Source organism: Talpa europaea (genome assembly GCF_964194135.1).
Source record: "Talpa europaea genome assembly, chromosome: 13".
NCBI classification, from domain to species: domain Eukaryota; kingdom Metazoa; phylum Chordata; class Mammalia; order Eulipotyphla; family Talpidae; genus Talpa; species Talpa europaea.
The window spans coordinates 80,582,305-80,654,393 of NC_140080.1; positions in this window are offsets into that span (position 1 = coordinate 80,582,305).

The following is a 72,089-nucleotide window of genomic DNA, read 5'->3' on the forward strand; positions in this document are numbered from 1 at the left end:
AATCACCTCTATGTCCCCTGGAACGTTACAGAGATATCATTGTTTCTCCCTATCCCAACATTATAGTTTAAGATCTGATGAAAGTTCAAAATGTTTGAACTACACGCATTATTTAGCCCAGATATAGTCTCTTTTAAGTTCTCAAAAGCTCCTACCCGACTGTCTTCAAATCCCACTTATGAGCTGTGTAACCTGGGAAATTTACTTAACCTCTCTGCTTCTTCTCACATGTAACAGGCAGATATTACAAGTTTTTAATGGGAAAGACACCTTACATGTTATATGGTGTCTAACTAGAACCAACCACCACCGCAACAGGGACAGTTGCATTGATAGCTTAGGCAGTTCTAGGTTCCGTCCTATCTTCTCCTTCTGATGCAATGATATTTGTTATTAATGGAATTATTCTCATTGCACCAGTTGTATAATGCAAATCAGGCCAGGAGCTGTAGGCTCTGCCTTACAGCAGCCACCCCACCAGAGGCTGCTGACAGGCCATTACTCTGTTGTGAGGATTAAGTGTTGTGAGGATTAAGTGAGTGAATGCATGTAAAGTGGTTAGAATACGCCTGTCACAGAGTAAGCACTCAAAAATGTCTACCACTAATCACCTTGAGTCACCCCCTTCATTTTGATAGGTGAAGCTGGTAGTGAGGGTGGTAATAGCTCAGCTCTTTGTAGTACACTCTATCCTGTTGCTTCCTAAGCCTCAAGAAAACTTCTTTTGATGCAGAAGTTATGTGGAGTTAAGCAGCAAGAGAAGAGTCCCCTTGGGACTCAGCATGTTGACATCTGGAGACCCAGCAGGACCCAGAGGAGCCTCCCCTCTAGGGAACACGGTATACCTGGACTTTGCACATAGGTGGTCTCACCCCCTTCTGACACACTCATGCTACCCTCTCTGAACAATGAGGAGACTGAGCCTCAAAAGCCCAAAGCAGCTTGATAGTGATGGTGCGTTTGGGCTAGAATTCAGAGCCCCTGCCCACAACTCGACTGTCTTCGCCACGTCGGTTTGCTGGCTGCTGGCTGCCCCATTTTCCCTCCAAAACTAGGATCCAGTTCACCTTCTTAAGCCCAGTTGCTTTATTATTCTGCTGCAGTCCTGGGAAACTTCAGCCCAGTGGGCACTGGGATTCTAGAGCATTCACATCAGAACAATATGAGAACATCTACAGTTTTCAGTGTCTCCTGCAACTTCTCATACATGTTATATGGTGTCTAACTAGAACCAACCACCATCACAATAGGGACAGTTGCACTGATAGCTTATGCAGTTCTAGGTTCTATCCTATCTTCTCCTTCTAATGCAGTATTTGTTATTAATGGAATTGTTTTACATCGCACCAGTTGTATAATCCAAATCAGGCCAGGAGCTGTAGGCTCTGCCTTACAGCAGCTACCCCACCAGAGGCAGCTGACAGGCCATTACTCTGTGTTCTGCAAACTCTGCAATGATAAGGAAACTCCACCAATTTGATGCTTTATCTGGTCGCAGGTTGAGGAAAGATATTATTTCAATCAAGATAATGATTCTATTTCTCGGACGGAAATGAGATTTTTTTTCATTGCCTCACGGGGGTGCCACCGAAATCCCTCTCGGGGCTTGAACGGGTCATGCACATGTTAGAGGATTTTCTTGCAACCTGAGAGAAGGTGTAGACATGAGGGAAGGTGAGAGGAGAGAACTGGTTTGCAAAAAAAAACATATGCCAGGCCTATGAGATTACAAAATAAGTTCTTTTTGGACTTTAAAAGCATTGGACAAAACCTGTGGACCCAAAAATCAGTAGCTAAGCATTCAGTGTGAATCTCATAACCTGGATTCCAAACGGGGGAAATGGCCTATAAAAGCCATAATGGTAATGAAGCTGCAAAGACTAGCTCAGCTATGACAAGACCTTGGAAGTCTACTACACCTGCCTGTCAAGAAGGGTAGATTTTCTATGTAACTCTGTTGACAGATGACCCAGTTGCTCTTTCAACTCCTCCAACAGGGAGCTCCCAACAAAGGTACCTACTCCATCACTGACCAGCATCTAGGTGGAGAGAGTATCTCCAAATGACAACAAAGGCTTCATCAAAGGAACCTATAGTGAAAAAGCACAGGGCGCTGGCACTGGGGTAGATATAAACACACTTTGGAAACAGTACGTATTTCAGGAAGTCTTCAAACAATATGCAAATAATATCCATGCACTGAGACGGCAATCATTTCAACTAAACTGTGAATTGAGTGAAATTTTAAATTATTTAAACTATTTGGGAATTCCAAGGGTTGTAATATAGCCTTTCAAACTCTTTATATGTAATTTACTTTAATAGGAAATAATAATTTGCAATTCTTATATCAATTGTTTATACAGCAACTCTAAGGAGTCTGGAAATGTTTGCAAAGTTTTTATGCATTTTCAATATTCCACTGAGCGCTGACAGGGTGAATTGCTCTTTCTTTACAAAGACAAGGCAACTGCAGTTCAACCCCTTCTGGAATAACCCTGACTGCTGATTCCTGAGGACCAAGACAGTGGTGCCTTCATTACTGCTCCACACTCACCAAAATTTTGACATCTAAACCACACCATTGTCGGTGTGCAAAGACTGTCATTGGGAAGTAACCCAAAACCCTGGTAATATTCGTTGTCACCTGGAGAGGAGCCAGGCTGCTGGGGGACAGAGGTGGTAAAGAACTTTCATAGTATACCTTGAGGGAATTTTGAGCCATGGGACTGCATTACTTCTTCAGAATAAAATTACGTTTTAAAAAACACATCGTTGTTTCAGTGAAAACAGACTTTGACACCACTGATTTCTGTTTTAATACCTGTATTTTTAAAATACAAACTTCTACATGAAAATCACTGCTGGGTCAAGTGAAAACTGCATTCAGCTGTCTTCGTCATCCTAGCAGTTGCAGGCAAGGTAGGAAATGAGGCTGATGCCTCCACCCCACATCTTTTATCTGTGGGATACCCACTCCCCAGCTGCTTTCACTCGGCATTTTCTCTGGACCCTTGTTCTTGTTTAAGATGATGTCTTGGCAGTTGTGCCAGCAAAACCATTGGCGAAGGGGGTGGTTGATGACTAATGAGGGCCCATCCCTGACCACCAACCAAACATCACCACAGCGCCACATCACCACAGTGATGCAGATCAAGTCAAGGAGAGACTTGCCCTCAAACATCCTTACTCCACTCTTCCCTCCTTATCAGCTCCCTTTCCTCCCCTCACAACTTTCTCCTAGAGCTTTTCCTTGATCCATCACATCTCACCTGACACATCATAGCATGTACGTGTGTTTCTGAACTCCTGTCTCAGGCTCTGCTTCTAGGGGTCACAAATTACAACGGCTCTAATAGGACACCTTCCAGAAGGTTGTTCCTGGCAGTAGAAGTACATATGAGCCTCCCTTTTTAAGGGCAGAACCAGAACCACCTTTCAATGACTACCAGGCTGATACTATATATCCCACGAAGGCCAGCACAGCAAAACCTAACCATCCAGAACAGAGAGTCCCCCAAATCAGACCCCGATGGGACCGCATAGCAAATACTGCCCTTCCCAGGATGAAGGGTCAGGAGGTGGGGCAGAGCCGGGAGGCTGGTCCCACTGTCAGATGCCCAGTTACATGCAGCAGAAAGCCTGCGCGTCAGCTCTGTTGATAACACTACATAAATACTGCTTGTTGTTCTTGAGATTCAGAACCAGTGAGCTTCCCCTGCTTGCTCAGAACAAATAATTAATTAATCTTTGTGAAATAAATAAATCCCTGCTGCCTTCCTCTGGGCATAGTACTTAGAGGTCCCCACGTGAGAAGCTGTTCCTGGGAAAGCCAGAGGGCCCCTCCCGGCAGCACTGCCCTGGCGACTTGCAGCCTGGAGCTCAGGGTGGCCCCCATCTGCAGTCCTCTGGAGAAGCCTCCCTTCTCCCCCCTCAGAGATATAGGGAGGACTGATACCCAATATGGATTTCCTATAATTTTTCCAGAGAACATACTGATCTCAAATACAACCTCAACTCAGTAAAAAAAAAAATCCATGCATCCATTTTTCACGTGATAAGTTACAGACAAACTGGCAAAAACTTAATTTTATTTTTATAGAGGAAGGATACATCTTTCTATCCCAATTCTTTGCATATGGATCGTTCACGAAGACATTTCAAACCCTTTACCACCTGTCCCTGCCCCCACACACCTGCGTTTCCTCCCCTCTCCATCAGATCCGTGTCAGCGACATACTTCCCATATATCTTTAGGGTGCTCATCCTGGTGCCTCTGCCCTGTTCCTCCCTGGAGTGGTCCCCATCCTCCATCGGCCCAGTTCACACCTCTCCTTCCCCAGGAAGTTTTCTCTAACCATGCTCCAGCATTTCAGCCTGAACCACAGAGTCAGGGCAGGACCAGGAGCCCTTTCATAAAGTTTAACGGTCTTGCATGCAGCGGTCTTCTCCTCCCACATGGGACTAGAGCTCCTCTAAAATAAAGTCTAGGCCTGCTGCTTCTTTTGTATTTCTCAGCCTCTCCAGATAGTACCAGGCACCTGGAGATTAGCACTGTTATCAGACTGAGCAATGGACCGGGAAGTATTCAAGTTTAGTTTAACACACTGTTAATGGCCTATATGAGAATTAACTGTTCTAAATAGGGTTCACCTAGCAGCAAACTTCAGTACTAACTGTGGCCCCAGGGTGACAAAAAGCACATCTTCCTTCTCCCTGAGGAATCCAAGTCTCCCCACATACCCATTATCAAGAGTCAAGGGGCCACTCATCATTGAACCGCAGGGGACACGCTCTACTTAGAGAGCAGAGCCAAGGTTCAACCCCTGCACCTTTGCCTCAAAGACTTATGTACTTCAGTCCATATCCCTACCCAGCCAATGAACAGCACCTTCCAGAAGGTCCAAAAACCCTTCCCCAAACAGGGAAACCTGCCTACTCCCCAGGAGCACTGTCAAACCACAGACCTAAAACAGCAAAATTTATACTCACAAGCAACGCCGCCTTTGTCTTAAATTTCAGGCCAGCACTTTCTCTGCAAACCTGCTCATTTCCTGCAAAGAGAAGAAAGGGACGGAGAAGCATATTAGCATCAGCTCTGGGTATCCTTCTGCAGTTTCCTGGCTGACCTCGGGGCGTCTGCACCTTCTCTGTCTTCTCACTCCCAGCAGCACTCTCCCTTCCCAGAACACCCTGTGCTAGCTGGGTGGGCGCCCCTGGCTCCTCCAGTGATCCCACCCCTCTGGGCCCCTGCACTCAGGCCCGCGCTACCTCCCTCCCCTCCCCGGCGCCGTGCCAGTCTCAGATTGACCACTGCCTCCAATTCCCTGAAGGCGCTCAGCTTCTTCCCACTCGGAGTGAGGCCTCCTCTTCTGTAGCATGGGGTTGCCTAGCAACCCCTCGCACCAGCTCGGAAGGCCCTCCTAAATTGGACCTCACAGCACAGGGCATCTCCTTGTACAGCTGCCTGAATCTTAACAATCTGGTTCTGAATAATAACACAATGGTAATTGCATGCAAGGGCCCCAAACTACATTTAAATAATGTTCAAGAGCTGACACAAACCAACAAAGGCCAGAAAATGCATGGCGGAGGTTGACTGTAAGGCCAGGAACGGACGTTTGGTGCGGGAGAGAGTTGACACCAAAGACTTGAGTTAATGACAATGCCAACCTGAACTGTGAATTCTCCTGCCTTTCTGCCTGAGAGTGTCACCACTTTAATGTGTTTTGAGTGAGTTTGGGATCTGTAGAGGCAATTAATGCCCGGAGGTAGTGATGTTTAAGACAGTGTGCCCTTTAGTTCTCTAGCAGCTTTGGAGATTTTGGAGTATGTGTTTGTGGGTGGCGGATTGGAGGGGGGGCGGGTGTGGGACAAGATGGCAGAACCATGGGCCAGTGATTTCCATGGGCATTTACAGCTGTGGCTAAATACATCTTACAAGGTGGCAGAAAGAAGTTACCAAGCCAGAGCTCAAAGTACTTGCTATCTCAGAGAGGGACAAATTCAACATGACTGATGTGTTTCAGGATAAGAAGTGAAGGCAAAGAGGCCTCGACACTGGCTAATGCACAGGCTGAAGCAGCTTAGTGCGGTATGGTGAGAGGCCGTATGTCCCAGAGTCCAGCCTTCAATCTATGTCCCTGGCAGAGGGCAATCAAGAGCTCCGCTCAAGGCAGGAGAGTCTTAATACGAGAGAAATGGCAAACTGACAATCCTCCTAGCAGTGTGATAAAGGGCCAGCAGATCAGCCCTGATCATTTGAAAGCCCCAAGCACGTTTTTTTTTTTTTTTTTAAAAAAAAAAAAAAAGCTCAAAAGCCTCCTGCAAAGGACTTAAACAGATATTTACGCAGCCATGATCATAGGAGCATCGGCCACCATCGGCAAGTGGTGGAAGCAACCTAAGCGTTCGTTCATGGATGGATAGAGAAGCAAATGTGGTTGATACACACAATGGAATATTATTCAACTTTAAAATAAGGAAGGAAATTCTGACATGCCACCATATGGGTGAATCTTGAAGACAGTGCGTTGCATGAAACAGACCAGTCACAAGAGACAAGCACTGTAGGATTCCACTTATCTAGGTGTCTAGACCAGGCCAATTCACAGAGACAGAAAGTATAATCATAACAGAAAGAAAATATAACAGACATTTTTTTGGGGGGGGTTATAGTTTAAAGGGTACAGTTTCTTTTGGGGGTGACCAAAACCTTCGGATGGTGGTGATGGCTGAGCATCAGTGAATGTACTTAGTGATTAACATGGCAAATTTTGTTATATTTATTTTAAATAATAATAATAGAACATACACAGCATTTCTCTCCAAGACTTTTGTCCATTTTCCTCTTGGAAATCCAAACAGCCTGTGTCATTCACAAGCTCAGCGAGGAAGTCCACCAGGACACAGAGAGAACTGGACAGTGGGCCAGGGAAGCCCATGGCTTGTTGGCACGGTGTGTGGGCAGCCTAGTCTTAGACAGGGGGGCCTGAGCGACAACAATGATTCTCTTAAAGTCCAAATGTTACAGGGCAAACCTGATATAAAATGGGTTGCCTGACTGTGGGTCCTCACCCACACACTTAAAGGGGACTTATTAATGCTAAACAGCAGACATACACAAAAGGTTGATAAAAGGTTTATTTACAAGGGAAGGAGAAAAGGGGAAATGAAAAACTCAGGGAGAAAAAGAGGGAGATACATTTGTAAATGCATCCTACCTGTTCCGCTGACCTGGAATCCCAATGACCCGCTGAGCTGGCAAAAACCCAAGCATGCTGTGTGGCCAAGAGAGCGACCCCCAGACACATGGCTGGTTAAATACTCAAACCGAGAACCTAGTTGCTTAACTCCGTCCTCAGGTCCTCTCAACCTACTCTTTGGGGATCATGGGATTTGTAGTTCCCAGTGTCTTGATGGAGTTGGGGGGTGGAGTCCACAAAGCCTGTATGGTGTTTGCTCAGGACATCCTTCCCTCCAACACAAACACCATCACCTCCAGAATGTGGCCTCTTTCCAGCCAACCAGTCCCACCCACCATGTCCCCTGCTTGCCTCCTCCCCAGGCACGTGGGCTCATTCTCACCTGTTGCTCACCAAGGTGTGATGCACCATGTGGAGCTCCCTGCCTACAAAGCCCTTGCCTAGGCCATGGCCTGACCTAATCCACCTCTTTCTGGTGGACCTCCATCACATGCCACCTCCTCCACCAAGTCACTGGTTACCTCCCACTCTGCTTTCTCGGAAGGTCACAGCCTGCATTCAAGCTCTTCATCAGGTTCTATATTATGTTCATATCTGAGAGTTTTGCCTTTCCCAATAAGTAATCCCTGGTGGGAGCCCTGGACAAAGATTATCAATAACACCATGGGCTGCTCCTCCAAGGCGCTGGGAAGGACATTCAATGGGCCTCACCAGCCTCCTCAGGGAATCTGACCACAGCTCCCCCACTGGCTGTGCAGCCCAAGAGCTAAATATTGCAGGCGGACATGCAGTTCCCTCCAGTCATTTAGAGGTGTAACCCAGTGTGTGCAATAAACAATTGAGCATTTACAGATTGTATTAATTTGGAAAGGTCATTAGCGCTAACAGCTTCTCCGAGTGAGAGTGAATAAATAGCATGGATAATTTTTTTCCTGATTTTATTCTTGGAATGTGCTGTAAGTCTCAAGAAAATAGTGTTACAAGTGAAAAAAAAAAAAGGAGGGAAAAAAATCCAGGCTTGGGAGACAGAAGCAGCCAGCAGGAGCTCAGGACAAGTCTATTCCCCCTCCTAGCCTTCATCTTCTCATCTGCAAAATGAGCGAGTGAGCACTGAGGTCTTGTACAGCTTTAAAAATATACAATTTTGAGTCCAGGTGAGAAAGTGAGGTCAGCAACTTTCCAAGATAAGGGTGAGTCCCACCTGCACCCATTTAGCAGGCGCTGGACACTTCACTTGAGGGTAGAGGATTTAAGGGCATGCCCCTCCAAGCCAGGAGAAAGTCCTTAATGATTTCAAATGCTGTCCCAGTCTCTGAGGTGGGGGACTCTCTAACCCGACAATCTGGCTGCCCTGCTCTCATTAGATCACTAAGGAACACTCCAGACTAATGGCTTGTTTTCTCGAATCGCCAGGAATGGCTGGAAATGGGCCAAAGGGCATCATTCAAGCTCTGTCTCCTAGTCCGTGGCTCTTCAACCAGCCACTGCTGCTGTCAAGAGCCAGACCTCTGTGAGGCAGATGCTTAGGGTTCACCTGGAGGCAAGAAGGAAGCAGTGGAGTGTGGGGTGGGGCTAGGCTTCCACCTAGTTCCAGGAGCAGAAACAGTTGGCTCCAGACAAGATTGTGCTGCCTCATACCACTCTCTTTCTCTCATCTCTCCCCCTCTTCTCTCTGCCCTCAGTGCAGAAAGACACAGAAGGTGGGAAGCCCTCATTTGTCTGCAAAAGTGGGTACACACATACCCAGGCCCCCACCTCTGGATCACTCCTGGTTGTCAGCAGCAATAAGAAGATTAAATGTGAATCAGAACTATATGACTAACAATATTAATACTAATATTAAATACTAACATTCGTATTAGTTAATATTAGCTGACATTTTTGAGATGTCTTATGATTAAAAAATGTATTTCCCCACATACTTGTCAGACAGGTAGGATAGACTCAGACCAGTCATGGAGTACGTGATTTTTCCCAGGGTCTTGGCTACCTGCTGGGGAGGCAGATATGAGTTTGCTTCAAACTGCAAACTCCTTCCAGGAGGGTTATAGTCAGGAAGGCAGAGGCAGAGAAGCTGAGTGATTTCCAAGCCACCCAGCCAGCAAGTGCTAGCAGCGCTGAAACTTACCCTGGGACTCAGGTTTCTCACGTCTGTCCTGTGTGGCCTATGAACTGAGTGTGAAACTTAGCCTGCTCATGTCATCCAGAGGGACTGGCCAGGGATGTCATGGGTTGGGGACATGGGAGGTTATGCCCAGAATGAAATAATGACTATGGATGTCAGACCACTTTTGACTCTGGACACCCCAGGGGGGCAGGTCCTAAGCTGGCACAGGTCAGGGCCCACTGCAGACAGGGCCTTGTCCTCCTGGCCTTTCTGCTCATCGATCAAGATGCTTCATCTCATCAGCAGCCTTTGCAGAGATGCTGCCTTGAGGGCTGATGCAAATTCATGAAATCATTTTTTTAACTCTGCACTAAACTTTGTTTTCTAGTACCTGCCACAGCACTCACAACCAGCACGTGACACATGTTGGTATTGTTCTTCTCAGGCACTCTATTGACTGTTTGAAAAATAAAATGTCCATGCTTTGAGGAACCCTACAGATCTCTTACTTTATAGTCCAGAAGAGATGAATGACTCCCCATGCAAAGACAAGACCAGCATTAGAACTCGGGTCCCTGCTCAGGGCCTGCACATACCCATCCCATGACCATGGACAGTAGGCTCCAATTGTGTCCTGCTATCTGAGTCTCCCTGAAGCCCATCTCAGCAGCCTCTCTTCATGCTTGCAGGAAATGAATCTGAAATGACTGGCTCTGGCCCAGGGCTAGCCTGCAGAGTCTGTGGGGCGGCTGCAGTCCACTTTTTCTCTACTATTAAAATCAACCACCAGGGGAACACAAAATGGCACGGCCACTTTGCAAGATAGTTTGGGGGTTCCTGACAAAGCTACTATAACATTACCATAGGATTTTGTGATCAAACTCTTATGTATTTACACAAAGGAGTTGACAACTTACTGCCACACAAAAACCTATACATGGATGTGCACAGCAGTTTTATTAAAATTATCAAAACACAGAAGAACCAAGATGTCCTCCTATTGGTGAATGGAAAAACAGACGGTGGTACCTCCAGTCAATGGAATATTACTCAGTGCTGAAAAAAGAAATGAGCTATCAAGCCATGACAAAACATGGAGGAAACAAAGTTATATTGCCAAGTGAAAGAGTTCAATCTGGGCCTCCCCAGTGGTGCAGCGGGTTGAGCACAATACTTTGAAGCTGGCCGCAGCCTCTGCAGTGCAGATTCGAGTCCCAGCCCGCAAGGGAGATTCCCACATGGCGCGGCAGACCTCTCCTGTCACGCCCTCTGCTCCCCTCAGCAGTGCTTTTGGTCCATCTGCCTGTCCTGCTCCCTGCTCTGTCTCCGGTGAATCCTCTCACCCTCCTGCACTTCTGGCCTGTACCCCAGCTATTGTATAAATAAAAAATAAATCTTTAAAAAAACAAAAAGAAAAAGTCCTGAAAAATGCTGCATGCTATCTGATTCTAACTATAGGACATTTTGGAAAAGACCAAATTATGGGGAGAGTAAAAAGATAAGTGACAGCCAAGGGCTGGGGACAGTAAAAGATGAAGGATGACAGGTGGGTCACAGGGGATTTTTAAGGCAGTGAAACTGGAATGGTGGATATGTAACATTATGCATTTGCCAAACCCATAAAACTGTGCAACACAAGGAATGAACCCAAATACAAAGTATGGACTTTAGTTAAATAATAACATACCAATGTTAGCTTATCAAAGTAATAGGCTCACCTCCTGGCCTGCAGAGGGGGATGTGAAGAGACTCAGCACACCCCCCCCCCCCGCCACACACCCCCGCCCCACCCCCCCCCACTCACAAGCCAGATTCACCCTGCCTTTTCCTGTTTTCTCCACCTCCATCTCCAGATATAGAAGCTGCTCCATGTCGTTTATTGACATAAATGTGATAATTTGTAGGCCTCTTACTTTCTGTTAAAGGAAAGAATCCAATTATAAGCTTCCCAAGCCCTCTAGCAAAGATTTGCTGAACAGACCAAAGAGCATAATATAAGCAGAAGTAACACATTGTGGGGGAGAACTTGTGTTTGGCCCCACAGGGCCACTTCCCACAGACCTGAAGGCATATCTCAGAGAGGCCTCCCCCAGACACACCTGGCACATGCTGGCCTGCTAGGCTCTGGGTCCCCACAAGGGGACCTGCTCCAGGCCTGAAAGAGAGGACCATAAGCTCTGAAATGGAGTGACAGTGTATGGAATCAACAACCAGCCTCCAGGAAGTGGGGAGGCCCAAGGACCTGATGTGGGGGTGCCCTGGGTTACCCCAGTAAGTGTTGGTAGAGAGTAAAGTGGGGTCCCGCCCATCTCACCTACCCGAGCAGGACATCAGGCCATTTGGTCTGAACTGACTCTGAGATGGAAGGGGGGTGGGGGTGTGTGTGTGTGTGTGTGTGTGTGTGTGTGTGTGTGTGTGTGTGTGTGTGTGTGTGTGTGATGGGTAAGCAGCCTCTGATGGGTGAGCAGCCTCTGCTAAGGCTGTGCTTTGGGGATGATGACCCCTTACAAGTCCCAATTTCTGTGACCTTGGTCTTGAATCTTACAATAGCCCCGAGGACAACTGAGCCTGGAGTTAAGCTGACAGCAAGGCCTGGCCCTGTGAGGCAGGAGGGAAGAGCAGCCCAGGTCTGGCTGCTCAGTCATGCATATTTTTTTTTCTGGCCTCAGGAAAGTGTTTCTGAGACTGGACAAATCTGAGTAAGGGTTGTCAGCAGGGAATGGCCTGGAGCAGCTGGGAGGGAGGGTAATGGCTGCCCAGGTCCACCCCTGGCTCCTCTTGGCCCCCTACCCAAACCACCAGGGCAGGCAGGGACAGGGGCAACCTGACTGGTAAAGCAGGGATGGTTAATTCTCAGTCAGAACATGGTCAGGCAAAGAACATTCAGTGTTATGTTGAATAACAGCTCAAATTTGGAAAAAGGAGCCAGTTTTATTCTCTAATACAAAAAAAAAAATAAATAAATAAAGCCTCCATGCTGCTGGGTGCCTGGAAAAGTTAAGTCAGATGCAGCAGAACGTCCCTCCTGCAGGGGTGCAGCGAGGTGGGAGTGTCGCGTGAGGTTAACAAGATGGTTCCTCATGTCTGGATGTTTGTTGAGGTGACTGCTGTGGCATTGGCCAGGCCCGCCTGCCCATTTTTGTTGCTGAGTGGGACTGGGATTTTGAGGCTGGCAGTGGTGTTGGGAGGGTAAGCCAAAGGTCAGTGGGAGCGAGACCTGTCCATGTTGAACCAGTATCGGGAAGATAACGGCGGCATTTGGAGAACCAGGCAGCAAAACGGGAGTGTAGGCCTACTCTGCCTTCAGTGCCTACAAGCTTCCTTTTGGGGCCTTTTTCTGCCTCTGTGAATTTGCCCCTTGCTCTGTTTCCTGGTACCCTGAGTTCTATTACTCATTTTCCTTCCTGCAGCTAACCCTATTTTCTGGAAAGTTCTATCTTTTCTTGGCATCCATTATGATGGAAATACTCAGTGCCAGTCTTCCTGTCAGAGAACAGGCATTTCTGATCCCTTCTTAGGTAGAAGAATCCTCTAGGATTCTTCAGGGATTCTGCCCAGATCCCCTGGGAAAGGGATCTGTTTTACTTTATTTGAACCCTGTTCACTCTGTATCACAATGAGACCAAATACACAAGTGGTGACAAGTAATGGCCAGGCCATGGGATGGAGTCATGGATACGTGGAGAGGTGACAGGTCACCCCATGGCAGGAGAGCAGCCCCCGAGAAAAGACCACCTCTGAAGTCATCTCCTCCAGCCACTTCCCCTTCATATCCTGAGACCGGAACACTTGCACCCAACATGGAGACCATAGATGGACTGACTGTTCAATCAGGACACTGGAGAGTGCCTAGGACACCTTAGATGGTTACCTGGGGATGCCACAAATAAAGTGGACCTCCCAGGTGAGCTAGAATGCCCCCCAACAGTGGGGCTTGGGAAAGCCGGGTCAGGCTCTTCTGTGGCACTTCCATGGAGTACTGGGAAAGAGGTGTCAGACTCAGCCACAGCTTCCCTCTCAGAGGTGAGCCTGAGAGGAGCCACTGCACCTAGCAAAGGCCTGGTGGAAGCTCTAAAGGGTAGGTGTGAAGTAGAAGGCCCCTTTTGTATGGCCCCATCTTCCCCCAAGGTTCTCCTCAGCTCCTTCCCCCTGCAAGGAAGAAGATACCCCAGATACCCCATTTCTCTTGGCATTCTGCATCTTGGTGAGTGAGATCCTCTCCCCACCACCCCAGCAGCTCTGGAGCACAGGTACCATCATGTGTTATTCATCTTCGGACCCTCCCCTGCCTCTCGCTTTTCTCTCCCACCCTCTCTGCCTTACTCACCAGAAGCTCCTGATTTAAAGTTGAACTGAACTGCAATTTCCCCTTTAGTGTTCGGGATGCAGGGCTCTAGGAAGTGTCCTGTAGTCTTTGGGAGTTCATTGGTTCTCCCATGTTTTGAGGTAAATAATGTTGAATCTCAATGTCCATTGAAGGGGTATATGTGGCAGAATTTGTGTAATTACCCAGGGTGATTACTGGGTGAGAGTGTCTGAGATAAAATCCAGAAAGAGCTTCATTGTCATGGCTGGGGTAAGCGTGGTTTGGCAGGTGAACATGAGTGAGAACCTGCACTTACCACTTAAAACCCCCACACTTGGAACAAAACAAGGCTGTCAAGACTATGTGCAGGAGGGTGGTACACACAGTGAGCTGAGAGGGTGGAGATTCAATCAAGAGGGACTTCCTGGAGGCAGCAGATAGTGAGCTGAGGCTTGAAGGGCAAGAGGATATGGAGAGAAGGGCAAATGCCAGTTTAGAAAGGGGAGACTCTTAGCAAAAATGCAGAGGTAGGAGTGGGCCCAGTGTAGGCAGAGCAATGAGCTACCAGGTCTGACTGGAGCAGGTGTGCAAAGAGGAACAGGAGCTGTGGCCATGAGGGTAGAGACCTCCAATGCCAGCCACCTCAGGCAGCTATGGAATCATCCTGTGTCCACTGCAATAATCCTGGGGGACAGTGGATAGTGGAGGCTGTGCTGCAGCTCTGGGCCAAGCCTAGGGGTTCTGGAAGAGAGCAGGGGGACCTGCCCAGGCTTCAGCCATCCCCAACTTTCTTCCTGCTTCCCCTTGGCCATCCCCAATTCTGACAGCTCTGGGAAACAGCCAACTATACCTGTGGCCCAAAATTATACTCACACCCTGCAAAACAGTCTCTGAATCAGAGGGGAGGGAGCGAGTTCTCAGAAGCTGAAGCCCACAGCAGGTAGGCTATGGGAGAAGTCCCCTCCGCTGAGTGACTGGCCAGCTCACTGACACATTTAACACCTAACTATGCTGTAATTCACCCACCAAGCTTCACGTGTAAAACCAAGGCCTTTTTTCTTACTTTGAATCTCCTGGACAGAATTGGTCCTATTGTTTTTTGTGCAAGAAGCACCTTCATAGGCCATCACCTACTATTTCCAATTCCAGGGTTTTGTTTGGCTTTAAGAGGAATGAGAAGTTAAATATATTTGCAAAGTAATCTAAGTTTCCCTTTTTTAAAAAAAAAATATTTCCCCAAACTTTCAGAGTAGTTTCATCCACATCTAATTCAAAAGATTTTTTTAGAAAACTGATTACTCTTTTTTGTGTCTTCCCAAACCTTCAACTCAGTTTTCATTGAAACATCCCCCCTTTTTTTCAAAGGCATTTAATTGGTCTGTATCATAATTAAATTGCATAATTGCAATAATAAGTTCCACTGGCATAAACATGTTTGGGAACAAAGCCAGAAGTCTCGAGGAAAGCATTCTGTTCTGCTGGTGGGAGCATCGGGGGACATTTTGGACAGTAGCCTCCTGCTCCTGATGTTCTTCCAGCTGTGGGTATCGGTCAGAGGGATGGAGAGAGCTGCTGAGTTTGACAAGACAGTTAACTGCCCTTTAGACAGTGTCTAGCACTCCTGGAGCAGGACCCAGGTGAAGGTTAATTCTCTAAGTACTAAGGACTTGGTGCCACTCTGCCCCTACCTTGTCCTCACCTGGTTGTGCTTCCTCCTACCTCCACCCCATGCTGAATGTGCCAAGCCCCCTCCATATGCTTTTCCCCTCTTCCCCTCTTACACCCATGGCTCCTGCCATCACAGCTGTCTAGAAATGACTTGGCAAGCTAACTCTATAGCTTTAGGGACAAGTAATAGCCAAGAGCATCAGCCTCGCAGAGGTGGTGGGAAATTTTGAGCACCTGCACCCCTATGTTTATAGCAGCACTATTTACGATAGCTAAGCTATGGAAACAAACCAAATGCCCAAAAATAGATGACTGGATCAAGAAGATGTGGTACATATACACCATGGAATATTACTCAGCATTCAAAAAAGATAAACACATGCAATTTGCTGCAACATGGATGGAGCTGGAAGGGATCATGCTCAGCGAAATAAGCCAGAAAGAAAAAGAAAAATACCGGATGGTCTCACTCATAGCAGGAATCTAGAAAACTTAAATAAGGGACCAGGAAAAAGAATAACTATAAGAAAGAAAATATCAAAATCAACAAACAACTATGAACCAGAGACACGCTATGAGGGGGGGAGGGCAAGGAAAGGAGGGATTGGGGTCAGAATAAGGGGGTTGCAATTGTATGGGGAATATAAAAATAAAATTTAAAAAATTAAGTAACCATTAAAAAAAAACCCAGAAGAGTTTCTGATGATGTCATTTCAAGCATCTGTGGTAGGACTGCTGGGGAGAGATTTAGAGAAGGGAGAATGTCTAGGCACTGTCCCTCAGTCACACCGTCTCCCTGAGGGTAAAACATCTGGTCATATCTGAAGAAGTCACAGCTGTGCAACTTCCCTTGAGAAGATGGGGCTGTCTTTCAATTTCTGTGTTCACAAATTTCTTATATGGCATGGGATGCCCGCCCTCTTTCAACCCCCCTTATCAAAGTGATTTTCTCTATATCCAGTCTTTGCTAGTTCTTGGGTCACAGAGAGCAAAACTTAACATTTATCTTAAATGCCATCAAGCCATCCAACCAATCAATCAATGTGAGTATTTGCAACAACCTGCAAGACAATAAGGAGAAGGAAAACACTCCAGAGGAGGACATTTGTAGTATAAATTTGCTATTCTGAGCCATCCACCATTTTGTCCCCCTTATTCTTGATAAGAAAACCCTAATTTCCTGCCAGATTACCACCTGCCTCTCACAGCCAATATGTTTCAGAGGTGGGTCAGGATTGGCTTAATCCAACCAGCTTAGCTTAGCTCCCTGGCTATGAAGATTAGACCAAATTCCATCATGCAAGATAGAAGGAGACATTTGCTGGGCATCTCTGGGGGAAAAACTCCATCACTGGAGATGTGGAGTGCACATGAAAGGCCTGGAGCTGCTGCAGCCATTTTGTTACCATGAAAGAGTTTGGAAGGCATCTCTGAGCTATAGAAAAATGGAGCTTGAGTCCTCACCAAATTATTCCTAAAGATCACTCTGCTTATGAACTTTTCATTTACCCAAGCTAATAAATTCCAATTACTGGTTTTTAATTGGTTTCCTTTAAAAAATCAAACATGTATACACATGATTTAAAAATAAAAAAGATAACCACTTTCAACTGTACTGGCTACTTTGCCACATTAATAAATAACATGCTGTATTAGTCAGCTAGGACTATCATTACATCATACCATCGACTAGTGACTTAACCAACAAATTTATTTCTCACACTTCTGGGAATTGGGACATGCAAGACCAAGGTGCCAGCTGACTTAGTTTCTGGTGAGGCCTGCTTCCTGGTTTGTAGAAAAAGTCCTTCTTGAGGAATCTTCAGATGGTAGAAAAAGAGTAAGCTGTTTAGGGTCTCTTTATAAGGACACTAATCCCATTGGGCTAGGACTCCACCCATATGATCTCATGTAGCCTCAATTCTTTATTCCTAATGTGGTATAGGGTAAATGAATTAATCAGGTTTTTTACACCACTAGCCCTCTGTGGCTATCACCTGTGGCCCTGATTGTACTAACACAGAAGGTGCTTCGGAGCGTGGGCGTAGGGCAAGTGTGCACACCCGAGCCTAGAGGTGGGGCTAAAAACAGTGGCAGCAGGGGAAGCAAGAGGGTGGGGGTGTGACTACAGGAGAGGCGAGACCACAAGAAGACTTGCGAGAGAGAACCCAGAAAAAGAGTATAAAGATTCATGGGGGGCTGGGTGCCTCAGCTGCCTGCCTGCCTCCCAGGCCCCAGGCCCAGCCTGTGCCAGCCTCCCTGCCTATGTGCCTGTGTTCCCTGAGTCCCTGAATGCTCTATCCATCTGCCTGAATTGTTAGTGAACCTGCCCTTGCATGTTGCCACAACATATGGCTACACTGGGGATGGGGCGGTTAGGGCTTCAACATCTGAATTCGCCAGTAGGGGCAGGGTCACAATTCAGCTCAAAACACATACCATATACTATGACTTTGAGATTTTCTGCTTTCTTGTATTATCTGCTAGTGCCTGTTTTGCAACCACCCAGGCCAGGGTAGCTTCATTGTCCGTTCTCACAGATGAAAAGATAATTTTGGAGACTTTGGTAGACTTTTACAGGCCTTTAATGCTGAATCAGGACAGACTAGCTTTCTCTCTCAGCATTTCCTGGCTGTCTCCTCTCTCTCAAACATAAAAAGACATGGCCCTTATATCTCCTTAGCATAGGTGTCCCCTGAGCATACATGCACACCCTGTGCTCTCTGCGCCTGGGTGCCCACAGTCACAGGAGGTGTGCAAGACCACAGGTGCTAGCCATAGAGGCTGGTGGTGGGAGGGCAGAAAAAAGCCTGATTTTTAACTCATTTACCCTATGGTGCCCCATAACGAAAGGTGAGGTTTTATCTCCCTTATGCCTCCAACCCCACCAACTGTATACATGCATTTCAGGTCTCTGTATCTTCCCGATGCAGTGACACTATCATTTTTGGTTAAGTCAGCTTCCCAACATTGTGACCATGCAGATTGTTCATGGATGAGCCACATGGTTATATTAATATAGCCTTTCTTGCATAATTTATTTTCTCTAGTATTAAAAACAGCTTCCTAGGCACTGACCACTGATACACGAACTGGCTGGTGGGGCTGTTAAAATCCCTCCCAAAGCAGTCTGGTGCATTAGGAATCTGTTCCTTTTTGCTTTCTTCTGGGAGTCATCCCCTATAACCTGTCCTCCAACCCCAGCGGGACCTGAGCCTTCTGCACAGCTGTCACGTGGCCCTTCTTACATTCGACCCCTCGGTTTCTGGATCCAATATAGCGTCAGTTCCTATTGTTGCTGTAACAAATTACCACGAACAAGTGACAATAGAAATTTATTCTTACTGTTCTGGAGGTCAGAAGTCTGAAGTGGGTTAAAATCGATGTGTTAGCAGGGTTGCATTCCTTCTGAAGGCTTCTGAAGGCTCCAGGGGAGAAAGAATTCATTTCCTTGCCTTTTCCAATTTCTACAGGACAGTCACATCTTTGGCTCCTGGATTCTTGCCTCCACCTTTGATATAAGCAACCTCAGGAAAGTTCTCCCCATCATTCTGCATCATTCTCACCTGTTCTTCTGCCTCTTTCTTTTACTTCTAAGGACCCTGGTGATCATATTGGATAACCCAAAATAAGCTCGTGGTCAGCTGATTAGCAATTCATTTCATCTGCAACTTTAATTCTATTTTGCCATCTCACCTAACACTTCACAGATTCTGGGGATTCGGATGCAGACATCGTTGGAGTCCATTATTTTGTCTACCACATAACAATCTTGTTTTTGATTTACACTCTCATTTTATTGCTACAAATCTTCCTTCGGGAGTTTCCTGAGAAAGGGTGTGAAGCAGTGTAGTGGCAGGAATAGGCACAGTGCAGGAGCTCTATGACCCAATCAGGTGGGGTAAGGAGAAGTCCTGGAGTCCTCAGTGGCTTTTGCGGGTCTTTTATTTTGATTTACCAGGCATATGGCAGGCAGGGGGGCCAGGAGGCTGGCAGGCCTCCCAGCCCCGAGCAAGTCTTCACTCTTTCTGGGCTCTCCAGCATTCTCTGGTGGTCTCTGCCTCTCTTTCGCTCTCGTTCTCTGCTCTCCTGGCATCCCTGTGATGTCACCCTTATAGGCCCAGCCTTAGCCCAGGTGTACCCATCTGCGCATGCCCATACTCTGCTCCAGGTGCCCACCATCAGGCATGCATTCAGGACCACAAGGATCCATCATCAATGCTAATGGAGGGAGGGCAGAAAAGCCTACCAGCAGGCACACCATTTGAGACCATGCCTATCTGAATCAACTTTATTCCCTTAACTCTGAGAGTCTGTTTGGCTATGGCTAGAAAGCTAAGGAGGAAACCCCTGTCCTTTGGAAAGCAGAGGGCATCATCCCAGGGTCTCCTAGTTTCCAGAAAAACTGTTGCAAAGTCCAATTCTGTCCTGAGCCCCAATTTTTGTGTATGTAGTGCCAGCAAGGCACGGAACAGGTTCTCTCTGGGGGTAGACAGGTAAAGGAGGAGTCCTGGAGCCCTCAGTGGCTTTTTTCAGGCTTTTAATGATCTATCCACACCATTTGTAGTGTGGCAACCAGGTGCAGGGCAGGCAGGGGGCCTGGGGGCCAGGAGGCTGAGAGGCCTCCTAGCCCCTGGCAAATCTTTACTCTTTCTGGGCTCTCTGGCGTTCTCTCCTGAGCTCTTCGCTGGTCTCTACTGAACTCTGCAGACTTTTTCTCTGCAGCTCTATGCTGCATCCTCTGTGACGCCACCCTTGCATGCTGCCTCTCGGCTCAGGTGTGCCCACACCGCACTCCAGGTGCCTGCCATCATATGACGCTAATGGCGGGAGGGCATGAAAAATCTGATAACTTTGCCCTACAGTGTACAATCTACTCTTTTCCTCTGAACATTGTATGAATCCTCTCTTTCTCCCCCATATTCTGAAACTCCAGGGATGGGCCTTGGGGTGGGTCTCTGTGTGACTTCATGTAGTCTGGGGGTGCGCGACTGCCAGTACTGGGAACATTTGTATGGAACTTCTCTGTTGATTTCCTCTCTCCTGGTATCACTGCTTTCTATTTCTGAAATCCCTACTGCCAGTCCCCCTGGATTGAGTTTCTGATTTCCTCACTTTTTTTCTATCCTACATTATCATCTTTTCCTACTTTATGAGAAAGTCCCTTGACTCTACCTTTCAAATCTTCTACTAAATTTTTAATTTCTACTATTATAGGTTTAATTTCTTAAAGTTCTTCCTTATTCTTTGAATGTTCCTTTTTTTTTTACAACCCCCTGTCTTCATTTTATGGATGCATAATCTCTTCTTATATCTCTGACGACATTAATTATGATTTTATTGAAATTTTCTTGCACTCTGGGACTTAGCTTGATTCCTCCCAGCCCTTTTTGTGTTTGTTTATTTATTTCTCTTTTTGATCTCACATGTTAGAGATTTTCTTTCACAAATGCCAGGTGATCTTGGCCATCATTTCTATTAAGAGCAAGATTATAAAAAGTTGGTGATTTCTGAGATGTGGTCATTTCTTTGGGGGATTACACACATACACATCCACACCTATACATGCAAACATATACCCACATACACATATACATACAAACCTACATGTAATACTCACATATACAAATGCACACACATATTCAGATGCACATCTGTATAATGTATGGGTTTTTTTCTCGTGGGTCAGTTTCTTTGCAAAGGAAGTTTCTGTCACCCTGCCTGAGGGTGAGCTGAGCTGCCAATGCCCTGGGAGTCCAGAGAGGAGCGGTGCGGGTGTCCTACTGTGCAGGGTGCAGTCTTTACATAAATTCTCTCCTTTTGAGCATAATGCTCACACATGTTCTTGGTTATATGTGGTATCTTGGAGTCCAGAACTTCTCTAGATCATGTCCTTTGTAAACAAACCTCTAGGCTTTGACCAGATAGGGAGGGGAAGTTAGGGAACCTAACATGTCTTTATACAGATAGTCACTCAGTCCCCAAGGTTTCAAATCCATTCCTCTCCTCCCCTTCAGAAGTACCTGAAACTTCCATTTCTGACCAGTTTGAGGGCTGGTGGGTGGCATGGTGTCTGATTCCAGAGACTTCTCACTACCCACACTCAGCTTTCAGTTCTCCTCTGCTAGTAAGTAACCACCTATCCATAGGCTTCGTGGGTCCAGGGTGTGATTGACACCCCTCACCTGCCATCCGCGCTCCTATTCTCATTGTCCTGTGCAGTTAGCTTTTGCAGTTTCCTTAAGGCCATGGATGGGTGGCTGATTAGGGAAGGGGACAGAGACAAATGGATGTGGCCCAGAGGAACCAAGTCTACCCAGAAGACTCTCCTAGATCCTTGGGGTTGCTCGAGGTGGGGGTTCTAGCTCAGGAACAAGACCACATCGTGCTTCACACACCACTGAAGCAGGCTCTCTCCAACTCTCAGGGCACACACTGCCACATTGCCCCCCTCTGCCCCAGCAGCCCGTTGCTAGCACACTGCCCACTTTAGGGCCTTCAGTTCCCTCACCAGTGCTCACACTGCCCTGCAGTACTAGAAACTTCTAGGAAGTTGTGCTGACTCTTGTGCACAGCCCTCAATGCCCACTCCCACAGGAAACACTTCCCCGGTCAACTCAAGTAGAATACACAAGCCAGCAGGGCTGCCCACAGCCAGCAGCGCCTCCAAGTTGCAGGATTTTCTCAGATCGGTCAGGAAGAGCCAGCAATGACCTCTCTCCAAGACACCACATCATTCACATCTTCCACTTGGTTACTTTCGCGATCCCTTTAAGGTTCGCATGACAGATAATTCCATCCAGACACGTTTTGTGACCCACACTATGTATATAGCCACGGGGCATGGCCCAACGTGGCTGGTTTTATTGCACAGACTATCTGGACAAGACCTGGATGGCAGATCTAATCCCAGACTCTTCATACCAGGCTCACTGACTCACCACCACACTGTGCACAAGCAGGGCAGGAATGAAATGGCCACAGGTGTGAAATCTAGCTAGCCTGTTAATGCAATTTTCTCATAAATAATATTCAAAACTACTGAGTCATTAGGATTATCTTCCAGCCGAAAGATGCCCTTTAGCAAGAAACTGAGCCTTGTCAGAAACCAAACCAGGTAAGAAACAAATTTTCTGCCCCCACAGAAGAGTGGTCTGGGGGCCATCACCCCCTGCCAGCATCATGCTCTGACTCTTCACCAAAGCAATCTACACAATGGTCCCTGGGTTCAAGCAGTGCCAGGGGTGCACAAGAAGGGGGTGGGTTCCATTCAGCACATTTGCAAGTGTAGCTTATAAGAGACTTCCTTTGAAGAAAGATATTAAACATTTCATTTCATGGATTAAAAATGGGTATGACTTCAGTTCACTGAAAGAAAATTGAGCCTAAAGACATTTTCAAATACGTAGTAAGAAATTTCTTTTTCAGAATTCTATTAAATAGTTCCCTCCTGCCTTCCTGAAAAGCCACAAACATGGCCCCTTCCCTTGGGGTAAGAGACAGGGGTGCAGGGAATATCACAGTACCAGGCAGTGGGGCTGCATGGCCCCCGCCCACCCTCTCAGAGCCCAGCGCAGAGGTAGAACATGCCCAGAGCAGAACGCAGCCACCACACCTGTGCAGGTGAACCCCACTCTCCATACAAGTTTGGATCTAAACCGCCTAACACCTCAAATCCCATCTAAGCCCACTAAAGGTATTGTAGAGTATGTCGTTTTTGTGAAGTGAATCATTCCCCCATCAAGGTCCCCCTCCTTCTCATGACACACAATTTATCTGTTCCTCGGAGATTCAGATTCTGAACACCAGGTGTGCTGAAAAGGAGATTCGCCTACTTTTGAAAAATTTTTTTAACAACAATAACAATGACAATAAAGGAAATTCCTATCCTCTCCTGACAGTCAGGCATAAATGTCTAAGCAAAGTCACGAACTGGGGATACAAATGCAGGGGGCTGGCAGGTCACAGAGGGGATTCTGTTGCACCTTCATAAATGGATGAAATCTCACCTGTCATCCACTCCCAAGGTGGCATGGCCCTTGGCTTGGCCCTTCCCACCCTACCCCACCCTGCCGAGCACTGGCAAGTTCTGGACAAAGCCCCAGTGACTCCTGCCTTTGGATTTTCTGAGCATCTTCCTTCCCCTTTCTGGAACCTCCTTCCACCTGCTCTCCAGGTGGCCTGCCTCCCCTCATACCTCCTCCCTCCCTCCTTCCCAGGGCCACCTCCTTTGTCTTGGCCCCAGGCACCTCTTCCTTTTTAAAAATCCATTATGAACTATCCCAGACATACAAAAAGGCATAAAAATAATCTAACAAACACCTGTGTCTCTGCCATCCGGCTACATAAATAAAAGGTAGTTCTTTCTAATCCCAGGCCCACATCCCTCTCTGACACCACAATTCCTAGCAGCCTTTGTTCCATTCTTCCTTGGAAAAAGCCCAGGTTGCCGCATAAATCTGAGGCGTACCCAGCTGTCACCTGGACTCTGCTCTGCTCATTCTTCTCTCCCCTTTGAGGCTGTGTGCAGCAACCCCCTCCCAGCCTGCCTCCTCCCTTTGTGGTTTGCCAGCTTCCCCGTCCCGGCAGCGAATGGCTTGCTGAGGCCCCCCCCCCACCCCACTCAGGGTTAGAAGTCACACTGGCAGGTTAGTAGAGCGCTGAGAATGGACCAGGGGATTTCACCAGTGACCCATCAGGCCGGACCTCTGTCTCTTCCTTCCCAGGCCAGCATGTTCAGCCACACCCAAGGTCCCTTTGTGCCTCAGATGCCAGGGCTGGGGAGGAGGTGGAATGGGGACACTGCTTCCATGGACTTGCAGTCTCTGAGGAGCAGCAGGCACGTGCACAGAGGCACCCCAAAGCCAAATGGGCAGGGCTAGAATCCAGGGGATCCACCCATGCATGGAGGTAGCTGAGGCTTGGGGAAACCAAGAAGGTTGGAAGCCCAAACTCCAGGGGTGGATGGGATTGACAGAGACAGAGAACAAATTGGAACCTTCCAGGTAAGCAACAGGGAATCAAGAGACAAAGTTGGGGGCAGTGGGTACAAGTATGAGGCAGAGAAGGGGAGCCCAGCCAGGCTGGAGAAAATAGAGATGAGGTGAGCAAAATGAACCAGCTGGGAGGGTCTTGCTGGATATGGATATTGGTGCAGAGAGGGCTGGGCACCCGCCTCTGGCAGGCCTTCCTGTGCTCACAGTTCCCAGCAGGGGGGAGGGTGCTTGTGTACCAGGAAGTCCTTTGTCACACCCATACTGCCCTACCACACACAACCCAGGGATAACACGGAAGGGCAGTGCAGACCACTGACTGTACTATTGACATTGGCACGGCCTGGGCAGAGGCGGAAGATGACTCGTTGGATGCCCTCTCACCTGCACTCTACCCCAGGAGGCAAGGGCATCCCCATGGCCAGGAATCTCCCATGGTGCCTGGCACCCATGGGGAGGGTTGCGGGGGATGGGGGTGGAGAACATCTTCCCCACTTCTGTAGGAATCTCTCCAGGCTGAGATTCACTGCTGCCTCTGCATCTAAACTTTGGGTCTTGTTCCACTTGGGTCCTGCTGCTTGGCCAAAGTCCTGCCGCCACCCCCACAATTCTCCATCACACCCACCTGTGGCCCATCACAGATTGTCAGACCCCCTTGCCAAACATGTGTGCTAGGGTGCAGACACCTGGCTTTGGTGAAGTCTACCTCTACTGCATGCATCTTCAACCCTTTCTTGCCCATTTTCTCAAGGCTCATTTGCTGCCTCTCTGTCCTCACCTTCTAGAACAATCCATACACCATACTTCATTTGTTGAGGCATAAGTGACTAAAAAGAACACAAAGCATGTTTCCTAAGGTGGTTAGAATTCATCAGAGTTAAAGTCATAGCTCAAGGTGGTATTTCAGGCAGCAGCAGAGTGTGGGGAAGGTGGCACGCTTCAAAATAAAAGGGGGGCTGCATCACACACCTCATTGGTGCTGAAGGAGGCAGGTTGCTCTGGGAATGCTCTGCTACTGGGGCAAACCTGAAACCTGCTAAAGTGGGCTCAGGCCCACTTTAAGAACACTCTGAGGTATGGAAAACAGACTTTGTCATCTCCTTCTGATTCTACAAAAATTCTCTGCTGATGCCCACAGCAGGGCCAGTAGATACACAGCTCCCAAGTTGCTTCCTCTCTCTGCGACCCTCTCAGGGCTGAAACTTCGGAAGCTGGAGCATTACCCTTCCTCTGCTGAGACTCACCTGAGATATCCTCTTTGGAGGGAAGGGAGGGTTGTGTCCTTCCACCAACCACTAATTTTTATTTGGCCTATTGCTTAACTTCTTTTCCCACAAGCCAAGAGGTAGGTACTCATTTTGATGGTGGCAGGGGATAATAAAAGCAACCCAGTTTGGGGATAGGTGGAAGAGAGTCAGGGGAAGAATACTTGAGGGGGTTTATATCTCCCAAGGGAGCAATGATCAGGGGTCCCCGGGGCCCTAGGGATATCCCTCTTTTCCCTCCTCCTGCTGTAGGAAGGTTTTCAGGGAGGCCAATGAGTATTTATTAAGGTGTAGCATGCTGTAGAAGGGATTAGGTGGTGTTCTTTCCCAGTTAGTTTATAATTTGGTTAAGAGAAAACTAGATACAGTAAATGAATTTAGCAAGTTTACTGGATACAAGGTGAACAATAAAAAGAAATCCATTGAATTTTTTATAGACTAAAACAAGCAAATGCAAGATTAATTAATAATACAGCAGCATCCAAAAATAATTACATACCTAGCAAATAAATCCAACGAAATATGGTTCCAACCTCTATACTGAGAAGTATAAAACAATGCTGAGGGGGCCTCCCTGGTGGCGCAGGCGGTTCAGCACAGTGCTGCGAAGCTGTCTGCAGCCCCTGCCGTGCCAGTTCAATCCCCGCTGGCTGTGGAGCAACCCACATGGCACCACAGAATCTCCTGTCTCAGCTGCTGCTCCCCATCAGCAGTGTATTTCAGTCAGTCTGCCTGTTCTGTTCCCCACTCTGTCTCTGGTGAATCCTCTCACCCTCCTGCACATCTGGCCTGTACCCCGTTTCTTGTATAAATAAATAAATCTTTAAAAAAATGCTGAGAGAAATTAAAGGCTTGAATTAATGGAAGCACTATGTTCATGGATTGAAAGATTCAACAGATGTTCATTTTCTCCAATGCAATCTATAGATTCACTGCAAGTCTAATAAAAATCCCAACAGATTTATCCACAGGTGTTTGTGAAAGTATGTGTAAAATGATGTGTGATTTTAAAAATCATTTGGAAATACAAAGGATATAGGTTAGCCAAGACAATTATGAAGAACAAAGCTGGAGAAATTCCACTACCAGATATCATAATTTCTATAAAGCTTCAGTAAGTAGAGAGAGTGGGGAGCACAGACAATAGGTCATAAATAGAGTCCAAATATAAACACATTTATACTGGTCACTTCTGATAAAGATCCACTGCGATTTGGTGAGGAAGGACTGGGGTTTACAAATGGTGCTGAGTCAACTGAATAGCTACAATAAAAAAAAAAAAAAGGAAACTTTATGGGAATACACCTAACAGTACAAGCATACATTGTACAAAAATGAACATTGATGTAAAACATATAATAAATAAAAATATTAATAAAAAATAAACTGCCTATAAAAGGAAACCTTGATGGTAACCTCACACATTAAACAAAAATTAGTTTGAGATGGATTATAAATGTAAACATGAAAGGTAAAGCAGTAAACATGAAAAAAGAAAGCAAAGAAGAATAAATCATTGTGAATTTGGTTAGGCAAAGAGATTCCTGAGACAGGACAGAAAAGGCACTAACTGAAAGTGAAAAGACCAATAAATTAGAATTTATTGAAATCAATAACATCTATTAATCAAAAGATACAACTAAACGGATCAAAAAGCAAGTCACAGAAGATATATGATAGAGAACTGACATTCAGAATTACAAAGAAAACCTACAAATAAGAAAAAGACAGATATGTCAATTAAAAAAATGGGAAAATTCTTGACAAGACACTTCACCAAAAAAAGGATAGAAACTAAAATCATGTAGATGCAAAATGAGATCACTGCACCAGCCAAAATGGCTAAACTAAAACACCATGTATTGGTGAAAATGGGGAGCAATTTAATTTATTGGTAGGAATGTAACTATACAACTATTTCAAAAAAATGTTTGCCAATACTTATGACAATTAAATATACCATTCCTCTCTTAGAAATGATATTTATGTACATCAAAGATAACAGTTAGAATGTTGGAAATAATCTGAAACTATAATTGACCCAAATGTCCATCAACAATGATATGGGACAATAACTCCCACCAGGAATATTATACAGCAACAAAAAGAAAAAATGAACTCTGGCATACTCTACAACATGGATAAAGGTCATGGATATAATGCCAAGTGAAATACAAAAGGGTAAGTAGGACTCAATTCATTTACATGCATTCAAAACAACAGGATAGCAGTTATATTTGAGAGGCACTAACAGGAAAGCAAAGGAAGCCACCTAGAGACCTGGGCATTTCTATAATATGATCATGGCTTGATTATAGGAGTGATTACCTGTATACAAATTCTTTGAGCTATACATTTAAGATTTAGGTATTTCGCCAGAGGCAGGAGGTGGGGTGCATGGGGAGCGCAGGACTACAATGGGAAGACAGGAAGAGAACTTGGCAGGACCACTTAGGGTATAAATGAGGATTGAAGTTGGTCTTGGGTGACCTTTCCTGAGCACAGGAGCCTTCCAGTAAAGAGGTCAATGCATCAAGGGTCAATGCCAAGGATAAAAAAGCACCTTCACCAGTGTAAAGTCCATGTTGAAAAGATGAGCAGACAAGAGTGGCTTTTGGAGGGGGGTCACCAGCTGGAGCAGCCACCTTGCAAACTTTAAGAGATGAGGCCACTGGGGATGACAGAGGCCTCGGTCTCAGGTCCCAGTTTGTATCCAGTGCTTCTGTTCTATTAATAGATAAAATTAATAAAGTGTGCTTTTGTGTCTTCCTTTAAAGTAAAAAAACACCAATCTGCAAACTTACTTCTCTCTAACTTGTATTTATTCCCCAGGAGAAAAAGGGGGTGGGAATTTCTTAGCTGGCACTGAGCCTGGAGCCTTAACAGATAAGAGAGATGTTACTTTATGTTCCATTTAACTTCTGCAGTCTCCTTAACATCTCCACCTACTAAAAGTAGAAAATGCTGCCTGCCCCAGGGGGGGCTTTTTCAGCACGTCTCATCGCCTAGGTCTAATCTGGAAGCCTCTGGCAACTTAGACTCATCCACCCCCTTTCTACCATCTCAGATTCTTGGTGGCAGAAGGATGGCTTAGGTGAGCCACTTCCTTCTGAGTGCCTCCTTTCCCCACTTAGTTAATGACTTTTAGATATTTGTTTGCTTTTAGCTATCCAGCAATCTGGTTTTATTCCCTCACTCCACCCCAGTCACTTATATTAGGGTGGCTCTGGAAGTCTGTTATTTGGATTTGCTCTCCATCTGTCCCACGCTCAGTGTTGCTGTACTCCATGTTATACTGTTTAAAAATAAAGTCGAAAAAGTAACAACTAAATAGATGACAGCCTGGCAAAAACAGCAGCTGTTGCCCATAAGGCAAAATAGAAAATATTCCCCTGGATATATTTATATAAAGATGGATATTACAGAGCAAGAGAGAAGACTGTGGTCTCATCCACTACAATATCGTTTAACTCTCTCTGATGCCAGAGAGGTGATGGATGTGCCTACCAGCACCTGTTACTTAGCCCTTGGGCTCAAAATGTGAATGCTCAGTCTAAGGAGTCTGAAAAGGCAGCTGCTGTCTGGGAAACTCCATAAGCTGAGTATTTGCATTCTGACCCCAGGTACAAGTCTTATCCAAATTAAGTCCACAAGCACAGGCACTAGAGCAGATACAAAGTGAATTTCACATGAATCTTGCCCTTAACAAACTTAAATTTTAGCTGAGCTAGCATGACAGAAAGTTATCAAAAGTTCCCAATAAAATTCATTTAAAAATCTAAGTTGTGACACTGACAGCACAAGTAACAAAAAAATTTAACAAACTGAACTTCATCAAAATTTAAAACTTTTTTGTTTAATAGACATCACCAAGAAAGTGAAGACAGCCCACAGAATGGGAGAAAACATTTGCATCATCTATGTGATGTGAGACTTACATCTAAAATGTATAAGGGGCCTCCCTGCTGGCGCAGCAGTTGAGCGCTGGTCTGGAGGCTGCCCACAGCCTCTGCAGCGCTGCTTTGATCCCCCGCCGCCGGCAAGGGTCCCACATGGCGTGCAGACCTCTCCTGCCGCGCCCGCTGCTCCCCTCAGCAGTGTATTTCGTCAGTCTGCCTGTTCTATTCCCCGCTCTGGCTCTGGTGGATTCTCTCACCCTCCTGTGCTTCTGACTGTACCCAGTGCTTGTATAAATAAATAAATAAATAAATAAATAAATCTTTTTAAAAAAAATAAAATGTATAAGGAACTCTTGAACTAAAACATAAAAGGCAGCCCACATTTTCAAACATGGTGAGAGGATCTAAACAGATATTTCTTGGGGCCTCCCTGATGGCCTAGGGTTTAAGTCTCAGCGCTATCACCATGATGGCGTGAGTTCGATTCCTGGCCAGGGAGCTAATCCACATATGGCACAGCAGACCTCTCCTATCTCTCCCGCTGCTCCCCTCAGCAGTGTATTTCAGTAAATCTACCTGTTCTGCTTCCCACTCTGTCTCTGGTGAATCCTTTTACCTGCCACACTTATGGCCTATGCCACAGTTCTTCTATGCAAAAATAAACAAATAAAATCTTTTTTTAAAAATAATAAATGGACATTTCTCTAAAGAAGACACACAAATGGCCAATAAGAACATGCAAAGTTGCCCAACATCATCACCCACAGAGAAACACAAATCAAAACCACAATGAGATACCACTTCATATCTAGGAGGGTTAGAAACAAAAAGTCAGCTAATAACAAGTGTAGACAAGGGTGTGGAGAAACTGGAGCCCTCATACATTGCTAGGAGGAATGTAGATAGACCTACATGGGGGTGGGCACTTTGGAAAACATTCTAGTAGTTCCTCAAAAGGTAAAATACAGAGTTACCATATGATCCAGCAAATTCACTCCTACATATATACCCAAAAGAGATAAAAACATATGTTCACACATAAGCTTGGATATGGATGTTCTTTACAGCATTCAACAAAATCAAACATGGAAACAAATGGCCATAGAATGATGAATGGATAAATAAAATGTGGTATGTTAAAAAATGGACCACAGACCTATATGTGAAACTCAAAAATATAAAATGCCTAGATAGGAGATAACATAGGAAAAATCCTAGATGATTTTGGGTATGGCAATGACTTTTTAGATACATCATCAAAAGTGTGTGCCATGAAAATATAATCGACCAGTTGAACTTCATTAAATTCAAATGTTCTGTTCCGCAAAGTACAATGTCAAGGAAATAAGAAAACAAATCACAGACTGGGAGAAAATATTTACAAAAGTCACATAGGATGAAGGACTGTTATCCAAAAATACACCAATAACTCTTAAAACTCAATACGAAGGAAAAGAACAACCTGATTTTAAAAATAGGCAACAGACCTGAACAAACACCTCATCAATGATATCCTGATGACAAGAAAAGGAAGAATTATTCCATGTCCTATATCACCAGAGAATGCAAATTAAAACAACACTATATTCCATCATATACCTCTGAGAATGAGCAATGTCCAGATACTGACAATTCCAAATGCTGATGAGGAAGTGGGGTAACAAAAACTTTCATTTATTGCTAGTGAAATTTGACATTTTCTTAGAAAATGGGACATACACTTACCATATGTTCCAGCAACTGTGCTCCTTGGTATCTACCCAGAGGAACTTGAAAACTTATGTCCACACAAAAACCTACATATTGCACGTGCAAAGCACTTTATTTATAAATGCCAACACTTAGAGGTAACCAAAATGTCTTTCAGTAGGTGAATGGATAAACAAACTGTGGTACATCCATACAATGGAATATTATTCAGTGCTAAAAAGAAATAAGCTATCAAGTCATCAAAAGATATGGAGGGAACTTAAATGCATATGACAAGTGACAGCAGTCAACCTGAAGGGGCTAAATACCATAGCGTTCCATCCAAATGACATTTTGCAAAAGGCAAAACTATGGCGACAATAATATAAGTCAGGGTTTGGGAAGAGGGAAAGATGAGTAGGCAGAGGACAGAGGATTTTTAGTGCAATGAAACTGTCATACATCTATCAAAACCCAGAGAATGCGTGACATCAAGAGTGAACCCTATTGTAAACCACGAACTTTGGGTTGATTATGATGTTGTGTGGGTTCATCAGCTGTAACACATGTACCATGTTGATAATGGAGGAGGTTGTGTGTGGAGGGGTCTGGAGGTACATGGGAACTCTGCACTTTCTGCTCAGTTTTATTATGAATCTAAAACTACTCTTAAAAATCAGACTTACAGGGCCTCCCCGGTGGCACAGCGGTTGAGCGCTGGGTTGCGATGCTGCCCGCAGCCTCATGCAGCGCCAGTTTGATCCCCGGCTGTTCCCTGGCCCTGGAGGAGGGTCCCACATGGCGCGCAGACCTCTCCTGCCACCCGCTGCTCCCCTCAGCAGTGTACTTCAGTCCTTCTGCCTGCTCTGCTCCCCGCTCTGGCTCTGGTGAATTCTCTCACCCTCCCGCGCTTCTGACTGTACCCAGTGCTTGTATAAATAAATAAATAAATCTTTAAAAAAAATAAAAATAAAAAAATAAAATTCACACAACATAGTTTAACAAAAGAAAGAAATCCAAAAAAAAAAAAAATCAGACTTACAACTTAAAAAAATCTGAGCCAAGACATGGGACAAGTCTTGCGGTTCATGGCTGAATGGCTGCAGTGGTGGGTGAGGCTGGAGCTCCAAGCACAGAAAGTATCCATCCCAAACAAGGGGTGAGGGTAGACTTTGGAAAGGAGAATTGATCTAAGGAGTGGGATAGAATATAGGCCAAATCAGGGACTGCCTCAAGTCCTCTTCACCCCCACAGGTGGAAGGTACAAAGCCCGCTGCCAGGCACGGGACTCAGACACAGGAAGGAGGGCCTCTCTGGTGGTTGAGTAAAGCTTTGCTCTGAAGTTCCGCTGTCTTGCCTGCTCACCTGGCTCCTTTTTCCAGGAAAGCCCTGTATTCCCTTTCCTCAGAAAAGATGCACTGTTTCCCAAAGGACAATGAGGACCTAGCCTGGCTTACTTCTTGATGCTGATGCAAACACAGCAGGAATAAGACATACAAGAGGCCTTGGAAAGTAACGTGTGAGGAAAAGAGACCACAAAGGGCCCACAGAAGTGTGTCCTGATCTGCCAGGGACAGAAGCAACTCTGTTGGGAGGCAACTCTGGTTGGGAGGTTAGGAGAGGCCCAGGTGACATTTGAGCTGAGTACTGGGATGGAAGAGTGTTCTACATGCAGAGCTGCTGACACCAGACCTGGGAAGAGGGAGGCTGGTGCTTCAGAGGAATGAATGTGCCCTGGGAGGCTTCCTGTCCTTCCCTGATCCAAAGTCTCACTGTGTTCTAAATTCCTCAGTCTCAGGCCCTTTGCTTTGCTTTCTCCACCCCCTACTCACCCAAAGGCCGGGTGAGCTTTCTGCAGAAGACCCTTGAGTGGTGGCCCTAATCCCCCTGGAGGTGATTTGTGTCCTGAGCTTGTATAAAGCAGGACTACTCTTGCTGGGGTCTCCATATGCCCTGAGAAATAAATGACTCCAACTACAAGGCTCCTGAAAACATTTTCAGGAAAACAGCCCACATTCATTAGCATCTCATTACTGTTAACAAAAATGAAGCAAACACTTCACATGGAATCCTAGAAGAAAGCAGCTAAATTTTAGACAACAGTAAGCAGAGCACACTTAGAGCATGTGCTTCATCCCAATCTATTCAGTCTCTCTTTGGGATGTTGGCTCCAACCATCTGAGCTAAAAGCAGCAAATCCCGTGTGATTAAAGAACATGCCTGAGGATTGGGGTCAGGTGGTAGCTGGCACTACAGCAACAGGAGAGCTGGCTAACGGGCCGTGTCAGAGATAGGAGCCGTCTCCAGACTGAGCTTCCAAGGGTGCGTGGCCCCATGGAGCTGGCAAAACGCGGGGCTCCCAACATGCACAGCTGTGACGCTGTGGGTGGCAAATGAAGGACGAGGTGAGCCAAAAGGTACTTGGACACGCATCAGCCTACCCCGAGGTAAGGGCAGGCGTCGTGTGCGGGCACAGCCAGGTGGGGTGCTCCCTGGCTCCTCTGCACTGCGTCGATCTGGAAAGGCTGGTGGCTTCTCCTCCAAGACTAATTCTTTTTATTTTGTAGCTAAAATATAGATAACAATCTACTACTTTCACTGTTCCTACATGTAGAGCCTGGTGGCAGTAAGTATATTCATGTCACTGTGCAGCCCTCACCACCGCCCATCCCCACAGCCCTCCCATCTTCCCAAGTGTACTCCGTACCCACTGAACACTCCCCGCCTAGGCCCTGGCAACCACTTTTCTGCTTTCTGTTTCCATGAATCTGACAACTCTAGACACCTCTGCAGGTGAAATCACATAACACTTGTCCTTTGGTGATTGGCTTACTTCATTTAGTATAATGTCTTTAAGGTTCATTCATGTGGTAGCATGTGTCAGAATTCCACTCCTTTTGAAGGCTGAATAATATTCCATTGTGTGCTTCGGCCACATTTTGCTTTGTGCTTCATGCAGTTCCTGGTGGGACCCCTGGGTGAGAAGGTGCCAAACCAGAGCCCCTTTGAAGTCAAGCTCAGTTAGGTCACAGTTGGGTTTGGCCTGTAGCACCGTTTGGACCATATTCAAATTGTGTAAGGCAGAAAGGAGATGATAGCACATCAGCCAGCGCCAGCATCCTGAGGCTGGCATCAGTGCCAGGATCTGAGCTCAGTGATGCTGGGCTAAGACCCGGACAGCAGGGATGCCTTCCTTCCCCCTACAGATGTGAGGAGGGCAAGGGTGCCTCTAGAACAAATATTTACTGAGTACTAAGGCAATGTGCCGAAGGAGGGGATATAACTTGGTAGCCAAACTGAAAAGGCTCTAGCCCTCCAGAACTCAACTTCCCCAGCACAGGGCTGTGATGCCCCAAGCACCAGGGATCCCAACTTCCAGACTTTTACTTACAGGCCAGACGTAACTCCAGGTTCGCAGTAACTGTCCAACAGTATGGAAAAATCAATCAATCAAACCAACAGCAATATTGAAAGTTAAAAGTTATTAAGTGCCAGGTACTTTTCTAAATGCTTGGTAGATATCAACTCACTTCATCCCTAGAATAACTCAATGAAGCAAATATTATTAAGTCCATTCATCAGATAAAAAAAAATGGAGGCCCAGAAAGGTAACTTGCCTGATACACTGAGTAGGTGGCAGAACCTGAGTCGGCGCTATCTGCCTGCCCTGCACACAGCTTACCCCTCATCTTCCCCGCTAGTCTGCCCCCAGCCTTCCTGCTGGGTTAAGTCTAGCCTGCACTCAGCAAACATTTTGTGCACCCAGATGCAGTAATGATTGTGTGTGAATCAGGCACAGCCAGGGCTGCTCTCTGCCAGCTTTGCCCCAGGAAGACCTGGAGTTTGCCGGAACATCTGTGTGATGCTCCCCCAGAGAGGGACTGTGGTCAAAGCGAGATAGAGTGGGAGGAGCAGTGGTCTTGTGCTGAGAGCAGGACCTTCTTTGCACAAAGGTCCTCCAATTGGAAAGGCATTTTTCTGTCTATTCTTTCTACTGACCGTGACGTGTAACTAAGGCAGGTAGCAGAGGAAGCATTCCCATTTCTCAGATGAGAAAATCTAGGGTCAGGGAAGCTGGGGTTTTTATCCAAAGTCTCCCAAAGTTGGTTCTGGATGTCCCGTACCCACCACCCGCCCTCTGCTTCCAGGCAATTCCCAGCACACCATATTTCCAGAAGGAAGGTGAGAGTCTTCCCACGCAGACACAAGGCACAAGGGACTGTTTCTGTTTTAATAAGTACATATGTGACTGCTATGGAACCATTCCAGAATTTACAAGCAGCCCCCTATTCCAGAAGGGCCTGAGAACGAGTGTCCTTGAGTTTTCTCATCAGTCCATGGAACCAAGCAAGCAACCAGTTCTGGAAATCTTACACCCCATGCCTTGTACACAAAGGAACTGTGGGGAGGCAGCTAGAAATCTGAAAGGGGCAGGGAAAGAGGCAGGAATGGAGCTAAGACACATAAGAGCAAGGTTCCCTGCCCCTGGAAATGGGCAACCCTGAGCTGCCTTCTGATATGGCAACCTCCAAGGCCAAGCTCTGTGCTAGACACATTTTTAAAAACCCATACCAGCAAATCTTGAAGACTGAATTGACAGTAATATCTCAGTCCAGAAGTTGCATGTGATAACACACCGGGTCCCGAGGAATGAGCCTCTCAGCTTCCTTAGGGCAGTGCTGGAGGCTGGTTTTACATCAGGGATTGCAGAAGGGACAGCAGGATGCAGGGCCAAGTCAGTTTGAGCAAGTGGATGCCCTGGTGCCTGACCTGTGGGGGACAGGTTTGCCCTAGCAAAGACTCCCGCCTTCCCCAAAAAGTCAGAGGTGCCAAACAAAGGTGTTTGGGAACTGAAAGGTCCCCCATCTTTGGTGAACAATTAAAGAGAGATGCCACTGTGCCCGAGGGGAATGTCCTGCCACTGACACATCTTGCAGCGCTCAGCACTTCAGAGAGCACCTTCACGGCTTCCTCCCAATGAATTCTCACTCCCCTTCCAGAAAGGTGCCTTTACAATCAACATTTGTGGGTGAGCCAGGCTGAGCATCTTCTTGCTTTTGGCCAGCTCTCTTGTCTCTAAACGGGAGAGGGTGGTCTCCTGATCTCGCTTGGAGGAACTATTCAGATTTCATCCATCTGATTGCTCCTCAACAACCATGAGCTACAGGTATTTCAAAAGACCATATCCGTGTTGATGGTTGTTTACGTGTTGTTAGGATGTTACTAGGATCGCAGCCTAAAGTCTATAGTGAATAGGAGCAAGCGGATGGCTTTTTAGTCATGCTAATTATTTCAGACCCCAGCTAAACTGGAGTGTTCTGTTTCACTAAGCCCTGTTTTACTGTAAGGATTTTCACTGGCTTATCTTGCCCGCTAGTAAAATAGGGCAATTCAAAAACGAAGGAAGTTTTTTTTATTTTAAAGAAAAAGAAAAACGCCTCTGCAAGGGGTTGTGGTATTTGTAGGCATGGCTGGGTGAGGGACCCTTCCCTGTCCTCAGAGCTTGCATAGGGATGAAGCATCATGAGGGCACATTTAAGAGCTCATTAAAAAGTCCACTTAAACATGGGCTCTTGAAGGAGGGAAGCGTTGTAAGAAGCTGTGATATGCAATGGCTGGAAAGGAGCGACCCCCAGGTAAGTAGAGGGAGGTAAGAGGTGATGGACAGGCCCTCCCAGATGGAAGGAGGCTCCATAAAGGAAGAGGTTTCCAAAGGTAATGGGAGAGGAGCACTGTCCTCCGTGTGGCTCCTCAGCGGGGACACGGGATGGGCAGGAAGGGAGGATCTCGCACAATAGATGGCACAGTCATATCAACAAAGGGGCTCATGGCTCCCCACCCTGCATTTCACGTGAGAGGTGAGTGTGGGTGGGATGGGGGGAGGCAATGCACCAGAAGACGTCAAAGGCGAGCTGCTGGTCATGACATGGTGACTTGGTCAGGGCCTCTGGTGGAGAAGGTGTTGCTGCCATCTGCCTGGCATGCACAACAGCAGGTCCTGGTCCTGGGAGGGGTTGTGGGCTGTTGGTCTTGTTGCTAACAGGTGGGGCAGGCCTCTTAGGCCTTCCGTTTCCCTCACCTCTTCCCCTCCTCCTCCCTGGCAGGACCCTTCCTCACTGCCCCATCATACCCATTGGCCTAACCGCAGCTGCCAAGGGCGGAGGCTGCAGCAGGAAGGAGAGAAGCAGCCGGTGTGTCCTGGTGGCCTCCCCTGCCCACCCACAGCCCTTCCTTGGAGGCCAGGCACCAAGAAACTTAGAACAGAGGTAAAATCAAAGTCAGTATTTCAGCTCAGAGGGCATTACACACACACACACACTCAGACACCCAGACATGCATGTTCACACACATATGTACAGTCATGCACATGCATAGACCCACATGTGGGCACACATGTGTGCATATGTGCCCTTGTATATGTATACACACATACAAATGCACATGTTCATACCCACAAACTCCACACACATACCTGTGCATACACACTCACACCTATACCTACACACACAGACACACACACCCTATACATACATACCCACAGCCATGCACACACTCACACACGTCCACCTCCACTCATGTTGCTCATACACACGGACATTCCTACCATCCCACGTGTTCATACACACAAGCGCGTTTTCCCTACACACAGACACACATACATTCCAGACTGAACAAAGACATTTCTCCCCGCCTTTTATGCACCCCTCCCCCACCCCCAGAGGAATCCATCTGGCTCTCCAGTGGCAACCACAGAGCTTGAAACCATCTGGAAATACAGGCACAGAAGAGCTGTGCCAGGCTGGGGTGAGGACAACCAGGGTCACGGGGCAGGGAGGAGAGAAAGCAAAGCAGCTGCCAGATTCCAGGCAAAACAGCATGATCATCCCCCGCAAGGCCCCCACCCCCATCTTCCCTTGAGCCCCCATGTCCACCTGGCCAGCCCACACAGACTCCAACTTTCTTCCCCTGTGTTGCCTGCCCACCCCTCCTGCCCCGCTCTGCACCAGCACCCACTCTGGTGACACCCAAAACCAGCCACACAACGTCAAATTGTAGCTCTAACCTCCGCTGGCTACGGTTGCTTGGTTTCTAATTATCTTATTCCCAAGATTTACCTTGATGGATAGTTACACATTTTCCAACTTGGTACAGTATCTTGTAAAGTGCCCCTTTAAAAAAAACCCGTGGATTATTCCATGTTGCTAAATTTCCCGGCTCTGAGAAGAAATCTGCAGATAGCTGCCCTAGAAGCTCTTATTCAATTCCCATTTCCTTTAATACTAATAAAATGGACAGTTCATTTATAAGAAGTTCCCTAAAAGAGGGTATTGAAAAACATTATATTTCTTTTAAAGTTGTTAAAGGGCATAAATCCATTACTCAGATAGAGATCGCTTAATAATTTAATGCCTTTGGCTTGGCATTGTTCCCGGAATATTTTCACTTTATCTGTCTTTATTTTCAGGTTGGAACAAATTGAGGAATAATCAGCTCTGTTGGCGGGAATTGTCAAAGAGTCCACAGGAAGAAATGGGGCAAGTCTTAGGGGGGCCAGGCAGTCTTCAAAGACTCCCTCATAGGCCTTCGATCCAAAGAGTAACCCAGGTTAGGGGCCCTGAGGGTGGGCCCAGGGGCCCAGAGCCAGCCAGCCTTCCCTTTCAACCTTCAGGTGGTGGAGGCTGCGTGTCTGGCTGCATCTGCCTCCTGGCAGAGGAGGCAGGGAGATGCCTGGGAGGTGACCACCCCCAGCTCCCTCCCTCCAGCCCAGCCAGGCAAGCAGGTGGGAGGACCCGCAGACAATCTTTCTGCAAAAGGGGATTAGTTTGCATTTTCTAAATAAAATCATTTACATGATATATTAACCCAACCCTATAATTAAAATCATTACCGTTTCTTTGTGCAGATTAGCAATAAAGAGAAACTAAGTGCAGGAATCAACATTCCTTCTTAAGATTCATCAAATAACTAACTCTCCCCTAGAAGACATGAGCTCCATCCTGACACCCCGCACCACACAGCTCTCAGTTGGCCCCTAGTAAGGGCCCTCAGCTGACTCCTCATAGGGATGCTTCTGGAAGGCTGCAAGAGGTAGGAGCCAAAGTGTCTGGGAAGCAACCCTGGCTCTCTGACCCTGACAATCTCTGTGGACCCCTTCCCCTCCCTTGTCCTCAGTTTCCCCTTTAAATTAAGTCAGTAAACAAAGATGATGCTTTAAAGTTTTTTTTCCCAGCTTCCCCATGCTATGGCAGTTGTGCTGCCCCTGTGGGCTGGACAGATGTTTGCCATGACAGGGATTCAGGATGGGTTTGTTGAAGGGAATTGAAAGGCACAGATCACTGAAAGGATGAGCATGGGGGTGGTGGGAACATCATCACAGCCAGTGCAGGGAAGTGAGCTGCCAGAGGGTGGAGCTGGGCCACTACAGATGCTCCAAGGAGTAGGCACAGCCCCTGGCCACAGGAGGGTGTACCCACCCTACTGGCCTGCTTGTAAAGTGACCTCATCTGGCTCAGGGCATAGAAGAATTCAAGGAGGCTGCTGGAGGGGGTGGGGGGGGACAGCGGTAAACAGGGAGACTGACATGCAGGACACTCATAAGAGAAAGTTCAGGGTCCAGTCCCTCCTCTGGGGCAGCAGCCAGTTCCCCTGTGCAGGTCGGCATAGCTGGTAATGTCCAAGACTACAGGAAGGGAAAGGAGGGCTTAGCAGTCAAGCTGTGCTCTGGTGGGGGTCTGGGCCCAGGGAAATCTTACGGCTGTTGTGGTTAATACAAGCCCTGACCACCCATGATGGCGAGGACCCAGAAGGCCCACATTGATGTGGTCCCAGGATTTCTGGAGCAGTTCTAGATTTCTAGTGCCAACAAAGAGGACTCTTTTTTCTTTCCAGTGTGGTGTCCTGGAAGGACATTACAACAGAATGAGATTGCCTTGAGTGCAAATCCTGCCACCATAATTTACTGGCTCTATGGCTTTAAACAAGTTACTTAATCCCCCTGTGCCTTGCCTTTCTCACCATGAAGAGTGAACATAAGATAATATGGGATGGTTAGAAAGGTTAAATAAGGTAAAAAGTATAAAAATGTCTACCATGGTACATGAAACAGGGGGCCCCATAAAAATCACTTGTTACGAATGGCAGGTTAGAGATGACCACAAATTCTTTGACACATCTGTGTCAAGCGGTAGCATTTAATTCTCGTCCCTTGAATATGAACTAGCTTGTGACTCCATCAACCAGAGAATGCAGAAACAAAGACATTCTATGACTATCAAGCACAAATCATAACAGTCTTACAGCTTCTCCATGGGTTTCCTGGGACACTCTCCTGAGAGTCCAGAATAATACCTAAAAATACAGTTACCAGGAGAAACTGGGCTGGAGCTGGACCAGCCTTCCAGTCAACTCTTCTGTACTGAGTTGAATAAGATCCCCACCCCCTCAATGCGCATGTACTTGAAACTTGCATTTGGAAATAAGGCCATTGCAGATGGCCTTATTTGAGGTCATACTGGATTAGGGTGGGCCTGAAATCCAATATGACTGGCACCCTTATAAGAAGAAAATCTGACCACAGGACACTGACACACAGGGAAGGGCTATGTGAACATGGAGGCAGAGATTGGATTGATGCAGCCACAAGCCAAGGAAAGCCAACGGTTGCTGACAATTCCAGAAGCTAGAAGAAGCAGGTAAGGATTCTTCCCTGGGACTGTCAGACAGAGCATGGCCCTGCCAACACCTTGACTTCAAGATTCTAGCCTCCAGAACTATAAATTTTTGCTGTTTTAAGCCACCCAGTTTGTGATATTTTGTTACAGCAGACTTAGGAAACTAATACACCGGCCAAGATGCCAGACGTAGGAGTGAAATCATCTTGGACCTTCTAGACCAATCTGTCTGCCAGCCGAATACCACCATATGACCCCAGTCAATGTCACATGGAGCAGAAAAGAACATCCAGTGGCAATTTGTCCAAATCCTTGACCCACAAAATCATAAGATATAATAAAACGGATTCTTGCTTCAGGTCATGAAGTTTTAGGGTAATTAGTTTTGCAGCTATCAAAAGAAACACAGTAAGTCAATGGCTAAATTGAAACTAAATTTCATGTCTCCTACCTCCTATTTAATTCAGTGGACTTCCCATTCCACCATGCTTTCTCTCAGTCAAAAACCAGTTATTGTTCTTATCAATTTCATATGCAAATATCTCTTATAAGTCTTATCCCAGTACTCCATTAAAGATATAAAATTAATTGACAGCAGGTAAATGCAATATTTACCTCCACCACAACAAACCTCAAATTGAGTGTGCTGGGTATCGAGGTCATAAACAATGGTAAAATAATGAAAACAAGCAAGGCTGTAGGAGAGAGGGTGTGACAGGGTACATATCATGGGGGGTGCTGACAGAGAGGAAGGGATTTGAATGGGAAAGACAAACTCGGATTTGTGAAGGCCTTTGAATGTCAGCTGGGAATTTCAAATTCAAAGAGAATAAACACCCCCTCCCCCCATGGATATTCTAACGGGAAGACCAGTGAGCTGGAAACAGCCAGTGCTATTTTACTGCCTACATTACCACCCCTGTTCTAGCTGGCTGGACGCCACCTGCTTTCCCCAGCACTTCCTAGCAGTTAAGGACACTTGTGAAACACTTATCTGTTCTCAGAAACCCAACCACAACACATCCAAATTGATAGCAGTTTTGAAAACCATGGTCTGGGAGCCATGTTGTTTTCAAATGGGTCTTCATGGTTTCTGGGAGAGGACCAAAGTTCATCATGATTCTGCAATACAGGGAGATACTTGGCTAAACTATATCAACGACTGCAGGCATATGGGAGGTTGCTTATGACAAAGGTCAATGACTGAGAAAATACAGAAATCTATTTATGAGATCCCTACCTTAATCCTTAGAACTTCCCTACCTGGTGTTGGCCTTTACTTTGAGTATGTTTGGGTTTGTTCCATCCACATTGTCATTATTTCCACTCAACTCCTTCCAATAGCAGTCTTTGCTAATCAGAGTCCCTCTGCATGTATCAGCCTCCAGGGCCAATGACAACAACACATGAATCTCAGTGGAGTTGCTTCCAGAGGTTTAAGCACTTAGAGTACCCTCCCTTCCTCTCCCAATCCCAATTCTACAGAACCCCAAGACTGCTATAGCAAGAATCCCTTATTTCTGAATCTTCAGCAATTTCACTAGTCCACTAAGTACACTGGTTTCCTCTGAGTTTATAGGCGCTTACTGTACATCATATGATAGCAATTATTTTATAATATCTTTTTTGTCTTACCTTTCATAGTTGCCTAGATATATTTTTAATTTATAACTTTAATAAGACATTAAACATATTGAAGGGAGAAAAAATTGGAAAACAAACATATATTGAAAAGTAGGCCTCTGTCCAATTCTAATCTCAATCCTCTTTCTATAGGAGAAACTGCTCTTAGGAGTTTTTTAGTCTTCCAGGAATATGTCTGCTTGTATAAGTATATATATATGTATGTGTATGAGTAAGTGTTTAGCTGCTAAACAAATTGCAGCACACTTTTGTATTTTTTCCACAAGTTGTTTTTTCATGATTTATGAAACTTACTTTGTAACTTCATGTATGTTTGAAAAAGATACATATTACCAGATATTGGGCATAGGTTTCTACATATAGTGACTAAGCATTTTGCTTTATTTTTTTAAGTCTTCCATTAGCTTATTAATTTTTTAGTCTACTTAATCAACTTCTGAGAAAAGTATGCTTAAATTTTTCATAAGGGTGACCTTGTTCTTTTTTCTTTGTACTTTGAGTTTTCTTTTTTGGTTTTATATACGCTGAAGCTAAGTTATTGTGTGCATATTAGCTTAGAATTGATACTTTCCTGGAGAAATGAAAAGTTTTGTAAACCTCTTTAGCTCAAATAATTCTTCTTGCTTTAATATTATATTTTTGTTCTATTAATATAGCTACACTGTTTTTATTTTGGCTGGTGTTTGCTCTGTGTGCGTGTGTGAGTGTGTGTGTATCATCTATCACTCTCTCCATATATGTATAGATGTGTATATATACACTCACTATATATATATATATATATATATAGACACACATACTCTCTAGATGATAGATAGATAGATAGATAGATAGATAGATAGATAGATAGATGGATTCTTTGCCTTTCAAATTTCTTTCGTATTTTGTAAACTACACAAAGGTGATTTTGGGTTTTTTTGTCAATACAATTTGATCAACCTCTCTACTAGTTGGTAGGTTAAATCTATTTTTTCTTTCTTTATTATTTTTTAAAGATTTATTTATTTATGCATACAAGAACTGGGATACAGGCCAGACGTGCAGCTGTGAGAAGATTTACAAGAGACACAGTGGGGAACAGAACAGGCAAATCGACTGAAATACACTGCTGAGGGGAGCAGTGGGTGAGACAGGAGAGGTCTGCTGCACCATGTGGGTCACCTCCCTGGTTAGGGATCAAACTCGTGCTGCAGTGGCTGCAGACAGCTTCATAGGCTGCGTCTTAACCCCTTGCACCACCAGGGAGGCCCTGGTTGGTTAAATCTATTAATGTTCATAGTAATTACTGATAAATATGCATTTATTCTACTATCCTATGGTGCTTTTTGACTCATTTTTCCCCCTATTTTTTCTCTCATTTACAACCTTATAATGAACTGAGATTTTTAAATTATATTTTTCTCTTCTTTTAGGAACTACACACATCATTTCTATTATTTTAGTGCTTACCTTTGAGTTTTTAACACAAATAATTAACTTGAAATCCAAAATTAATACCACTACCCTCTCCAAACAAAACAAAGGGCTATAAGATATTTTGTGCTCATCATATTTTTTTGCCTTGTATCTTACATATTTAGGTTTTACATCTAGTTCACTCTTTGTCCTTAAATCAATTAGTATGGTTAGTGTTTTTATAAAATTAATTTATTTTACCCATTTGTTTACCAAGGTTTCTGTTCTCCATTCCTCAATACATCATAGATTTTCTTTCTGTAATTAGTTTCCTTCTTTCTTAAATGTGTATATTAGAAACTCCTTTGGTGAATATTTCCTAGAACTAACCCTCTGAATTTTTGTTTGTCCAAATCTTTCTCGATTGTTTATATTGGCATGAAATTCTAGTTTGCTACTTTTTACCATCTCAGTTTTTAAAGATGTATCCTGGATGCCAGACTTTTTGCTTTTCTAATTTTGCTACTCTTTATATGTCATTCCTCCCTGGCTCATTTTTGAGCTCTTACTATCAGTAATGTGATGCAATTTCACTTTCAAATTTCTAAATGTGTGTTTACTTTTATATTTTTGATACTCGCTTTATTTCTCTAATCTGAGAGGGCTTTTTTTTTTTAATCAATTCTGGAAAACCCTCAGTCATTTTCTCTTTAAATTCTGCTTCTCTTATTCTCACAATTATCTTCTTCTATATTTGATAATTAGATATGTGTTATACCGTCTTATCTGGCCTTCAGGATTTCTTAGTCTTTCTGATATTTTCTCATTTTTTGTTTCTCTGTGCTTCATTCTGAATAAGTTCTTCATATCTACCTACTAGCTTACTAACTCTCTTTAGAACCAGGTTTTCATTTTCAACCTTCCCATCTAATTCTCATTCCCTGTGTCCAAGTTTGTCTAGATCCTAGAAAGAAATCAATCTAAGTCAATCCACACTTTGGTATAAAATCAACATCAACTCTTTCCAGAGATATTTAAGTACATAAGTAGATACTGCCCTCCTGCATTTGGAACAGGACTTTTTCAATAAAGGGAGCTTGGTAAACCTTTGTTAAATAGATATCTGCAACTTGTGGAAATAAACAAACTTATAGCTCAGAAGTTGTCACATAAAACCACCTCTAGCCTCAGGGAACTGAGAAATGTGGGCTCTTTGCAAGATGCTCAATCTTAGTCATCAGGAAAATGAAAATTTAAACCATAGCACACACATATTAGAAAGACAAAAATTAAAATATCTGACAATACCAAGTGTTGGGAAGAAGGTAGAACAATGGGGAATATAATTTAGTATATAGTTTTGTCTGCTTATGGGGGTATAGTTTTATATAACTGCTTTGATAAAACACAGTTTTGTGTTATCTAGTAAAAAGAAAGACAGGTATGCTCTATGATAGATAATCCCACCACTGGCTATATGTCGATAGATCTATATCACATGGTTAAATGCTAAAAGGATTTAGAGCAGTTTGTATTTGTTCAAAACAAGGAATAACCAATTATTCAATCAAGAGTAGAAGTAGTAAAAAATTATTAAATGTTTTTGTAAAGTCATACAGTGGGGTACAGTAATGAAAATGGGTTACAACTATACACAACAAAATGGATGACTCTTACAAGCATGATGTTGAATAAAAACAAGATCTAAAAGAATAATACATAATGATTCTATTTTCATTAAGTATAGAATGAAGCAAATCGACATGATAATAATGAAAACACAGTGGGTAAAAAAAAAGAGCAAGGAAATTATCACCATAAAAATAAGGTTAATAGCTACTCTCAAGGGAGAAGTTGCTAGACATTCTTGACAAGGATGGCAGTTACTTGGGTATTTGCAGCATAACTATGTGTTAAATTGTATGTACAAATACAAAATATATTGTATTTAAGAGTAAAAAATTAAATAAGGATGAAGGGAAGAAGGAAGCAAATATCTCAAACACCTTTCATCATGAAACTACTAGAGGATGTGTTCCATCAGAACAAGGAACAAACCAGGAAATGTTAAGATACAGAGTCCAGGAAACAGGCGTTCCAAACAGAAAAGAGGGAAAGGGATCCCATGTTGATAGCTGTGCACCAGAGAACAGTCAGACAAGAATGAAGCAGGTCAGAAGTCTCCAGAGAGGTTTTAACAAGGAGATGAAATTGACAGATTGCTTCATGTATTTGAAAGGACTGGAAAGGTATTTATCCAATTAAGGAAGGATTTGGGGCTGGACTAATGTCAAATACACAGAGCACTAGCCAAACAAACAAACAAAACCAAAGATAATTATTAATGCCAGGGGAAACAAAAAGTTGTGTCAGAAATGAATCATATAGTATACAGCATAACTCACTATGTTATCTTTACTAGTAAACAAAGGAATGTAAATTAAACCAAATTGAGATATTATGATAATATAAACAAATACATATGGATTTAATCATAATTATTATATAAGAATAAAGATACAGAAAATGTGTGTTTCTGGTGTGGATCTAGAGTAAAGGGGAGTTAGATCATCATCTTCCATAGTGGAAAATCAACAAATAATAATGTTTAAAATACAAAAATGATAAAGTAGTTGTATAATCATGTTACTTAACGATGGCAAAATTAAAATTTTTAAACGTGAAACAGATAAAATATGAAAACAATACGGTTTTCTCTTGCAAATAGAAAGGAGGTGTATTCCTCCTTATAATATATATTATATATAGATATATAATTGAACTATTTGATTCTTTAAACTATGGACATAAATATTTTGATTAAAAAATAAAAACAGAATGAAAATTGAAAGGAAGGACAAGACACCATGTTTTGCTCGAGTGTGGAGTCCATTATTGGGGGTCTGCAGTCCCCCAGCCTCTGACCAGCCACCTCTGCCCCAAGGCTTCCTCAACTCCCTCAGGATCAGGACCAAGTCAGAGACAGAAGGTGCCAGGCATGAACTATGAACCCAGATAAGACAGTATTAAAAGAATAGCAATATATTCAATACACTAAAATTATACCATGACGAGTAGGGTTATGTAGGGCTGGAGGCAAGAATTGCTTCATACAAGAGCTTCTATTAATAAGCTATATCATATCAAAATGCTAAATACAAGAGGTTCTATTAATATACCACATCATATCAAGATGCTGAATGCATCTTATAATTTTAATGCATACTTAAATGATAGATACTTTGTAGAATTCAACAATCATCTCTAATAAAACTTTAAAAACCAGAATAAGAACTCCTGTTAATAGGCAGCGCATCCATATTTAAACTAAATTAGTGATAATTCCTCTAAATTCCAGAACATATAATGATGCCTACTATTATCAGTTATTGAAATCATTAATAAAAATACAATTATTTAACATTGTCTTCAAAGTTCTTGTTAAGAAAATAAGATAAAGACAGTATAAGGTAAATATTGAAAAGGAAGATGTAAGATGTGGAAATATTTTTTTCCCTTCACCAAGGCACCCGTGCACCATCACCTCAGTCCCCTGTGCTCCTCCCTCCCTCTGATCCCTCTCCCTCCTCCTCCCCTGCAGAATGTCTCTGATTTATAATTGTCTGTTTTTGCTTTGTTTTGTTTTGTACTGTTATTAATTTTTTACACTGATGTCTTATGGGTTCCCCTGTATTCCTGCTCTAAGTAAAACCATCCGATATTATTCTTTTTCCTTCTGGCTTATTTCACTGAGCATAATTCCTTCTAGTTCCATCCATGTTGCTGCAAATAGCATGAGTTTATCTTTTTTGATTGCTGAATAATATTCCATTGTGTATATATGCCACATAAGATGTATAAATTAAATAAGAAAATTAAATCAGCCAAAATGATTCATTATCAAAATACCTAGCAATCCTGACTATAGGTCAACTTATGTCTCTCTTATGATCTCCCAACTCCAGTGGCTCCCAACTCAGTGAGCTCAAACCCAGTATCCTTAGGAGGGCCCCTTATTATCTGGGGGAACCTCCTTTTTCCTGATTCTCTACCTCTTCTGCTCTACTGCAAACACCAGATTCCTTGTTGCCTCAATATATCATGTATGTCCCCCCAGCCCGAGGCCTTTGCATTTACTGTTCTGTCACTCCACTCAGAGCTCTACTTAAATGATGCCTATTGACAGTGGTTCTCTCTGTCTCTCCTGTCACCCTGAGTGTCCTTTGCTGAGCACCAAATCTTTTCCTTGTCCTACTTTACTTTGCATTGTAAAATTTATTTGCTACCTGGCATTAGTTATGTATTTGCTTATTGTCTCTCTTTTTGTTAGGGTATAAAGTCCAAGAAGATGGGAATTTTGTATTCTTGCAGCCTAGAAGGCTATCTGGCTCATGAAAAGCACCAGCTAACTCCATGTTAACTAAATGATTAAATGAAAGGTGTATAAAATACTCAAAGATCTGTAGAAAAATTATTTTTTTCTTTTTTGGAAAAGTAAGTGGCTCCCACTTACTAATGAGATTAACAATTTCCATGCATAATAATATAAGACTTCTCCATCATGAAAATTAAAATTAAAAAGAGGACCAAAACTAGGGTGACTGTATGAAGCAACAGGAGAAATATAACTAAAATTATAGTCTATGGAAGCTCATTTAGATTTATAAGAAAAACACCAAGACCATAATAGATAAATGAACAGATAATTCCAAGACAATTCAACACAAGATATAAACAAACACATGGAGAACCTGCAATCTTAACTAGTAAGCAAAGGAATGTAAATGAAAGCAAACTGGGGTACGATTTTATCAGTCAAATTAGCAAAAAATTGGGGTTGTGTTTTCTACTAAACTTGAGATGAAACTAGTAGATGCATCCAGAGCAGTGACACAGTATTAACCAATATTTTTAGATGGCAATTCAGCAATATACAGAAAGAGCCATATAGATGTCTGTGTCCTTTACCAGTAATTCCTCTATTAGGAATTATTCCTATGGAAATTCAATAGCAGCAAAAAGCTATTTACAAGAAGATGCTCACTGCAGTGTTATCTATAAAAGCTCCAAACTGAAAACATAAATGGCCAACATTAAGGGAAATGGTTTAATAAATTACAGTACCTCGGCACAATGGAATATTATGTGGCCATTAAAATGATAATTATGCAGAAACATGAAAAATGTTTATGATCCACTGGTCATTGAAAACAAGCAGAACACAAAATAGTAGGTATGGACCATGGATGAAATACCCAGCATGTATCTACATTTAGAAAATAATACATAAAAAATAATATAGTAGTTAAATTGAAGTTAGTGGAATTTTATAGGTGAATTATAGAAAATATTGATTTTTAAATCTTCTCTTTAAATTTCCATCCAGAAGCTCCTATAATTTCTAACAAGTTGGCTTCTGGAGGGTTCTTTCTGTGCTCAAAGTACTAATTTGTGTATGACTGAATAAAACTTTATTATCTTAACATGTATTTACACTTCTAGTACCCATTTTACCACCACTCTCAACACTCCCTCTGCTGTAGCATTTAATGGCAGAGAAGCAGAAATATATCAACAACAACAAAAAACAAAACAGAACACTCAGGTGAGAGTGAAAATGACCCTTATAACCATTCCTGCCACCTGCTTCTGGATGGCAGGGTTGATGTGTTTTTACCTCAGTCTGACGCATGGCTTGTGTCTCTGAAAGTTTCCAAAGGGAGGGAGGTCTCCACTCCCCTCAAACTAGAACACAAGCTCTGAAAACTCAGCAGATTTGAGTGAACCACCCATTTAAGCCAGACTCAAGCCTAAACGAATTTCCTGGTTATCATGCATGGGGGGGCAAAGAGATCTATCAGCCCAGACCTCAAATGATAATGACAGAACAGGGTGGGAGTCCAGTTTGTCCAGAATGTCTTCCTCCTTGTCATCTACCTGGAGAACAAGTTTCCCAAGCTTCCTTGTGATACCTTCCGAGCCTTTCCACCACATCCTAGTCATGAGACCTTGAACAAGCTACTTCAACTCTGCACCTCAATTTCCTCCTCTGTAAGAAAAGATGAGGACAGTAAAAACCCCTCCCTTATGGTGCTATGCAAGAATTAAATATGCTGGTATCTGCCAAGCAAAGGGAGCTGTGCCTGCCTCACCCTAAACACACACAGGGCTAGTTGTCACCTGCTGTGCCCCGTGTGGACTCACCCCTGTCTGCTCTTTTCCACTCCACTCAGCACACATTCCCATAAAGAAACACAGTCCCAAAGTGGTATGGGGCAGAACCTCTACATGTGATGTCATTCCCAACCTCCTTCTGGGAAGAAATGAGATAAAAAATTGATAAAATGCTTAAGTAATTTTCTGATAAACTTTAATGAGATTAAGACCTCTTCTGGGAAGTCAGTTACCCACCCACTCAACTGACTGTCAGTCAGAATCGAATGATCTGGAAACAGTCCTTTTTTCTTGAGTCTAGTCACACAGTGATAACTTAATCATTCTGTTTTCCTATGAAATTTTCTATGGGACAATCTGAATTCGCCAGTTTATGTCTCTTTCCCTGTGACCTGCTTGAGGCAAAACTTTGATGAATGTTTAAAACTAAAATGTCTGCAACTGGGTCTCCCTGGTGGCACAAGGGGTTAAGACGCAACCTATGAAGCTGTCTGCAGCCACTGAAGCACGATTTCGATCCTCAGCCAGGCAGCAACCTATATGGTGCAGAAGACCTCTCCTGACTCGCCCACTGCTCCCCCCAGCAGTGTACTTTGGTCAGTCTGCCTGTTCTGTTCCCCACTCTGTCTCTGGTGAATCCTCTCAGCCCCGTACCTCTGGTCTGTACCCCAGCTCTTGTGTGCATAAATGAATAAATCTTTTTTAAAAAATAAAAATAAAAGATAAGTAGAATTTCCAAAGATTTTGAAAAAAAAAAAAAATCTGCAACTATAAATCAGAGACATTCTGTGGGGGTGGGGGTGGGGGTGGGGGAGGAGGGTTCAAAGCAGGGATGGGAAGAGCACAGGGGGCTATGTCGCTGGTGCTCGGATGAATTGGTGGTGGGAATTTTATGGGGACTACACCTGAGAGGAGAAAGCAAACACTGTAAAAAATGAAGAATGATGTGAAATGTATATAAATAAATAAATGAGACAAAAAATTTTTAAAAAACTTAAAATGCCTGGAGAAAAAATTAACAAGTCCATTAAAGTGTTAGGGGGAAAGGATGTCTTGAGATAATCTCATACAGGCTTTGTGGACTCCACCCCCACTCCAGACTAAAGCCATCAAGACTCTGGGAAAGACAAATCCCATCACCACCAAGGGAGGGTGGCTGGGACCTGAGGGTGGAGTTGGGCAGCCAGGTTGGATATAAAAAACCAAACACGTGGGCCTTGGGCGCTCTCTGGCTCTCGATCGCTCGCCTCCTGGCTTCACCGCTCCTGGCTGGCGGCCAGCTCTCAGAGCGCCATTTTGGGATTCCTAATCGGCGGATCGGGTAGGACTCATTTAAAACTTTGTCTCCCACTTTTCTCCCAGAGCTGTACATTTCCTCATTTCCCCTTCCCTTTGTAAATAAACCTTTTATGAACCTTTCACGTGTGCCTGCAGTAGAGCATTGATAAGTCCTTTTAAGCGCGTGGGTGAGGACCCACAGTCAGGCACCCCGTTTTGTATCGGGGTTGCTCTACAACAAAAGCATGTAAAGTAGTTCATAGCATTTAATTGTATTCTTTTCTAATTTTCATAATGAAGACCCTGTGAGGTGGGAACCACACTTGTTTTTACCATATTTGTATCCAAGACCTAATATTGTGACTGAAACATAAAAAGACAGTCAATAAAAGTCTGTTAGTCAATAAAATTCTGTTAGAAAAGCAAATTAGGGCCTCCCTGGTGACCTAGGGGTTAAGTCTCAGTGCTTAACCTGAGTTTGTTTCCAGGCCAAGGAACTAACCTGCAAATGGCACAGCAGACCTCTCCTGTTTCGCCCGCTGCTCTCTCAGCAGTATATTTCAGTAAATCTCCCTGTTCTGTTCTCTGCTCTGTCACTAGTGAATCCTCTCACTACCTGCATCTCTGGCCTAGCCCCCAGTTCTTCTAAGCAAAACCAAAGAAGACTTATTTAAAAGAGTAAATTAATAAAATAACAAACATATTTTAAAAACAAATAAAAAGAGCATCTATGGTCATTCAGAAGGACTGGGACACTGCATCATAAAGGAATACTGGCTTTGAATTCAACTATAGGTCAAACTTGTTTTCAGCTGTGTGGCCACGCCAGCAGGCTCAGAACACATTTGAATTCCAAGATCTTGGCTTGGCACCAACCTCTCTTGGATTCTCTTCTTCCTGTGATGTACAGATAAATCCAGCTCTAATGCAAACTTTTTCTCCCTTCTTGCCAAACTCTGGAGAGAGGCCTCACATCATATGAAACTGGAAGAAATGGTCTTTGGAAGCTGCACCCCAGCACTCAAACATCTGCCTTTCATTGCCATGGAAATGGTGACAAAAATTGAAAGTAGGGAAATTGTTGAAGCACCCAAGGGTGGACAAGGGGCCAAACTGCACTGCCTGATTTCAGGACCCCACGAAGCAGGAGGGCAGGCCCCCGCACAGTGCCATGGTTTGGAATCTGCCCACAGTGTCCCAGGAGAGCAAGCTGTCGGTGGTGGAGCTGAGTGACCATTCTCTGAGCCTCTACAAGGGAGCAATGCATGCGGTCTCTCTCTGATTTCCATCAGAGCTGCTGTCAGAAAGCAGCTTCCCTCGTCCCTGCCAGGTAGGGCGAGCAGGCCTCTGCCACAACTTGCTCCTGTCGCTGCAACTCCACCTTGAACAATCCACGGGTGACCGGACCTTCTCCCCTTCTGCTACCCCACTGTTTAAAATAAATTGTTGGGTTTTTTCTTTTGCTGTACCAAAGGTCCTTTAGTTTGCATTTGTGGCCACAAGTGGCCAAACACAGAACTGGTGAGAGAGGTTCTGATACCGTTACAGTTTTTTAGACCCTTTGCCTGGCAGCATTTCTTTATCTTCCTGAGAATCCATTTCCTCATTGAATGGTGCACATTTTACTGGTGTCATGAGTTGGGGCAACTTGTGTAGAAAATGTAACACAATGGCAGGTACACTGGGATCTAAAACATTTTATTCCTCCTCTTGCCACTAACTCTTTGAGACATTGGGAAAGTCACTTAGGTCTCTCAAGGACCCAGTTTCTTCATTCATAAAGTGGGAATTTTTAAAAATCCCTAATATGCCAGGCATATAGTCAGGACAAAATAAGATTTAAAAAATGTAAAAGTTCTTTTAAAATAATTAAAGCCCAGGACCAATTCCTGCATCCGGCAAGATGGAGAAACAAGGATTAGATTAGTGTCTTGTCTGAAATAATCAAAACCCTGCACAAAACACATGAAATAATAGTTTCAAGACACTGGGCATCATCAATGAAGGACAGTGATACCTGGGAGAGAGAAAAAATGATGTAGGTCCTGGGGCCTCCTTGGTGAGTGAGGGGTTAAGTCTCAATGCTGTCACTACTTAGCCCTGAGTTGAATCCCTGCACAGGGAGCTAACCCACATATGGCACAGCATACGTCTCCTCTCTAGCCTGTTGCTCCCCTTAGCAGTATATTTCAGTAAATCTGCCTGTCCTACTCCCCACTCTGCCTCTGGTGAATCCTCTCACCCCCTGCTTCTCTGACCTACACCCCAGTTCTTCTATGCAAAAAAAAAAAAAGATGTAGGCCCTACAATTGCTCCCATGCCCCTCCTTGGAGAGAATCCAGCCACATAGTGTGGAGGTCAAAAAAAGGCAGAGCTGCCCTCCCGCAATTCTGACTGTACCCAGTGCTTATATAAATAAATAAATAAATAAATCTTTAAAAAAAAAAAAATAAAAAAAAGGCAGAGCTTGAGGTTCTCCCTGAGTTGAGAGTCCAGGGAGACCAAGTCTTTTAAAGTCCATAGAACACATTACCAGAGAGAATTGTGCAGAGTGTGAACCCCAGAGATCTGCAGAGAGTTCACCTCAATTATTGACCAGACTGCTGGTCAGTGCACACATGTGAGGAAAACACTCATCCAAGGGAAGAACCACTCAAAATATTAGCGGGAACATTCTCTGAATGCACCTGGTTCAGGAAGAGTGCTGCTACCTCTGGCCTGACTGGAAAATCTCACCATCCGCAGGACATCGGTGAGCCACTATAGCGGCGGATAATTAGTCTATACATGGACCCAGCCCTACCTTGCAAATCTTAAAAGGAAGATTTGATAGCATCAAATTATTCCCAATATCTTGAGTCCCAGAACAAAGCTTAAGAATATTTAAAGGAATATAAAAATGTCCAACACACAGCAAGATAAAACTGAATGCCTGGCATCCAATAAAAAATTACTAGACATGAAAAGAAAGAGGGAAATGTGACCCATATTGAGGAGGGAAAATCAATTTATCAAAGCAGACCCAAAACTAACATAGAAATTAGAATTTGCAGAAAAGGACAATGAAACAGCTATTATAACTGTTTTTCATAAGTTCAAAAAGTTAAGACACAAATGTGGTAAAACTACAGTGTCTAAGATAAAAAATATATTCAATAGGATTAACAAAAGATTAATTTTGCACAAAAAAAGGACAGAAAAAATAGGGAACTTGAATATATAGCAATAAAATTTATCTAGAGACACAGAAGGAAAAAAAGGATAAAAAAGAATAACGTATCAGTGCATTGTGGGAATAACTTCAAGCAGACTAATATATGTGTAACTAGAGTCCTCAAAGGAAGGAGAAAAAAAGTAATTGAAAATATAATAGCCAGGAAATCACTAGACATGATTCAAAAACAAAAACTATAAACCCACAGATCCAAGAAGGTCAACAAACCCAAAACACAAGAAATATTAAAAAAAAAAAAGCCAAGACACATCATATTCAAATTGTCCACAACAAATACTAAAGAGAAGATCTTTAAAGCAACTAGAGAAGAAAGACACATTGTTTTCACAGCCACAAATATAAATATTAAAACAAATTTCTCACCAAAAAAAACAGCCAACGTGGGTAAAATATCATCAGTAGACCTACACTATCAGAAATATGTCACTGTCCTAAATATAAAACCTAAAACTTAATAGTTTTTAGACAAAAACATCAGAGAAAATCTTCATGACCTTGAGTTAGGCAAACATGCCTTTGATATGACACCAAAAACACTATCCATAGGAGGAAAAATTAAAGACTTGGATTTTACCAAAAATTAAAATTCTAGTTTTTATAAAATGTTTAAGAGAATGAAAAGACAAGTTGCAGACTGGGAGGAATATTTTTGAATCTTATATCTGATAGAAAAAAAACTTTGTCTGGAATAAAGAACTCCCCCAAATTCAGTAATAAGAAAATAAAAACCATCCTCAAAATGGGCAGAAATATTGAACAGACTGATCAAGAACATAAGTGAATATCAAATTAGCACACAGAAAAATGATCAACATCATCTGTTAAAAGGAAAATGCAAACTGAAACCACAGGAAATAGCAGTGGCTAAACCTAGGAGGAGAACTGAGCACACCAGGAGCTGGGAGGAAATGGCGTGGCTAACACTCCCCAGCTCTGCTGAAGGGAGTGAAAAATGGTACAACCACTTTAGAAAACAGAGTTTCTTAAAAAGTTAAGATAAACCCACAATGTAATCCAATCATTCTATTCTCTTTCTCCAAGAGAAATGAAAGCTTATGCCTACATGAAGATTGACATGTAAATGCTCATTATCAACTTCATCTGTTAATAGCCACGAACTGGAAAAACTAAAGTAAATGTACACCCAGTGAATGGATAAAGAACTAATGAATCCATTCCATGGGATTTTACTCAGCAATAAAAATGAATACACTATTGATATTTGCCACAAATGAACTGATCTTAAAACTAATGTGTTGAGTGAAAGAAACCAGATTCTTTTAAAGAGTAATGCTGCTTGATTCTATCAGTATAAAATTCTACAAAATGCAGATAATGTGTAGTGATGGCAAGCTAATCTATCACCAAGCTTCCCCTGCTCCCTGGGGACAAGAAGGTGTTGGAAAGTACAATTGCAAAGGAGAATGAGGATTTTGAGAGAGAAGTATACATTCATTATTTTTAATATAGTGATGATACCAAAGCATCAGATTGTATACTTTAAACATGTGCAGCATGTTGCATTTCAATTAGACATCAGTAGAGCTGTTCAAAACCACCGTGTATGTAAGGAGTGACTATTACCCGTTATCACCGGGAACCAAAGCCAGACCCAGCAGCCACCACACAGGAGCCAGTCGGCGCCTCCTTCTGAGCTGGAAACTGTTCCATGCCTCCCACTTACTGTCTCTGTGACTCATATTTGGATGGGAGAACTGTAGTCAAGCTTTCAAGCTGGTAAAACTACAGCAAGAAACATCAGCAAAGGCCAAATGACTTTGGTCTGTTTCTAGAAGGCCGTGTTAATTCATTCACCCCTCCTGGTCACCCACTTCTTCCCAGCACACACAGAGAAGGCTGCCTCTGCCCACTCTACGAATCTTACCTTCCTTTCTCCCCCACTTGAAAACTGTTCTCCAGAAAAACAAAATCATGATAAAAGGAGTAACGTGGCCTCACACAGGGCTTTAGTAGGCAAATTTGTATGAGCAAGGGCAAAATGAAGGACAGCAAGTAAAACACTGAATTAAAAGCCACTTAAATTAAGAATTCAATAGCATCCACTTAACTAATAAATAGTATTCCTCTTTGCCATTGATCGACTCAGGATTGTAATGAAGACTTCCAGGGGCAACAGTGGAATGTCTTAATTCATGGTATAAACGTCACCAACTCTTGGGTTCCTAAGATTGAATGTGTCTGAGAAGAGCGGAATGGAGAGCCTGCAGGAATTAATTCTTGGAACATCCCTGCGGGGTCAGCATTATTATATCCTGCTTCTAGGTGGATTTAATATCTCAAGTGCTGGGCAGGACGCAGTTTGCCCAGGGGGGGCTCCATAATCATTATTAAGTGATGATAGGGTAGAGAGACTGGAGTTGGAACTCACACTAGATCAGCTGTCTTATTTATTTCCAAGTTAAGAGACTGAACAAATGTAGTCTTGTTATTATCATGGTGATGATTATAGCCGTGGTGTATAATAAGGACCCAGAGCTGCCAGAAGTGTGTGGGAAAGACAGCACTAGGTCACAGGCTTCAGAGAGCTCTTTCTCCTAGGATGATGTTTTCAAAGTAAGAGCTCATCTGAAGATGCCTCCCATGCACACCCCACCGTCCACCCAGCAGTCTGCCTGGAGTCCTCTCCTTTGCGCCACTCCCTGCCTCACGGGGCGTCCTCACATCATGGACACCGGCTCATCCAGAGCCCAGGGTCTCACGCCCACTCTCCTGGGAAGGTGAGTGCCCGGTGGCTTCAGCTCACACTCCTCAGGTCTCCTCAAACAATCCCTTAAGAAGCTCTCGGAGGCCATGGAAAGGCATTTGGGTATGTGAATTTCTAAACCTGAGTCTTCTAAATCTTCACCAAGGTCTGTGCCCTGCACCTGACTTTCTGGACAGAAAGTCAAGGACTGGGGGCCATCTTAGGTTCAGTGAATGAAAACAAAGCAGGAGGGCCTGAGGATGCTGCAGAGGGAACAAAGGTGATTTTTTTTTTTCTATCCCTGGCACTTTCTGGGTGTATCTGGTTACAGGGTCAGGATTCTCATCCCTGGAGAGTGACACGAGCATGTCAAAGAACATGAAAAAACTCTGGTATCTACTCACTTCCGTTTCACAATAGTCTCAATTACCAGTTGAAGAAATTGAAGCTCGGGAGGTTAAATGACCACCTCGAAGCTCCACAGCTGGAGGAGGTCAGGGCCAGACGTGGCCCTGACTCCTGTCTCATGGTTCGTTCTGTCAAATTAGGCTTCTGGTTCCTCCCCAGGTGGGTGAAGTCAAAGGTATACCCTGAACACTTACCAGGTCTCCACCCCATGGGCAGCCATGTGGGGACTCTGGGGAAGAAACTGTTACTGACTGGTGCCTGAGAGCTTACCATCTCACAGAGAAGGAGGGGCCCACCCACAGGAAACCCTCAGAAAGAACCTCAGGAAGGATATAAAATCAAGGGTCATACAGAGCATGTGCAAATGCCAAGAAAATGACACCATTATAGAATGTTCTTATCTAGGATGAGCACTACAGAGTCAGAGTCACTTACCTAGGCCCCTGTCCACCCTGACATGCCCAACACACAGGGGCCTGCTAGCACACAGCCACCAGCCTCACAGGAGACGCGAATCCCTGGAGCGGCACATCACTGCCTTTCCTTCCTAGGGATATGGGACTATAGGAGGAAACCTCTGGTCCCACCAAGGCCACAGAGCACACCCCAGACCACTCACAGAGCCTGACAGTGCCCGAGCCTCCAGTCTGCAGATGTAGAACCTACAGGCCCAAAGCCTCTGGTCCCCGGGAAGGAGCTGTCCTCCCTGTATTCACCTTGGCAGTCCTTCCCCGTCCTGCAACACTGCACGCTCCCACTGCTGCAAGTCTGTGCCCCACTCGTGATCACCTCCAGCGGGTCTGACCGACTCTTCCTCCAGGCCCACAGTTGCCCCAGTTCCCATGGGAAGCTCGATTCATCACCTTCCCTCACACCCCAGTGCTTGGAGGATACCGTGCCCCTACCCAGCAAGTCCTTATACTGTCTCCAACTGGTTTAACCCTAGCCATTCTGGGCGCTGACCTCCACGTCCAGGACTGCCCTATCTCATGGACCCTGCTTTCTGGGTTCCCAGCACCCCTGCAATCAGGGCCATACACAGGGCCCCCGCGCAGGGAGCTCATGTGGGCAGCACTATGTTCATGCATCCACCCATGATCACTAGCACCCAGAGGGCAGTATTGTGCCATGTTCATCTCCACGCCTGCCCACCAAGTCACCAGGGTGAAGGTTAGAGGGCTGAAACAGACTCAGAGGCAACCAAGTGTCCCTTCCTTTTATCAGATGAAGGAAGAGAGACTTAATGCATGCAGCTGAGATCTGTAGCATCTGTGAAATGACCTCCCCTGCCACCCTCCTCAGCCCCTTCCACTTCCAAAGCAGAGCGCTGCAGGGTGGGCACAGGCAGCACTGGAAGGCTCTCTGCCCTCTAGACACTGGAACTGTGTCTGTTCAGTCCACAGAGCTCCTGGGTGACAATAAAGCTGTTAAGATAAATCAGCCAAAAGGAGCAAAGGGTGTAGACAATACATAGGAGGAAAAACAAAGAATAAACCAACACACAGTAAATGATGCATCATCAATGATATGCAAAGTAAACCACACGAGCCCCCTGAAATGGAAAGTAAGGCAAATAAGGTACTATGTTACCCCTACAAGCTCACCCAAAACATGGAATTAATAAGTCAAATGTTTAGGATGTGGAGAAATAAGAGCATTCGTAAATGACTAGTGGCATCAAGACCTGGTACCAAATTTAGCAAAACATATCAAGACACATGTAGATATGCATGCCCCAGGATCTAGGCGTCCCACCGCTGGGATTTCATCCTAAAGGAATGAACAGAAATCTGTAGCCCTGCTGTTTGCTGAATCAGCACTAGGCGTTGATTGTTAATGCTCCAGTGTGTGGGTGACATCTCTACAGTCAATTAATGAGCCAATCTTTGTAAGATATAACATTAGCCAGCCTGGCTAACATCAATTACAGTCAAAGCCTGCGCTGTAATCGCGGGGTGAATAAGACTGAGCTGCTCATTGTTTAAAATGACCACAGAATCAAATCACCTTTATGAACAAAACTGGGATAAATCAGAGAGAAACAAAGAAAGGAGCACTCGCCGCGTGTCACTTCCCACAGCTGGCTATGTGTCACAGATCCAGCCAGGCTTGCCCCTTCCAGCTCTGGGACGCCAAAGCCCCACTCCCCCAGCTCGGCTTGATGAGGGACCTTCTGGGGTCTTCCGAGTGGCTGGGGTCCAGCTGTCAGACACAATCCTGATTTCACAGAGGTGGAGAAACAGCTTTTCCATGTGCTGGAAAGCCCTGCTTCAAAAAGCTGGCTGCAGGGGTTGGGATTAGGGAAGCTGGGGAGGGCTACCGCCAAGTCACCATGGCAACAGTCTCCCTGGCATCACCCTCCCCTAACCCGGCCAGCCCCCACCAACTGGTCTGCTCACAGGGGACTGTGACTAACTGCTTCTTCATGTGGCAGGCACTCCCCCACAGGCTTGGCCTATAACCCTTTACCTTCACAGAGGACTTGACAAAGCACTTTTCACTGATTATCTCAATTTACCCCCACAGGCACAGGGAGATGGAAGGACAGGGATTAAGAGTAAACCCCTCGGGAGCCCAGAGGTGAGCAAGGCTGCCGCTGGGAGAGAGACAATGGAGGGGGTAAGGAGAGAGAGAAGAGACCTGCACTCTAGTCCTAGTGGTACCCCCATAGTTCCCTATATCCTCCCACCCACACACATACCGTGTGACCTAGGCAGCTCACTTAACCTCTCTGGTTAAAGAGGAAATGGAAGGTTTGTGCAAGGACCAGAATTTGTAGGGTTTCAGAGTAAACTGATCGAAATAAAGATAAAAATGGGAGCTCTGATATAAGATTGCCAGGCTTGCTTGAGTTACAAGACTAAAAACCACTTATTACCTGTCGACCTTCTCTCCATTATAAACCACCTGGCATCACTATTATTTCCTGAAACAGATGACACTTTAACTCTTCCAAAGCAGGAAAGACATAATTTCAAAATGAAGAACAATCCTTTGACAGAATATATTTAGCATTATAAAATTACATTTCTTTTGCACACTTCACCTCAGACTAGGGAAGACTTAAGTGATGACCAGCAGGAACTTGATGCTGGTGTCTGGGGACCTGTGAAGCATCGGTGGTCCTGGAGAAAGCAGCACAGTGGACACCACCATCTCGGGAGTGGACTGGAATTCAGGGTGAGCTGTCTGTTGGCACCAAGACCGCCATCTCCCTGGGGTTATAGAATCCCAGCTGGACCCAGAAATGCAAAACAGTATCTGTTTTTTTGCTTTGTTTTGCTTTGTTTTTTCCAACACAGGAGCAACGGTTTCCATAAATAGACAGGAAAATTCAGTTTCTCCTTTTCCTCCGAAGTTTCTCCCAGTTAACCTCTTTCCTAAGTGGAAGAATCCCTACTGGCCAGTGTAAGCATTCTAGAAGATTCTTGCCCAAATGACAGTACCCCACCATCCCCAATGGCCATGAGGTCCTGACTTGATCCTATGCACTTTGCAGGAAGGAAACGATATGAACCCCAGGGACTGGTAAAGCCGAGGCAGCTCCTCTGGGTGGGGTAACAGTGAAAGCCTCTTTCTGAGATGTTGGTAGAGGCAGGTGACTATTCCCTCTCCCCTGGGGCTCAGGCTTGAGCAGGAATTGGGATTAACTTCAGGGCCCATTAAATCACAGATTCCTAAGACCCACCCCAGAATTTCTGAGTCAGGGCATCTGGGGTGGGAACCAAGAATTTCCATTTCCAAAGAGCTCCCAGATGGTGCTGATGCTGATGGTCTTGGGACCACATTTTGAGAACCACAGCCTCCTGTTTATCCTTCCTTGGAGCGCCTCAATCTGTGACAAAGCATCTGGGATCCTAAGATGGAACAAAGACAGGGTAGTGGACTGGGATCCAGAGAAAAGGGTGCAGCAAGAAGAGGGAGTGCCAATGCAAATGCATAAGTCTGGAGGAAGCTTGCCATGTTCCTCTGGACAGAATTTCTCTGCAGGATGCCTGTAATCCCCATTCACCATGGGGATGTCTAATTTACAACCGTGTCCCATAAGCACAGAGCTCCTGAAAGGAGGCACGGTGTGAGCCCCACCTCCCTTGCCTGGCAGCTTGAGACATTTGTGGGGTGGGGGAAACACCTCCTCTCCCGCCCAGTTATTCAGGCCATCCACATCCCTGTAGGCCACATGGCAGGATTCAGCTCAACTTGGGGAGCCCACATTTTCATTCTCAACTCATCCTTCTCTTCAGCTGAGCTTATCTGCTGTGCTCAGAATCTAAATCCCACCTGGCTGGAATTTGCTCAGCTTATTCTTGCCCTGCTTCATTGCCAAGGGCAGCTGAATTATAGCCCCTGCATGGGAATGAGGACATCTGGGCCCTATTCAAGACCTGCCACCAATGTAGTATGTGGCCTGATCAAATAACATAACTTCTCTGAGCCTCAGAGTCTCCATCTGTCAAAAGGGAGTATAGATCATTACCTGCCTTGAGCAAGTGAGAAAGGGAATATGTAAGCTGAAAATGTCACTATGCTACACTATGCAAGGTATCCAGTAAGGCCAGTGAGTAGTGAGAGACTCTCTCCTTCCCAAACCTGAGTCAGGCTCTCTGAGTCCTCATCTTGCGTAGAACCTTGACCTGTCTTTACGAGGCTGCACATTTCAGTTTTAGCAAGAATCCTACTGAGTCAATTTAGCAAGTATTTCCCTACCCTTTGTAATTTTCCATCTATGTACCCACTCACTGCCCCCAGGCTGTAAGTTCCCACTATTCCTTATATTCAGAATAGAGCTCAGTTCTATACTGAATTTTCTTTTCCCCAATTACAACTTTCAAATGGTTCAAGATGGCAGGAAGTTCTTGGTTTTGAATGTATAATTTTTCCTTAAGTTTGAGACTGTTTCAAAATAAAAATAACTTATTACTAACAATAAATGAAATAAAGTTGATGTTCAGAGAGGATCATGTTCTCTGGCAGGTCTAATATCCAAGTTCCCAGATCCCAGGACCAGGTCTCTTTCCATCTAGCCTCTGCAGGGCAGAAAGCACCCATGAGGCAACCATATGTATTATTTAAAGCGTCTCGGGTTCTAGTCCCTCTCTGGCCTTTAAACACAGCAAACCCTCTCAGCCACAGGTCTTTTCATCCACAGAATGAGCAGGTGTCAGGAGCCTGAGGCCTTTTGTAAGATACTATCACACCCTAGATGTTTGGAAACGTGGGTGCCAAATAACTGCAATATACTCCCACACAGTCAAGACTTGCTCACATCCCAGCATTGCAGAGAAACGGTACTTTGTTTTGTCATAATTTTGGCAGGAGTTATTCACCCTTTTTCAAAGAAATTTATCATAATAGCAATGCTGTCCCTCCTCCCCTCATTAGGATGGCTCTCTATGACCACACTTAGGGGAAAATTTCTGGCCACTTTGTCATAGCTGTCAGTCTAGTCCCACCTTAGCACTGATTTAGCAACATGCATGTGGTTTTATTACAAGTTCCTTTCATTTCTCTCAAGTTTTAGTTAACTTGATAAGGGTGAAGTTTTTTTTTTTTTTAATGGTGTATGTAGGTAGGTTAATATGCATTCATTAGTTCTACTACGGTTATATGATCGTAGTTACAAAAGGAGGAATTGGATTGACAATGGTTGAGCGCTACTGTTTTACTGAGCTGGGCTCCAACTCATTCTATTTAAGGACTGCATAGTATTCCATAGTGTAACCATCCCTCTACTAGTAAATATTTAGAAATTTGAGGTTATTTTCCATTATTCATTGCTGCAAAGAGTCTTCAGTGAACAGGCTGGTGCTTGTTTTTTTAGTATATAATTCATTTTTAAAGTAGGTCAATTTAGATCAACACACAAGGTCATTTCCTTCTGCCAAACCCATCCATTGCTCATCAGATATTTTCTTCAGCACCACAGATACTACATGACAGTAACATGTTACCTTTTCCTTTCTTGTCTACACCTCTTCAATGTTAACAACTGGCCAGTCCCTGGCAACAGTTCACCGGGTGTTAGATAAGGTACGTGCTCACTGCTTGACAGCAAGACCCCTCCACAGTTCTGTTGAGCAAAAACTGATCAGCAGGAATAAAGTATAGTCTTGCACAACACTCTCAGCTGGAGTTGACACAATTTGAAATGCATTTTGTTCTGACAGCAAAATTTTTATGCAACTGGGTCTTCATTTTTATCAATATGGTAACCAAGCCTAAAGGAACAAAAGAAAAATAAGTCCTCCTTCACACTCCCACTCACGTTGGCTTCTCTCCAGAGGCTCCTCTAAGCACATCATTCTGTTGTTTACAGGTTGAAAGGTCTTTCAGATTTCTACTTTCTAAATGTCTCTTTCTCACATATGGGAGACGCAAGCACTCTCCAATCAGCCTGCATTCAAGACAAGTCAGCCATTCAGCAACTGGGCACAGCATCTGGCAGACACTTTCCATAGGTGAATTGGGCAAGGAGAGGAACCGAATGCCAGTGGCAGCAGTGTGGGTTGGAGCAGGTTTGAGTGAAATACTTGGAAATATCAAGTCACACATTTGTTTCAAGCACAGAGTCTCAAAGATCAATAAGATATTTTTCACAATTACAGTCACTGCTCCAACCCTTCTTTGTTCGTTTACTCATCAATTCGCAAGAAAAGATATTAAAAAAGAAAAAAGAAAAATTCTGTACTGGACACTGGTTTAATATGGGAAATTTAAAAATTCCCATTTAAATTCAAGCTACTGTGTTAAGAAAAAGAGATTTCAGTATAAAACTGAGCACAACTCCAAATTCAGCTAAACAGCTGGGGATTTAAAGTCAAAGAGCAGAGTGAGGGGGTCAGTGGTTAGAAATTACTGAAAGAAACTTGATTAGATATAGAGGGTAGGGGGATTTATAGCAAACTAGCTTAACAAGATTCTTGCTGAAGACAGGCCAAAGACTTAGTAATTAAGGATGGGAATGAAGAACTTGACCAGATATCAAAAGTGGGGGGATTATACTGTTTTGGCATGATTCCTTGCTAAAGCTGGGTTGAACAGGCCAAGGCTGAGGTCTAGTAGAGAAGAGGGCTCAGAGGAGAGTGACTGAAATTTGGCCAGAGAGGACGTCCTTGTCAAGACAGACATAGATAGAAATAGAGATATGGATAGAGATATAGATGTAATTATAGATGCACAAATGGATATCAATATAGACATTAATGTAGTCAGGCACCATGCTATAAATTGGGATGAAGTAGTCGATATGAAAAAGTGCTGCTTAGAAAGATCCCAACCCAAGAGCTTTCCCACACTGTGTGCCAATATAGAGTGAGCAGACCCAAAGCATCTTGATCCAAGAATGAAGTCCACTACAAAGAATGTTAAAATACCAAATGTCAGAGACATATGAGATTATGAGTACAGTCAGAATCTAAAGTCATTTAGGAGAGTCCAGGGAGCTGATACAAGGAAGCCTACAACTGAAAGGTAGAAGTCACTTTGATGGGTAGATGGTTCTGGAACTCTTTGATTCTTAAGGTGATTTCCTCCTGAGCCTCTACTCTAGAAATCTCTAGTTCACATAAACAGTTCATTAGACTGATCCAAAGCTGGTGAGCAAAATTCACCTGTTGTCCCAAAGATTCCATAACAATCTCCAAAATCGATGACTTCTATGACCCAGAGATGGCCCGTTCTCCAATTAGTTAGAAAGTTGGGGGAAGAGACTTAGAGAGAGCTCTGAGCTAATGTCAAAGCTCTGGCCCCTTTCTCCACGTTAGCCAAAGGCTCCCTTTGGTTCTCATTAGGATAAGGGTCAAGCTGGGTCAAGCGCCTTAGTAATAGCCTATACGTTAACAAATTCAACAAAAAACCTAGAAGCTTTAAAATTATCTGTGGGTAAATACCTAGGAGTGGAATTGCTGGATCATATGGAAGCTCTATGTTTAGTAGGTCCAGAAATCTCCACACAGCTCTCCATAGTGGTTGGACCAATTTGCACTCCCACCAACAGTGCAGGAGAGTTTCTTTTTCTCCACAACCTCGCCAACATTTGTTGTTGCTAGTTTTTTTAATATGTGCCATTCTCACTGGGGTAAGATGGTATTTCATTGTACTTTTGATTTGCATTTCCCTGATTACAAGTGATCTTGAACATTTTTTCATATGCCTGTTGGCCATTTGCATTTCCTCTTCAGAGAAGTTTCTTTTTAGCTCTTCTGCCCATTTTTTGACTGGATTATTTTCTTTGTTTTTGTTGAATCTCATCAGCTCTTTGCAGATTTTTGTGATCAGTCCTTTATCATTGGTGTTGTGTGAACAAAAATTATTTTATACAAGCAAAATGCAATGATAAGTATTTACGAAGAGTTTGTAATGACTTGAAGTTTTGCTCAGACATAGTACGAACTAAAAACAAATAACCAAACCAAAAACAAATTACATAACTATATCTACAGTCTTACCTCATACATATAAAGGACATTGGAAAATGTCTGCCAATAATTCCACTCAAGAAGACATTTTAAGTTCATGCCGTGTGTCAACCACTCTGCAAAAATATATTTTATAGCAAAAATTAGGAGAGCACAGTCATACTCAAAAGCAGGATTTAAAAGTGATAAACAGGAAAGCAAAGGGCCAGAGCAACTGCTTGACATCATGGATTTGTGCACATCCCCTGCTCATAAGAAGCAGCTCATCAGAGCTAATTCTTCCCATTCTCTGGTGCTACACTTCATATGAAGCTAAGTACCTCGGGAAACAGAAGGACTCAGAAATAGTCTTACACCATAATCTGAGCCAGCCACAACCTCAGCAAATGGATCTACAATAGCCTCAACATAAAAGCAAAACAGAGTCATAATATCACTAAAGGACCTGCCACTACCTGCCATGTGCTACAAAAAGACGTTTGGGTTAATGATAGACTGCATATGTCATGGTGGTCCCCAAATTCCTAGTGCCTAGTCACCTCATACCCATTGTAATGTTGGAGCATTGCATGCTGCAGTAGCCTCCTGCATCTAATGTTTACCTTCTCTATTGATAGCACCATTTCCCTTGTGTTTGATCTAATCTCATGATGTTTTGTTCATTATGGCTAAGTGTACAAAACCCACTGCCAAGTTTGCATTTGTACAATGACAAAATTACTTAATGACACATTTCTCAGAATGTGTCCCTGTCATTATGAGACACATGACTGTCCAATGAAGGCCCTATAGTTGGGCAGAGGCAAACACAGTCACTGGACAGAGGAAAAAAAGCACTGGAAGAGGAGAACAAATAACCCTGCACTCAGAAGAGTCTACAAACTAAAACTAAGGGGGGAAAAATACTAAGAAAGATAGTCAACAAACTCTAGAATTGATGAACTGACTCAAGAGGAAATGGATATAATAGAAAAACCTGAAAAAAATTTTAAAGCCTCATGCTTTTATCAAGTAGAGAACAACAACTATAAAAAGAAAAGGAATTATCAAACAATAATAGATAAAAATAAAGATGGCTCTATATGAAAAAGAACCAATGAATCCTGAAAATTAAAACTGGGACAAAGAAATATATAATATAAAAGTAAAGAATATTAAAAAATAAAGAGAAAAATCTTAAAGTTTTAATGAGTTAACTTATGAAGGAACATAATTATGAAGAAAAGCAGACTTATTATTGATGACAGATTAATATTATTAATAGATTGATAATAGATGCCAGGAATCAAAGTCTCCAAAGTAAAGTAACAGTTTCAGTGTACTAAGAAAATAGAATTATTATTCTGAAATTCTATACCCAGCTAAATAAAAATTCAAAAGTAAGAAAAATAAATAAAAGATACCTTTATGTATACAAAGACTAAGAGCTAGTTCATAATGCACAGATCCTCACTGAAAAAGCTACTTGACAATATACTTCAGGAAAGAAAAAGCGAGTCCAGAAAGAAGTTGCAAAATAAATAAATTGAAAAGATAAAATTGATAAAATGTGGGTTGATACATTAATTAGCAATTGTTTTTAAATTACTGGTTTTGAACGTGGTTAAAAAGAGAGCAGAGCTAAAACTCTAGATGACTCTAGCAAAGGGTACATCATAGTTAGCAGCTGAGTAGTATTCTGTTGAGTACATATTCCACAATTTCTATATCTACTCATCTGTCAATGGGAACTTTCTGCTGCACCCATTTAGCCCTTTAACAACCCCAGATAGGCCCCTGGTATAAATGTGTCTAGCTGCTCTGCAACTCCCAAGCGCCACGCGGAAAGGTGTATTTGCTATTTCAGGTATTTTGAATCTGAATCCTATTTTCTCAGAGAAGCAGCACTGTGACAGTAGGTTAGGTTCAAATGTTCACAGATGCCACCTCCCTGACCTCTGTTGTAAAGGCTGCAACCAGCTGTTGGTCTCAGCCATCCCCTCTGGGATGACTCACTAGGCAACGCCAACTTCTCATTGGGAAATGTAAGCTGCCCATATTCCCCCCAAATTTTTCCAATTCTTCCCTGTACTCATGAGTGCCACTTTGGTTTACATTGTAGCTCAATCCAGAAATTCTGGAGAGTTGTGTACTTGACTATGCCCTCTTCTCCCTCAGCCCCACCTACCTACCTCACCACTTTTCCCATCTGGCCTATCACTAAATTCTGTTGAATGCTCCTCTAATATGGAACTCAGTTCCATCCATGTGTCTCCATCCTCCTGTCACTAATCGGTGCAGACCACCATCCCCTCCCCTCTCCAGACTCCAGGGCACAATCACTGAACTACTGGAAAGAGGCAAAAAGAAGGAGTCTGGTCTGTAGACTAGGGTCTTACTCTTATGTTTGGGGTATCTGTTAAGTCAATGAGGACCCACTTGTGTCCAGGCTGAGGAACTATTTGCCAATGTGTCTTCACCCTCCCTCAGCCCCACTCTTATCACATGCTGTCTATTTACTAATCTTCCCTTTCACAGAGACTTGTTCTTGGGGTCTTGTCATGTCCAACTTGAAGCCCAAATTCTCTTTCCTGATTATAAGAAGTACTGATGACTGGAAAAGAGTCACAAGTTAGCAAAAACCATGTCTTAATTGAAAGAAACTTCTGATCTCTAGCAATAGAAAATCAATGAACTAATACACAACCAAACCAGCTCTGGCTGAGCCAGTGGAGTGCTAGCATAAACGAACCTTGTAAAAACACAAACATGAATGCCCATGGCCCATACTGTGATATTTGTCCCAGACCTATGGTTTTCTAGAAGCAGCAGGCTAGTAAGTACATGATCTCCCCTTTGTAGAGTCCAGCGATGTTGCATCACCATGCAGAGCACCAGGACACTCACACGATGAGGGATTTCGAGTATCTCAGCACATTACACTGACATCCTTGCAGGCCAGGTACAGCCTAGGTCAGGCTTTACTCCCAGTGCCAGCACAATGCCTGACCGAAAGTTTGTTAACATGAATCGAACCCAAATCCCTGACTTCAAGATGCAGAAGTAGGGCCTCCCCAGTGGCGCAGCGGTTGAGCGCTGGGTTGCGAAGCTGCCCGCGGCCTCTGCGGCGCCGGTTCGATCCCCGGCTGCTCCTCGGCCACCGGAGGAGGGTCCCACATGGCGCGCAGACCTCTCCTGCCGCCCGCTGCTCCCCTCAGCAGTGTACTTCGGTCCTTCTGCCTGCTCTGCTCCCCGCTCTGGCTCTGGTGTATTCTCTCACCCTCCCGCGCTTCTGACTGTACCCAGTGCATGTATAAACAAAACAAACAAACAAACCAGCAAAACAAATAAATAAAGCATGCCTCTATTAAAAAAAAAAAAAAAAAGATGCAGAAGTAGAAGAAGTCCAGCGATTTGTCTAAGATTATAGGCTCCCTTTGGACAGAGTTGGGATCACCACGCACAGGTCTCCTGACCCTCAATCCTTAGGATTGAATCATATATTCAGACAAATAAAGTGAATTTCTTAGTCTTTGCCTGTACTTGATGTGCTTCTCTAGTTTTAAGGAGCACTCAGCACCATTGAATCAGTAAGCAGCACAGAGCAGAGAAGGAGCGCACCTCGGTGGGCCTCTGCTTCCTTCCCCCGCCTCTTAATGATGTCACATTTAAAATCAATGAGAAACAGAAGCCCTTTAAACTCCAATCATCTGCTAAGCAGCATTATGGCGAGAACATTAAGCAACAGGGACCAACAAACTACAGACCTGCTTTCTCTCCTCAAAGGCAAATTCAATTTTGGAAATTTGCTTTTGGGAACAGCTTAGGCATGGAATCCTGGAAATGGACTCAGCACATGGAGGAAGGAAGAGGGAAAAGCAGATGGGATTTGAGCAACGGGAAGGAGGCAAGGCAGACGACAGAAACAGTAGTAACTATGACAGGTACAGGATCACCAGGACAGATTTTATAACCTGAGGTGACTTCCAGAATTCTCTTACTGTAAAATTTCTTCCTGTACCTCATGAAAAACAACCCTTCTCATTTCTATTATCTTCTCCGGTGATGTAAATGGCCATAAGTGTGCTCCGAAGTTTACTCTATGATTATTTTCTGTCCCAAATAAAAGTGCAAAACAAATAGCTATTCTTCTTACATTTTCAGAATTTAAAATTCACACTATTCCAAGGAAGGCTAGAACTCCTAATAAGCTGTTTAACAATGTGCTAGGTGCAAGTTTTACGGGTACATAATTAAGTACAACACCAGCTGATGAGAACTCACCTGAATGTGGGGAAAAAGTGCTGGGCTTGGCCCTGCTCCCCAGCAACTCCTGGGCTTCCTTCAACAGAAATCAAAAAGCATGCCCTTGAATGCTGTGGACAGACATATTACATTTATAATGAATAGGAGAGCTCATTATGAATAAAAATAATAAATTATAACCACAAAAATAGCAAAGATTTTTTTTTTTTTAAATCAACCTCCTTTCTGCCAGGTAGCAGCATCCTCCTGCCAGACACCTGGGTGATGGTGGGAGACAGGGGTCAGAGGGCTTGAGGGGGTGGAGCAGCGGAAGGAAGATAGCAATGGCAACAGAAAACAAGCATGTTAGGAGTCCTCCTGTGCTGACTATTTCCAAAGATGGCTACGACAATCTCTTATCAAGAGGTAGGTTACATTCCTCTTGCCCTTAACCTGAACTGGCCATGTGGTTTGTTTTACCCAAACAACAGAAAGGCAACTGTGACCTTTGGGGCTTGAAGTGACCTTGTAGTTTCCACTTTTGCTGCTCTGTAAAGAAGTGGCTACAGAGAGAGGCCTCTGGAAAGAGAGATCCTGTAGATTAAGAGGCCATGAGAGAGAAGTAGGTCCTGTGAACAGGAGTCAAGGATCTCAACCAAGAGCCAACAGCAAGACACAGGTAGGAGAGGCACCATCTTGTATCCTTCAGCCCAGTTGAATGACCCAAATTGGAGAGAAAAGCTGTCCCCACAGAGTCCTGTGTGAATTTTCGACCTATGTGGCTGCGAGCAAATGGCAGCTTTAAGGCGCTCTCTCTGGGGCTGGTGGCTGTGTAGCAGTGGGTATCTGAAGCACCACCCCACTGCTCTCTGTCATCAACTAGTTCCTCACAGGCTGTCCCCTGTGGGACTGTAATGGGTTTTAGTTTTGATTTTGAACCTGGTTTTTTTTTTTTTTATTTTCTAGATTTGTAACTGGAGAATCTTGCTGGGGATAGTGAAAACTGACTTGAGCCTGACAGAGCCCTTAAACCTGCCTGGAGGGGGAACTGGCTGCTGACACGTTGTCATATGTGTGTCTTGCAAACTCAGAGGGAAGAAGTTCATGATACTGACCCACCCCAGGGCCCAAAGGGCCGTGGGGCTGGTGCCCCCACTCACCCCTCTCCTCAGAACACAGACTGCTGCTGACTCTTCTGTGAGGGAGTTGTTCCCGCTCCACTGTTAAAAAAGAATGAAGGAAATCCAGTACATCATTTCTCTCAGGCCTTGGTCCCTCTCCAGTCTGAAGTGACAGGCTCAGGCTGGCAGATGCCTGCCTGGATGCTCTAGGCTCCATGCCTACACGTAGTATTTTCATGGTCAATATAGCAAAAAAAGGAAAGAAAAAGATGCCATATTTATTCCACACAAAGCTTAAGAGGGGGTGGGCATGCCTTACAATTTGGCTAAGGAGGATCCAACAAGACAAGGCAGCTTTTATCACCAGTGCATCAGGCCCAAATGCCACTGGGGGAAAAAGCACCTAAACAAAATGAAGGCAAAAAAACCTCATGGGTGCAGGGTATTTGTGGTTCTCATTTGACAGAAATACTGCCCTTGATGACTGCTGGCATTAGTTTCCCAAACACCAGGACCCAGATCTGAGCTCTCCTTCCAATGGGGGCTTAGACTCTGAGTTTACATTCATTTTACTCCATATCTTGTCTCTGAATCTGTGAGGCTTTTGGCTTTGGCTCCTACTATGCTTAGATTTATAGTCTCTCTCCTGATAATATCCCTCTCTTGGTTTGAAGTCCAGCCCCCAA